The sequence below is a fragment of the Mytilus trossulus genome, chromosome 11 (genome assembly GCF_036588685.1).
Source record: "Mytilus trossulus isolate FHL-02 chromosome 11, PNRI_Mtr1.1.1.hap1, whole genome shotgun sequence".
Lineage (NCBI taxonomy): Eukaryota > Metazoa > Mollusca > Bivalvia > Mytilida > Mytilidae > Mytilus > Mytilus trossulus.
Window position 1 is genome coordinate 6236940 of NC_086383.1, and position 72089 is coordinate 6309028.

Genomic DNA, 72089 nt, shown 5'->3' on the forward strand with positions numbered 1-72089 from the left:
TATGCCAATTCGATATTAAAAGAAATAAACACATATTCAAAATTCTTCTTGGGTTTCTATAACTTTCACTGAGAAGAAACATGAACAGATAATAATTATAAAAGCAATAGCTGTATGAACAACACACCTAGACAGTAGATAGATATAAAACTCATCAATGATACCAAGCTTATCATTTTGTACGCCAGTAACGCACGAATCAAACACAGTTGGAAGATTAAATCAAAAGCGAATTGCAAAAGAGAAGCTTTTATGCACTTACATTGCATAAACAACTTGAGTGGCAAGCTTCCTTTTTTCGTAATTGTTATGTATTATTTACTTTGGTTACAAAACATTACATTTTTTTGTAACAATTAATATCCATTAATGTCAATCGATCATCTTTGTTTTCTTGATATTGAAACATAAAAATGAAATTACTTATCGGCAATTAAAATTTGGTTTCAGCAATTCGATATAATCGTTTTTCTCCATTTAGTTTTTGCAACTCGCATTTCATGACGGAATGGTAGAGATCAAACTTGTTGAATTAGGAAGTATACTTTAAGGGGTACCCTTTTAATTTATTATTGGTTTTTTTAAACTAAATGTAAATACATTTTCCTATTTATAATGTTTTAGAAGGATAAAATTAAGCTAGGTTAAGTAGTATCCTTAAACTTAAACACATAGATATAGGAAGATGTGGTGTGAGTGCCAATTAGACAACTCTCCATCCAAATAACAATTTAAAAAGTAAACCATTATATGTTAAAGTACGGCCTTCAACACGGAGCCTTGGCTCACATCGAACAACAAGCTATAAAGGGCCCCAAAATTACTAGTGTAAAACCATTCAAACGGGAAAAACATCGGTCTAATCTATATAAACAAAACGAGAAACGAGAAACACGTATATATTACATAAACAAACGACAACTACTGTACATCAGATTCCTGACTTAGGACAGGTGCAAACATTTGCAGCGGGATTAAACGTTTAAATGGATCCAAACCTTCTCCCTTTTTCTGAAACAATAGCATAACATCACAACATAGAAAAACATACGATAAAATATCAATTGGCAGATTTAACTACTTAACAGTTCACTTTAAAGATGATGCTCAATGACCATGTTGACCCGATCTTTGTACCAAGACCTTGTTGATAAATATTCCGTATCAACTTCTCAAATAATACACGATGGTCTTGATGTATAGATTCTGCGTACTGATGTTGTGTATCATCTTAACAACATGTTTTATTGTTCTTTTATTTGTTTTTGTTCTATTATTAAGATTACTTTTACTGTTGAATGGTTTTATGTGATATCCGTTTGACGTGGCTCGGTACTTATACATCTCGTCAATGTGTTTGTATTGGCTTTCATTTTTTGGTGATTTGTTTTGTATATGTGACTCTTTGTATTTCTTTTGTGCATATAACGTGACTCTGTACTTTAAAAGATCCCGTCAGTATGATATTTGTCTATAATATGTCATTATGATATATTTCTATTATGAATTACTTTATACGTTGAACCACAAACGTCAAAATCAATCAATGGCGTAGTGGAATTGACAATTTTTGGATTCTCATAAATTCTATGTATAACTTTTGAACTAGTTTGAATCTCGGTCTATTTCTGTAATTTATTCTTACATACTTTTGATTTTTTAACTCTGTATGCGTACATTGCCTATGAAAAATTTTTAAAATTGTTTGTATGCACATTGAACATCAAATTTATGTGACGTATATAATTTTTCTAACGTCAGACACTCAAATCAATCCATGTGTTCTTAGACAGTAGATGTTATTGTGTCCTGTTAAATTGTTCCCTTTAAAAAGTTTTGGATTCTCATATATTCTATGTATAATTTTTAGACTAGTTTGAATCTCGGTCTATTTCTGTAATTTATTCTTACATACTTTTGATTTTTTAACCCTGTATGCGTACATTGCCTATGTAAATTTTAAAATTGTTTGTATGCACATTGAACGACAAATTTATGTGACGTATATAATTTTTCTGACGTCAAACACTCAAGTTGATCCATGTGTTCGTGGATAGGTTTTTGTGTACTGTTAAATTGTTCCTTTCAAAAGTTTTGGATTCTCATAAATTCTATGTATAACTTTTGGACTAGTTTGATTTCTGTAATTTATTCTTACATACTTTTGATTTTTTAACCCTGTCTGCGCTCATTGCCTATGTAAAATTTAAAATTGTTTATAATCCAGGTACTTTGGATAACTATTGTATGCACATTGAACGACAAATTTATGTGACGTATATAATTTTTCTGACGTCAGACACTCAAATCAATCCATGTGTTCGTAGATAGTAGATGTTGTTGTGTCCTGTTAAATTGTTATACGATGATGACTGATGTTCCCATATTTTGACTATTTTATTGATTGTGACTGTTTATTTAACGCATCATGTAAATGTAACGGAATTTGATGAGACTGTTATTAAAGTGAGAGGGTTAGCGCTATAGAACCAGGTTTAATCCACCATTTTCTACATTTGAAAATGCCTGTACCAAGTCAGGAATATGACAGTTCTTGTCCATTCGTTTTTGATGCGTTTTGTTTTTTGATTTTGCCATGTGATTATGGACTTTCCAAATTGATTTTCCTCTGAGTTCAGTATTTTTGTGATTTTACTTTTCTCATTGTATAACAAGAGTGCACACGCTGAAATGTCTCGCCTACTTATCATTGATATTATGTTGATAGTCCTAAATATAAAGGTTTATGACAACTGTCACATAAACGAAGCATTAACCAAGAAAACTAAACATTGGCCAATGAACCATTAAAATGAGGTCTAAGTCCGATCAACCATGCCAAACAGGCATGTACAGCTAACAATTCTTCCATATAACAAATATAGTTGACCTATTGCTTATAGAATAAGAAAAACAGACCAAAACACAAAAACTTAACAATGAACAATGAACCATGAAAATTAAGTCAAGGTCAAATAAAAATACCAAATATAGTTGACCTATTCCATATAGTATAAGGAAATGACTAAAACTCAAAAACTTAATTTTTGGCCACTGAACCATGAAAATAAGGTCAAGGTCAGATGATATCTGCCAGCTGGACTTGTTCACCTCACAATCATTCCATACACTAAATATAGTAAACCTATTGCATACAGTATAAGAAAAACAGGGCAAAAAACAAAAAGTTGACTATAACCATTGAACCATGAAAATGAGGTCAAGGTCAGACAAGACCTGCCAGTTGAACATGTACACCTTACAGTCCTCCCATACACCGAATAAACTAGACCTATTGCTTATAGTATCTGAGATATGGACTTGACCACCAAAACTTAACCTTGTTCACTGATCCATGAAATGAGGTCGAGGTCAAGTGAAAACTGTGTGACAGGCATGAGGAGCTTGCAAGGTACGCATATACCAAATAAAGTTATCAAATTACTTATAATAATAGGGAATTTAGAATTACAAAAAAACTTTAAACTTTTTTTTCAAGTTGTCATTGAACCATGGAAATGAGGTCAAGGACATTGGACATGTGACTGACTGAAAGTTCGTAACCTGAGGCATCTATATACAAAGTATGAAGCATCCAGGTTTTCTACCTTCTAAAACATAAAGCTTTTAATAAGTTAGCCAACGCCACCCCCACTGCCACAGCTGGATAACATCCTTATGTCGAGCTTTCTGCAACAAAAGTTGCAGGCTCAACAAAAACTAAAACATGAGCAACCTGAAGGGTGCCACATTTGGAGCAGGATCTGCTAACACTTCTGATGCACTAGAGATCACCCAAGTTTTTGGTGGAGTTCGTGTTGTTCAGTCTTTATTTTTCTATGCTGTTACTTGTGAACTATTATTTGTCCGTTTGTTTTTTAATATTTTTAGCCATGGCATTGTCAGTTTCTTTTTGATTTATGAGTTTGACTGTTCTTCTGGTATCTTTCGTCCCTCTTTTAAAAGAAATCACCAAATATATTGAGCAGCACAAAAGCGAAACAAACCTTGAAGGTGCTAGGGGTCCTTTTAAACTTGCAGTGAGGTGAGATTTTTGCTCTGTGTTCAAGGCCTCCCTGTGACTTTCAGATGAAGAACAGCAATAAAGTGATATTCCTTTGCTTTTGTGTGTATTGTTGTTGTACTGATTTTGCCTCATGGATAAATACCCAGTATCCTTTTCTTTTTCATTTATACGACTCTTCCAAATAAATTGACCTCTATGTATATTATTTTGCATGCATGTAACATTGTGATTGTTCAACGATTGTCAATAGTGAGGAAAAAAATGTTTGAAATTTCGAGAAATGATGCGTACTTCAAATTTTAAATTTGGATTTTAGTTTATTGTGAAACTTATCTATTGCAATTTTTTCCAATAATTTCAATATTGAAAAAGTCTCAGTCTATGTACTTCTTCTGAGATCAATCTAAAGAAAACTAAGGGAAAATGGTAGCTGTATTCACATTTGAGTAAATGTCTGCATTTATTCATTTTTTGTGTTGATTACAAAACCGCTATTCAAATCCAGCTAGTGTTTACATTCCTCTAACAAAGAAACAAATTTCAAGTACAGACAAATACACATTAAAATTTATTTCATCATATATTATGTACAGTTTCTGTTTGCTGACCATGGGTTCAATACGAATGACTTGTTGGAAAGGTGTCTTGTTTATTTTCATAATGATTAGTTTTCAAACAATCCTGAATGGCTATTTCTAACTGTCATATATTTACATTTCAAATATGCACTGAATATGAAAAATAATAAAATTGATTTATGTACATCTATTAAAACTGCCCAAGACATAGGGTCATTTACATGTTGATAAATTAGCAATAAGTCAGATGGATCTTCAACAGTAAAGTTTAAACTAGCTATGTAAAGTTCATATGTCATTATATTCAACAGTCTTATAAATCTTCCTAGATCACTTTGTCAGTTGAGTTGGTGGCGAGAACAGACCTCCGCCTTGCTTGCTTGCTGCACGAGAGGGTGATAAACCAAGAATTTTCTGTATATTCTAAAACAAATAATAAGAAAACTATAAGTATTATCTGAATTAAAAAGATGCTGTGGAATCATTATTATTCCATGGATACAAATTTTCATTGATTTCATGATTACACTGGTGAACCAAGAAATAAAATGTTCGATGAATGACAAATTTCCTATAGACATGTATGTATACCTAAGCAAAACCATGAAATCAAGTGTCTATGAACATTCAAGTTTTCCTTGATACCCATGAAAATAAATGAATTCACAGTAATTGCTTGTGATTGGATATTAAACATGTTTAATATGATTCCTTGTTTGTTAATAGTCAATCATTAAAAATCAGCTAAAAACTTCACAGAGTCAGATGTGAATTACCAAACGAATACTGTGAAAGTACTTTAATTCGTGGGTATAAATTTTCGTGGATTTAGGAATATTTACATGTTCATGGGTTTTTAAATTCGTGGTTTATAGTTTTCTTAAAAAAAAAAAAAAAAAATTAAAGCCAGTAGAAACAAAGGCTACAAATAGTCTGGATTGAAGGAAATTGCAAAGTAAACATTGACTCTTGTAAATCTTAGTGATAACATTAATTAATCCATGATAAAGTGATCAACAGATTAAAGATCATCAAAGGTGTTAATTAGGGCCATAAACATGTCACTTAAAGAAAACAGTAAAATAAACAAATGCTATAAACGTATCTTGAATTCTCAAATAATTCTTATCAAAATCAAGCCCAGCATGAAATGGAATTGTTATTTCCCATATGTACGAACATTTTTGAGGACATAAAATGAAAACTTTATCATACTAGCTTATCAATACCGGAAATCTGATTTCAATCGATCAAATATATTTTTTATGAGAATTAAGAATTAAAAGATCAAAAGTTGTACAGTTTAGGTTATTATTTAGATTAAATGAGTATAATCCTGTATGCGGTTGTAGTTCTGTGACAGCTATTAAAGTATTCTCAAATTTGGCGTTATTCAATATAATTTCTAGATCATATCAGTAGTCAAACCTACCGATGGGGATCTTTCCATGTCTTGATTTGGACAATGGTTGTTTTATTTCATTGGACACTTAAATTCGTGGATAGAGTCATCCACGAAAATTGGTACCCCACAAATAAAAGTATTTTCACAGTATTAAAGATTAAAAGTATTATTGACTTTTGCATTCCCCGGCGAGAAGAAATTCATGACTTCATGAACTATCATGAATGGTTCATGAATGTTCATGAATGGTACATGAAAATTCATAAATAATTCATAAATGAAGGTTCATGAATTTAATTCATGAACTGTTCATTAAAAGTATTTTATGAATGTTCATGAAGTTTTGATGAATCACTAGCTGCTCATAAAAATTCATGAAATGTTCATTAAAAGTATTTATGAATGTTCATGAAGTTTTGATGAATCACTAGATGTTCATAAAAATTCATGAAATGTTCATTAAAAGTATTTTATGAATGTTCATGAAGTTTTGATGAATCACTAGCTGCTCATAAAAATTCATGAAATGTTCATTAAAAGTATTTTATGAATGTTCATGAAGTTTTGATGAATCAGTAGCTGCTCATAAAAATTCATGAAATGTTCATTAAAAGTATTTTATGAATGTTCATGAAGTTTTGATGAATCACGAGCTGATCATTGAAATTCTTGAAATGTTCATCAATCATATGCATGTGTTATGAATAATAGATGATTTAGTAACTGGTAACACTGCGTGTGGGACTGTCACTGCTGTTACTGGTTTGCTGCAAGAAGGTTTTTTTTACTCTTCCTTTCCCTAAACTGCTAAAGATGTAAATTCTGATTTTCTCCAAGTTCACATATGTGCCTTTCTATTAATTGTCGTCCGGCATATAAATAACTTAGAAAATATCAGATCAATGATAGGCCCAACGACAGACGTTTCTCAACGTATGTACAATGTAAACAAACCTTGACCTCGTGGTTTTAATCGTACTGAACAGTTCGGCCCTAAAAATACCTTCCAAGTGAGTCCACTTGTTTATTCACATGCACCATGTGCCGTTTAAACTAAAGATTTTTTTTTTATTATACTTAATAAAACTGCATATTAATAAATATTTGTTTGCGACACCCTTGATTTATTTTCATACTTCCGTTACAGCACAGATCAACTTCTGGCCGATATTATCTGGGGCGAGATTGTCACAGTCTCAACGTCAGCGTAAGTGCACTCTTGGGTAATACGTCACCAAAATGGAGATTACGCTGATGGAAACACGGAAAGACATTTCCAGTCAGAAAGATTTCAGATAAGTGCATTACAAATTTAATTTAACATGACAGACATGTGTATATTATTATAAAATATAATTTGTTGAGGAAATATAATTTTTTTATGGTTTCTTTGAGCAAAGCAACATCAGAAAGTCTGAAAGCATATTTGAAAATTTATTTTTAATTATATAAACAAAAGGAATAATTGTTTCCACATATGATTATTGGTAGTTACCTAAAATTTATAGTTTTTGAATTGTTTGAATTGTTCTTTTGTGAAAATAATAAGTAGCCAGTTTTTATAATCTTCAGGGGATAAAAAGGGGGAGGGTTTTGAAATGAATTTGATTCATTAACAGCTTCAGATGTAGTGTATAAACAGGCAACAACATTTCAATTGAATTTTATTGCTTTAAAACATCTAGAACAATTGATTCTTTGTGGATTTTTTTTATACTTTTAGGGGATTGAATGATTAAATATCAAAATGGAGCTGCCAGTTTTGATAGTAAAACAGATTCCGTGGAGATTTAAGTTACATTTATTCAGCGATTCTACTTGGAAGAACAGAGACAACAAAATATTACAGAAAGAAGCAGAAACTTTACATGTATCCTTTTATATTATTATATCTGACGCATAGTTACTTTAGTTTTAATATTGGGTGGGTACAGGTGCAGATCCAGCCATTTTAAAAAGGTGTGGGGTTCAAACTATGTACTATAAACCCTTTCATATGCATTGATCTTGCTAAAAAAGGGTGGGTTCCAATCCCCCCCAGAATCCTCTCCTTGACAGTAAAACCCCTGTGAGATGATAATGAATAATTCATGAATATGCATGAACATTTCATGAACTGTTCATGAACAGATTTCATGAACAGTTCATCATATCTTCATGAACATTTGATGAGCAATTCATGAACTGAAAATCGACAGTAATGTTCATGAACTTTAATGTTCATGAACAATTCATGAACAAGAAAGATTCATGAACATTTAAATGTTCATGAACAACAATGATCATGAACCCTTTCTTGTTCATGAATTGTTCATGAACATTAAAGTTCATGAACATTACTGTCGATTTTCAGTTCATGAATTGCTCATCAAATGTTCATGAAGATATGATGAACTGTTCATGAAATCTGTTCATGAACAGTTCATGAAATGTTCATGCATATTCATGAATTATTCATTATCATCTCACAGGGGTTGTTTCAATGAGGTTCAAAGAGTGCAATATTTTTTTTAATTTTTTTTTACAAAAGTGAAAAAACATAATGCTTTACATGTTCCTAGTTTTTTATTTTACTATTCAAATAATATTCATTATATTGTTTGTTTTTGGTCCTTTTTTTAATTAATGTTCATTGACATTTAAAACCACTATTCAAATAACACATAACTTTGATTAATTTAGATATACTGATATCCCATGTTACAGGACATACCTAGTATATTTATTGTTTATTTGATACTAGCATGAATGTCACTTCTCTTAGAAAAGCCCTAAAGAGAGATTCTGTTCTGGGTATTCAAATTAGACCCATATTCTTTCAAAATTTGGTACCCTTATAGACTCTTGAGTGTAGGTTGAATATGTGTTGTGTAATGGCTAGTGCACCAATCTATGAGTCATGTCTTGATTGCTAACTATAAATAGCTTACCTGTCTTATAGACATTGTACAGAGTATATAGAGGAAAATAAATGAGCAATGTGTGTAATCATCTCCACCCAAGTTCCGATGTGATATACCCTGCAGTAATGAAATTGGTGTAAATGGCAGCTTGGCTACAACTCTTCCATCAAATCTGAAACAATGATGATCACAGAATATTATTAATCATCAACTACATTTAAGAATTGAATGCTTCTTTTTGTTATTTCATTGGGGTGTAAAAGCTTTGACCGAAGTACATTTTGCTTCTAAAAATGTGTGCATGGTCAACCCTTTTACAACCCTATGAAATTACAAAAAGAAGCATTCAATACTTTTAATTACATTTTTTTAGCTAGAAACATGAAAACACAATTTCTATCAATATTATCAAGGTTTTCTTTAATTTACCTGTGCACTTTATTGTTGGACCTGGTGTCTTCATAGTGTAACAGTTCATTACGTAATGAATGTCAATTTCAGGGGGACGTGAGATTGCTGTTAGCCAATCAAAATAACTATTATAATGAAACATACATGCAATGCAATTATTGAAAAATTCTTTTTTTCAGTCGAGGATTTTTTTTTTTATTACAAACAGTCCTTTGGTATCTTTTGCCACTCTTTGAGATTGCAAACTTGTTCTTATATAATTTAAATTCATGAACAAATCTTTACATATAAGATATCATAACTTTTGAAATGTTTTCTAAAAATACTTACATAGAGTTAAACATGCTTAGAAGAGCTGTGAATGCAAAACCTATTGCAAACATAGATTTCATTTTAACCTAAAAATATATAAAATAATCATTTGTAGAAAGTTTTCTTATTATGTTACTCCAGTCTGTTCAGAAATTTTGTTTATCTACTATTCTGAAAACTAAATATCAAAACTTGTCCCTATAGAACTATGTAAAATTTTTAATATTTTCACTAGTACAATTCAATCTTTATTAGACTGGGGCATAAAAGTAGTGGCTAACCCTGCTGACTGTTACTTTATTTTGTAAAGCAAGTCACTTCATTTCAATTCTTATGAAATCATGAATATAAAAGTGTATGATCTCTTGAACACAATGCAGTGTTGTGCAATATTAAGAAAACTTGTCAATCCATGTTCAGTTTGTCTGAGCTCTTGAACACAGTGCAGTGTTGTGCAATATTAAGAAAACTTGTCAATCTATGTTCAGTTTGTCTGAGCTCTTGAACACAGTGCAGTGTTGTGCAATATTAAGAAAACTTCTCAATCCATGTTCAGTTTGTCTGAGCTCTTGATCACAGTGCAGTGTTGTGCAATATTAAAAAAAACTTGTCAATCCATGTTCAGTTTGTCTGAGCTCTTGAACACAGTGCAGTGTTGTGCAATATTAAGAAAACTTCTCAATCCATGTTCAGTTTGTCTGAGCTCTTGAACACAGTGCAGTGCTGTGCAATATTAAGAACATTTGTCAATCTATGTTCAGTTTGTCTGAGCTCTTGAACACAGTGCAGTGTTGTGCAATATTAAGAAAACTTGTCAATCTATGTTCAGTTTGTCTGAGCTCTTGAACACAGAGCAGTGTTGTGCAATATTTAGAAAACTTGTCAATCTATGTTCAGTTTGTCTCACTATGGACATATATCAAATTACTAATAACTCACATCACAGAACTATGGGTGGAGATTTTACATGAGATTTCTAAGTATATCTGACATATTAAAGTAGAATTCCATAATTGTTTTCTAATCTATTTTTGATCATTTATAAATATTTAATTTCTGATTTAGCTAATAAAAAAGGGTGTCTAGTCACTCATCATAGAAGCACCAAAGCATTCACCGGGAATAGGCTGCTAAATTTTCAGTTAATTAGTCTCCATTAGCAATCATACCACATCTCTTTACTTTTATAAATATTTCAAGTTCCAGTATTTTTTTTCAACAGGATTCTCTATTCTAGAAGCATAAATAACCCTCTGCAACCTGACATCTATTGCACTTTGAATTAATTACAATTTATAAAAGACTTTGGTTTAAAACAAAACATAAACTTTTAATTTGATAGCAAAAAATAAATGCTCTGTAAATATAATTGCATTATCAGTATAATTAAAAACTTACAAAAGATAGATCCCTGTTGTTATTCTTCAATTTCTCTTCTTGTCTCTCTGAAAAAAATGTTTAGTTTGATTATAAATTCTGATTATTTGATCTCATACAATAGCTGATTATCTCCCTTGTCCAAATACAAATTTATCAAATTTGATTGTTTAATGATCTCCCTTGTTAACATGCAAATGATAAATTTTGATTGTTTGATCTAATCCAATGACATCTGTGACAAAAATTATAACTTTTTTTTATGAGAGATGGAAGACACAAAACAGGTATCCAAAAGTCCATTAATACAATTGTATTTGAAAAACAAGGGGAACTGCTCCCCTCTGCACTATCTATGTAACCCTCCTCCCTTGTAAAACTTTCCTACATAACATTTTTTACATAACTCAGGAAGAAAATAATTTACTTTCATCATGTTTCTAATCATAGCCCTCTCTCTCTCTCATTTAATTTCTTGTCTAGCCAATACCATGTTAAACATTGTTAAAAAAAAGAAACATTTTGCTATACATAAAAAAATTGTACTCACATAAAACTTGGTAAATATACTGTTAACTCGGAAAATTTTCAGATGTTTTTATTAATGTGAAAAATGAGACAGGGTTAAAATTGCAATAATTTAATCTCGCATTACAAATTTTGTATATCAATTCAACAGTAGCCTGTTATATAAAATATATTGCACTTGCAATAAAAAAGATGAAATTGGAAAATGTTCATTAATCATTGTTAATACTATATCATTGCAGTTTATCTGACCTACACGACCTACCAATCTTTTTCTTCTGATTTCTGTCTGATGATTCTCCACTTTCTTTCTTCTTTTCCACTAAAATACATAAAATACTTTTCTACTTAAATACATAATAAACTCATTATGCCACTTCCACTTGTATTTTTGTCCATCTGATGAGACTCAGAGTTAAGCCTTTTTCAACTGATTTTTATAGTTTTAAAATTGTTATATTGTACAGCTGTTATACCACTGTCCCAGATTAGGGGAAAGGGTTGGGATTCCGCTTACATGTTTAACCCCGCCACATTATTTTTGTATGCGCCTGTCCCAAGTCAGGAGCCTGTAATTCAGTGGTTGTCGTTTGTGATTGTGTTACATATTTGTTTTTCGTATAATTTTTTTATATAAATGAGGCCGTTAGTTTTCTCGTTTAAATTGTTTTACATTGTCTTATCTGGGCCTTTTATAGCTGACTATGCGGTATAGGCTTTGCTCATTGTTTTTATTGTTTTGCACATTTTCAGCCTGCAATCTACCATTTCAATAAACATTTTTTAGAAGAATTCTAATTTAAATAAAATTATTTTGCCAAGCAGTGTAAAAACTACACATGCTACATGTGTATTAAAAGTAAGGGGAACTGTGCTCCTCTGCCCTTTCTTTGCACCCCTCCTCCCTTATATAACTTTCCTACACCAATTTTTTTCAAAACTCAGGAAGAAAATAATTAACTTTTATCATGTTTATCCTCTTTATGATAATAGCTCTCTCGCTCTCATTTAAATTCTTGTCAATAAAAGCAAAATATTACAACAAAATCTACTTTATTCAGGTTTATTTGTGTGAATAAAATATTAAAGTCCCCCAATGTCCAAGGATACAGAACTTAAAAATAGTAGACAATGATTGCATGTATCAGTGCAGCAATTCTATGTGTTTATGTCCATCTTTTTCAATTAAAAATGAAATAAAATTGAGAATGGAAATGGGGAATGTGTCAAAGAGACAACAACTTATTATGCTCATTATGCATGCTTATTTATCATGTTTATTCATACATCCAAACAACTATCACAATGTTTTGGACTTGTCAATATTTTCTTACACTTTTTACTCTGTTTTTCTACTTCTGCTTTTAGTTTTTTGTACTTCTCTGTTCTGTATACCAATACCCATGTTAGTCCTAAAAAATATAATAATAATAATTAAGCTGGATAACCATGGTAACCTGAATTGGAGTTTTTAAAACTTATGTTTTCACCAATGTTGATATTGACAATCTCCATTTGACTTCAAAAAATAAAAAAAATAAAAATTCATTGATAAATAATAATCATCCAATGTGTTACATATTTCAGTAAAGTGGGATTCTGTCAACGTTTTATTTTGTGTTGAATAGCTCTTAATCATGTGGTTAGTTTATAGTGCTATTACTTTGTTTTAATGACTTGTTTCAAAATGAAGTGAGATTCTGCCTACATTTTTTTGTGTGTTGAATAAAGGAGTAGGTCCAGTAAGACCCCTTTTCGGCCCCAAAATATAGCAGTTTTACAAAATTGTTAAAATGTAAACTTATAGTTATTTATCAGATAGTAGAATGGTTCTGCTACATAAATATGGGCTGTTTTTGACAATTCAATGCACATATATTGGGTATTAGCACCAATAAGTCATGCTAAATTACTGAAATCTTCACAATTCCAGCATTTTAGTTAAATTTTAGACGGTTTCCGTGTAAAACGAATCTGGCCGCATTGGTGATCATCCAAAATATTGAAGTGGAAGTTGTATTTGATGATATTACATAACATATATAAAGATTTAAGATGAACACGGATGCGGCCACTTTCATTTTTAACAGAAATCATCTGAAAAGTGAAATTTTTTCGCATATGGACCATAATTTGCTATTGGGCTCCTTTTCCTATAACTATAGAAAAGTGATAAAATGTGAATTACTGTAAGAAAAGTTGCAACTACATCTAAAGATGCCATTATTTTTATCAACATACAAGTGTATGCTACTCTTCCCTAGAAAAAAAATTAAAATATACGAATTTCAAAGATTCTGCAACCATATTTTTGTGTCGTTTCTCGCATTACTTTTTGCTTCCGAAGAGCATAACGCTGACTGATTTATAGATAATCGTCACCGGCAAATTCGTAACTTTTGCTTTCAAATAACAAAGAACATCGACCAATAAGAATAGTGAGAAGAAAATGCCGAGAACTATAAGTATTTATGTAGCAGATGTAAGAACAGTGGCGTGATTTTTGTGTCCGATTTCGTAACGCAATTTTGAGATGATGTAATCTGCTTTGTTGTAATAGAATTCTTAAAAACAATATGCAAATATGAACTCTCGCGAGATGTTCAAACAGGTAAATCTGAGATGATTTACATTCTTGTTTTGATCTTCGTAATAATTAAGTAAGAAAATTAAGTTGTCGTTATGCGTTACATTTCACACGAAACAGAAGTCTCTTATCATTGTACCAATGCTCGTTGGATTGATTTAACTTCAGCAGTAAATATTACTGGATATTTTAGGTGAATAAATATAATTTAATAACAAATACATGTTAATATACTGTTACACTTAGAATGTACAAAGTTGGAATCTTTGTCACAGTTTTTAATTAATATTTTTTATTCATGTTCTGCAAACACTTATCAGAAACGCAATAATCTTGTCAAAGGGAAGTAAACTTTTACCATGGATGACTTGAAAGGAAGTACTTTATTGATTTTAGCCCACTAAAGTAGGTTAAAATGTGGAAACCATGTAGATGGTGTACAGGTCACAAGTATCACATTGTGCCTATTTTAAAGATTTTGATTCCAAGTTAAAAGTTTTTTTCTTTACTGTATTTTAATAAAGAATGGTATATTGCCAATGCTTTGGAATAAATTGTATATAACTGGAATATCAAAACCAGATATAAATACATTTTTTTTGCTTAAACATCAAGATACAACGATTATGGTATCCTGTAACAATGAACATGATGAAGAAAATATGAAAAATTCTGAATAAATTGCACTAATTGTTTTCAAAACAAGCACATATTTAGGAGTTTTATAATACTGTTACATTTAAAATGGATTTTAAGAAAAAGTATACTGTTCAGATTATTTTAAGCAGATTTTGCAATAAAATAAAACTAAAAAAATGCTTTCGGTTTCTTATGGTTTCCTGTCAGGTTTAAAAAAAACTTTAATATAACATTGAAAATAGATTTTAAATATTAACATGAAGCAAGTAACACTAGTAATGGTGTTTATTTATGCCTTTTGAATTATATTGTGCAAAATAAAGAAATTAAAGATTGGTTTCCTGTTTGGTTTCATGTCACGTAAACGGTGAATGAAAATGTATTATTTTTTTCTTGAAAAACTCAATTGTTCCATTCATACTATTCTAACACCAACACAACCCACAAAATAAAAGTTAAAATTTTAGAACTTATAAAAAAGGATACAAAAAGAAACCAAAGGCCGAATACCAAATTATGGTCCATATTTGGTAGATATTTCATATTTGAGCTTGGATCGGATCGATTTTTATGACTAAATAAGTTAAAATCTTTCACATAAATTATTTGAATCATATGAAATAGACACTTAAGTGTTTAAAAAGTGGTCAAAATCTTTTGTCAGATGAAACTGAAATTTGAGGCCAAAATCGGTGCTTACCGGACCTACTCCTTTTCTCATGTTGTGGTAATATTGGTGTATTGCTATATTTTATTGTTCCATTGTTTTAGATCAAAGGGACCAAGCTGTTAAAAACAATTATTTTTTGTGTTTTCATTTAAAATCTTCAATGTTTAACCTGGGAACAGTATATCTAATATATATGTTCCTGGTTTAACTCATACCACGCTATAAATACATTTAAACCAAAGCAATTTAAAACAACAATCATGATTTTCCAATTATTCCACTGGAATTTGAATTAAAATTGGGAGCAAACATGAAGAGTGCTAACTGACCTTTGGTGTGAACATGCGAGGTACGAATGTGTAGGGTGTGAAAGTGTATTGGGCGCGACACAACGAGGTGTCACAGCAAATTAAAAATATCCTTGCAAGAAATCATAGTTCTTCTTCTTCTTCCGAATACAGGAGTAGACTCATAGGTAGGAGTGTAAAACTTCCCGGAACTTGTGTGCTATGTACATATGGACTTAATTTAAAAATAATATGACAAAGAAAAATCGTTATCAATAACATATATACATTATGTACAGTGGCTTTAAAGTTTAATAAGTTGCTGTGGATCCTTCAAGTGTTAGAGTGGATATGCCACTTTTGAAGGATTCCAGGGTGTCAGACATACCTATTGCTTCAGGTAGTGAGTTCCAGTCCGAAATAGTGCGAGGATAAAATGAAAATTTATAGAAATCTTTATTTGTGGATATTTGCCTAAATTTATGTTTCCCCCTAGTGCATCTATCAGAAATTGTTAAGTTGTCCTCAGGAACTTCTACTAACCCCCAATTTATTTTATACAGCATAGTTAATCTAGCCTTTTTCCTTCTTAATTCTAAATTTTCCCATTCCAATGATTTTATTAATTTTGAAACTGCTCCAGGTGATCTGTCTTTATAATCATTGAAGACAAACCTGGCTGCCTTACGCTGTACCTGCTCAACCTGAGTGATGTGTTGTTTTTTGTACGGATCCCAGACAGGGGAAGAGTATTCGACGACCGGACGGACAAGTGATGTGTACGTAAGGTTTTTAACCTTACATGTGCAGTTTTTTAAGTTCCTACGAAGAAAACCTAAGGTTTTATTTGCCTTACAAGTAATATTGTTAATATGCGTTCCCCAATCAAGATCATGGCTTATAGTTACGCCTAAATATTTACGGTCTTTTACTGCTTCTAAAATATGATTATGTAATATATAATCAAAAGTGGAAGGTTTACTTTTTTTAGAAATATGAATTAAATAACACTTCTCAGGATTAAAATTCATTTGCCAATCCTCTTCCCATTTTACTAAACTAGACAAATCTTTTTGAAGTTATACCTGTATGGCTGTAACTAAACTGTAAGTTCTGTCTCTAACAGGCACACCAGCATTCAGAGTTATTTAGGATTTTTATCTTTAAACGTTTTACTCACATCGAATATACATGTTACATGCATGTATATGACATGTATGAACAAACTTGATAAAAATTTCATCTTCCAAAACAGCTGATGGGAAAACAATTTTACACATTGTGAGAAACTTTGATAATAAAGCTGGAGGGATATAGGTCATAACAGATTAAATAAAACATTTAGGAAGTTACCTTCGCCGAGTAAAGCAGTACAAATTGATATAAACACAATGAGAAGACAATCTGACAACATTTTCGTTGGCCACGGGTGTACGATTTATCAACTTCCGGTATTGATGAGACTAAAAGCATTGTCACGTCCCCGAACTCGGTTCTTAATAACGATTACAAAATCTGAACGAATTATTGTCATAAGATAATGCAATATGATTTTCAATTCTTTTGGATTTATTTCAAAATATATTAAGGTTTATTTCTTATTTTTTCTATTCCTCTTCAAAACAATTTGCACTAACCCAAACTCATATATATTGTACTGTAATTATATCAATTTTGTTTCACGGTATATACTGCGTTTGATACGAGAATATGGGTATAGTTTTTTGCAATAAAGAATAGAGGTAAAAGTTGGGCAGAAGATTCACGAATAGTTTGATGCCTCCTGTCGATGTTGATGGAAAGTTAGACTATTAAGTCAGTTCATAGTTATATCCATCCTATCAGTCAAACTTGAGATTAAGGACACAACACTTTTACAGATACAGTTAAGTCTAGAGTGTGGTGCTCATTTTCGCCATATCTTTCCATGTTTTCTTCAGTTTATGTTCAGGTCTTTATGTTTTTGAAGTATACTGATATCTCAATATGAAGATAACTTCAAATGCAAAATATTCTTAGCTTGAAAACCGCCGGTGTTTGTTTTGAGTAAAATCATCTGAAAAGTTGGATTAAAGGGCGTTTGAAATTTCCTAATTTTTTGTCAATGGGGGACACATATTCCCCGTTTTTACATATCTATTTAAAACCAAATAACTGTAGCTTTAAACAATAGTTATCAAATAAATTTCATTATAAACGAATAGCAGACATTTGAAAGTTGTAAAAAACTGAAATTTAGGGCAATCAGTCAAAGAATTACTAAGAAACGCTTCTTTGAAATCGTTTTTGTCATTCAGGAAATTGGCTGAAAATCATTGTCCATTTTTCGGTCCTTTGACGTAAGTACCGAAATATAGTCTCATTTTCAAAAATAATCATATTTCTTATAAAAACATAATTTAACGGCATATTTCTTCCATTTCAACCATCCTTTGAAGTTTTTACACCTCAAAATCATAAAACGGCCGGCGAAATTGTGTCCACGGCGAATATGCCGGTGTTATATAGCCATTCTTCCCCCATGCCAGTTCTTCCCCCGGGGGAAAAACTGGCATGAGCCAATCTTTCCCCCACGGAAATTTTGGATCATTGCCATTCTTCCCCCGCGGAAATTTGACAATACGTATACATATAGTCACTTTTCCCCCATGCCAATCTTCCCCCCATAGTATAAAATTCACTATATTTATACAAGTCTGAAAATTAAACCCAACAGAGTTGGAATTAGATTTTTACGCTGACACATATAGTTTTTGCCAATTTACATTAGCACAATTTTGTCTATAAATGTTCATCATTCTGTCTATGTGTTAACTAGTTTGTCTTTGTTTTCACCAGTCTTTTATAATAGTCTGGCTAAATTCTATATAGTTTCCACAAGTCTGTCTTTGTCCACTAGTCCGTCAACATTTTCATCGGTCTGTCTATTTTTCTATACTAGTCTGTATGTATTTTCAATAGTGTGACTTCATATTCATCAGTCCGTCTTTGTGTCTACTAGTCTGTCTATGTGTCCACCAGTCTGTCTCCATAATCAGTAGTCTATCTACAAGTTTACCAGTTAGTTACTAGTATCGTATCCATCAATATGCTTACTATACCAGTCTGTGTGTGTGCCCACCAGTATGTCTATACATGTCACCCAGTCGGTTTATATGTCTACCCTATTATAGTGTGTCTACGTGTTCATCTATCCGTCTACATATTCCGAAGCCAGGAACATGTTTAAAGGCGCCACCTTCTTATGTGCCAGTCCGAAGCCAGGAACATGTTTAAAGGTGCCGCCTTTTTTATGTGCCATTCCGAAGCCAGGAGCATGTAGTTACGATCATGTTGTTGATTAATATCGGTTATTTATCAACAGACAAACAGACAACAATAAAATATAAACATGTATATATAACACATGTATTAATACAATGAAGGTTTGGTACCGTAAAAAAATAAAAAAAAATGTTGCTATTCTCTTTTTGGATACAAATTTCGAACTGACGTCGGCGACGTTATATTACAAGGGGGAAACATTAGCTTCTCGTGCTATAAGGGGGAACATTTGGCCTGATCCTGGTTTTCCCCCAATAACGCTGAGGGGGAAAAGTTGGATCATGCCAATTTTTCCAAGGGGGTGAATTGGATCGATCCAGTTTTTCCTCCCTGAAAATTTGGCATAGGGGAAGAATGGCTATAGGACACCGGAGCACCCCAATCTACCTCTTATCTGGATTTGCATCTAAAAGAAATAAAAATGATGAGGGTCGGTTGAAAACAAAACTTTGCGACAGAAGAGTATGATGATTTCAGCTTCCAAATTGTTATTTTTTTCGTTTTCAACGTAGCAACATTCCAACATCGCTTGCATACGGAATATATATACATGTGTAGATTAAGAACATTACCACTTTCATAGATCTGTGAATTGGATATATATTCCATAGCGGTTAGCCAATTTATGATGGCGTCTTTAAACTTACATGGGGTTGATTTCATCTTCACCACTAAGTCTTGGAACTTCATATAAAAAAAAAAGATGTGGTATGATTGCCAATGAGACAACTATCCACAAAAGACCAAAATGACACAGACATTAACAATTATAGGTCACCGTACGGCCTTCAACAATGAGCAAAGCCCATACCGCATAGTCAGATATAAAAGGCCCCGATAAGACAATGTAAAACAGTTCAAATGAGAAAACTATAACCGGGCCTTATTTATAAAAAAAAAATGAACGAAAAACAAATATGTAACACAAAAACAAACGACAACCACTGAATTACAGGCTCATGACTGGGGACAGGCACATAACGGGATTAAACATGTTAGCGGGATCCCAACCCTCTTCCTAACCTGGGACAGTGGTATTACAGTACAACATAAGAACGAACTATATATACCAGTCAGTTGAAAAAGGCGTAACTCATCAGATGTACAAACATACAAGTGGACGTGGCCGGGTACTTTTACATCCCGACACAAAAAACACAATGAACAGATCTGAAAGTACTCGCAGTTATCTGACAGCTAGTTCAACGCTAACAACTAATAAAAAAAGCATGCATCTAAGACTAAACTATCAATCCGTACACATAGATATGTTCATTGTGTTTGTGAACCCTCTACCAATTTAAATAAACAACAACATGTAATTGTCCCAAATAATTTATACCTGTATAAAACTATTATACTGCTATCAAATATTGCAATTGAGTTTATCATAGTTGTAGGAAATCAATTTCAAGTCATGTTATCAGATGTTATATGTATATTTCATGTGCAGCTACAGAACACCCCTTTTATATATATAAGCTTTGATCAAAATCAAATAATCAAAAAGATTTACTATAGATAATAGCATAAAGTATTGAATAGTTTTGTTAAAAAAAGAAGAAAAAAAACCCGGAATTTATATTTAAATTTTGTTTGTGAACTAATTTTCCCATTTTATGAATCGAAAATGATTTCCTTCAATTTAATTTGTTTTACAATGTACTCTTATTTTCTTTGTGTATATATGTTTAATACCTGTATGACTTTGGATGATGATGTGTGCGATCTATTTTTTTTTGTGTAACCTGAAAGGCAACCTGTCATATAACATGTTATTGTGTGTTGTACTCTTACCTAATGGGTAACTGTATCGAACAATACAGGTTGGCCATAGGGTTATTTAACTCAGGTAAATTTCATTTTTTCCGGATCAGATAATTTTTGTAACGGAGAAACATTTTCGGAAATTCTACTTACCAATTGTCGTTGTTCATTTCTCGTGATAAATAAAAAAGGCAAATATGAAAAATTCCATAATCTGGTTGCAGAAAAAATTAAATTAATTTCATAAATAAGAATTTATTATACATCTTGTTATCATATTTCTATTCAGTTACATACATGTCATTATTACTATATATACATATTGTGCACTAACAAGTACTAACTTATCAATAAAATGCTATATACTAACGTTAACGAGGCCGGGATAAGGTACCGGTACTTCATGTATCTCTAACAAATGTAAAATTCAAATAAAATATTTTAACATTTAAAAAAAAAAAAAAAAAAAAAAAAAAAAAATATACCTATTACAAATATGCATAAACATTTAGGGGTTACATTTAGCAATGATGCTAAATGGAATGCCCACGTTGATAATATTATATCAAGCACGTCTAAACATATAAATATGCTAAGGAAGTTGAAATATAAACTGAGCAGGAAAAATTTAGAAAAACTCTATTTAGTTTTTATAAGACCTTTATTTGAGTATGCAAGTGAGGTTTGGGATAATATTGGGGTAGGTTATGTCAATAAACTGGAGCAATTACAGCTCCAAGCTGCTAGGATAGTTACGGGCTTACCTATATTCACAAGCTCAAGGGCTATTTATGAAGAACTTGGATGGGAAACATTAGCTGAAAGAAGAGAGAGAAGAAAAATCCAAATGTTTTATAATATTCAAAATAATAATGTTCCAGAATATTTGTCAAATTTAATTCCCCAAAAAATACAAAGTATGACGGTTTATCCTCTACGCAATGGAAATGACATCATTATTCCATTCTGCAGACTAGCATTAACTAATGATTCTTTTATTCCATCAACCATACGTCTTTGGAATAATCTTGATGATTCAACTCGTGATGTGGAATCAATTAATAAATTTAAAACTGAACTAAAAAACCGTTACCCTCAGAGTAATATTTTTGTTCCGAAGCAATATGAATTTGGAAATCGAAAATTGAATATAATTCTCACCCAACTTCGATGTTTTGCATCATCCTTAAACTATGATCTATATAGGGTCAACATTATTTCTGACCCTTCCTGCCGCTGTGGTGTTAATCGTGAAGATTCCTATCATTTCTTTTTTAAATGTATATTATATTCAAACATACGAAATAAAATGTTTGAAAGTCTTCGCTGGCTTCCAAATGATTGTAAAATTAACATAGAACTACTTACCTCGGGTAGTTGTCTTCTTACTTTAGAGCAAAACCGAAACATTTTCAAAAATGTCTTTGAGTTTATTAAAAGTTCGGAAAGATTTCAAATTGTCTAGGTAGCAAACCATGATCGTACACACATCATCATCTAAGATTTCTTCTCCCTTTTTTTTTGTCCTTTTTTTTTTTTTTTTAATTGGGGTTTTGTTTTTTTTATAATTATTTTTTTTTTTTTTTTTTTTTTTTTTTTTCTGTTTTCCAAATAATTTATTCATTTATATATTTTTATTTTTATTTATTTTTTCTGTATTATTATTGTTTTCTTTTTCTTCAATCTTCAATTTTCCGTCTTTTGATCCATATTTATATATATATTTACTAAATTAGATATACCATTCTTTACATGCATGCTCATACATATATTTTTGTATTATATTGCTATAAATGTTAAATGGAGAAGACTTCATAAGTCTGTTTGACTTGTGTCTTATCCAATTTGTACTTTAACAAATAAAATATGTTTAAACTAACCCTCTACCAAGGAAATCATACTAGGAAATACAAGCTTTTGATATCGCATCAACTCGGATATCGTGACTAAAATGCCGTCTCTTTTCCGTAATGTGAACTACCGACCACTATACACGTACTTCATTTCCCGTTTTTACGGCACAATATTATTTGACTTTCACGTGTCACGCTTACAAAAAATCGACAATCCCGCGTCACGCTTAGACCCCAATGATACCCACATTAGACTTACAATAGGGTTTGTCCTAACATGTTGAACGCGACTAGTGTCACATGTGCAGCGGGATCCGTTTACCCTTCCAGAGCACCTGAAATCACACCAGTTTAAACTGGTGTGTGTTCGTATTTCTTAGGCTTTAGTTAGCTGTGTTGTGTTTTGTGTAGTACTATAATAGTTGTTTGTCTTTTTGCCTTTTTCTTTTTAGCCAGGCAGTTGTCAGTTTATCTATCTTTCGTCCCTCGTTTAAGTACTGCGGTATGTCTTTCATTAACTGGGAGTATTTTAAACGGTTGTGATGGATTTTGCTGTTTTAGAATGTGGTGATTTTGTAATCTTCATAGAATCAAAACGGAAACAGTGGACGTATAAAGAGATAAGAAGACGACTAAAGAGCATGCAATAGTCGAAGGCCACATTGGGTCTTCCTTACATCAAAAACATCCCTCAACCGCGGGTTTCATATCAGTTTTACAAAATCACGGTCGAACTTTTTCAATACTAAGTTTAGTGTACCTTATGTTTCATTTAACCTAAGGAGGGGAGAGGAGGGGATGTCATGATTTTTTTCTCTAGACTGAATCAGAATTTCAAGTTTCGCACAAAACTCAATATTGGACGTCGAGTAGAGGGTTAAAATATTTGATACCGATTTGAGAACGTGACGTCAATGATCAAAATTAGACGTCGATCAAAGTCTAACATATTCATTTGAGATATTTTCTTCAACATATGCCAAGGACTAAACTTGGGAATTTCAAGCTAGGAGCCCAGACCAGATATTTCATAATTAGTTTCTATATGTTCAACTGAAATGTAACTGAAAGTTTAGGGGCCCAGCTCAAAATCTAGGAGCCATGGGCAACTGGGCTCCCTTTAAGTTTTGTCCCTGATATGCTAATTTGTTGTTGTCGTTTGATGCTGTATATTATCGTATTTGCTATACGTTTTTTGCTTTGTACATGTATAAACCAACCCGTTGGTTTTCTTTTTAGAATTCTTTAAAATTATCATATCGATACGTTTATAGTTTACTATGTGATGTGATGTAGGCTTTGTTGTGATCTTTTAAAGAATAACTTTTTAATTTCATTTAAGATTAAGTCAGCTACAAATGTATCTGTTTATCAACATTTTGTGAAAAACTTTAAAAATTAATTTGAATTTATTTACAATACACCTTTCATCATGTTCATTTCTTACATTAATCTACACGATTGGTTTTTTTTTATATCATATAGAGATAATCTTTTTAATTGTCTTTGTATCAGTTCGTTTCTTGTACTTGCATGTATAGTGACACTTCACCGTTTACAATTATTAGCTATTGTGAAAGTGTTAAATATATTGTTACATAACCGATAATTGTTTTATTCAAAAATAATGTTGACTGAAGCTTTAAGTTATCCTGTTGAGTGGATATCATCAAATACTTAAGATTGAAAATAAAATTCTCAATTAAAAGTCGTGTTTTGAAAAGTTTTGCTCCCTGACTAGCAGTCTTTAAGTTATTACCACAAGTGGGTCAGTATTCTTTATGCAGGTGACCGATCGTCTTATTCTGTAAACGCTTGGAGACATGTTTACTCCTGCCGTATTCTGTAAATAATTCTGTTACATTCTATAGGTGTCTTCCCTAATTCTGTATTTGTCTTTTTTTCTTCTTTTTTTGTTGCTGAATTACATATGTACCTGCCGTTTATTGTATATGCATAAGGCCATTTGTCTCTTTTGTAATTTCGTTGCCTTTTGGAGCATGCTGTGCGGTAAAGGGTCTCGTTCATTGATGAAGCTCCTACGTTAATCTATATAATTGGCCTCATTCGGTAGGAATGTTGGAGAGTTTGCCCATTTACAATCACATCCCAACTTCTTGTATTTATAAAGACTTTATTGTGATCATGAGGTTAACACATGCTACTTTTTGTCCATAAACATCCCAATAACCCCTTAGAATTCCTATAACATGCCAATACATCCATTTAACCCCTTTTCGTCCATATGTATTCACATATAAAAACAAGGATTCTCCGACGCAATTTAATTTCAATTATTTGTAAAAAGATCGACTGCATGATTCTCCTTGTATGCTTTATCTCTAGTTTATTACATAAATACCGATCAATAATATTGTATACCTGTTATAAAGATCGATAGTCAATATTGAAGGATCACGTTCATTTTTTGTTACTTTTAAATGACTGAATAATCTTCAATAGTATAATACGTCTCGATACACAACCATGCAGTTGCTCAGTCAGTGGAACGGTAGTGAATACAAACTTATAGCGACCTTTTCATATTTTTGTTTATTTGTTTATTGAATGTATATGTTAGAATATACTAGTACATTATTGGCATTTTAACAAGTTAGAGATTTAGTGCACCCCTGTGTTAAAGTATTGACGACGCCTACAAAAATTTTGTAAAAAAAATGGAGTTAAATTACAGATATTGTCGGTCGGTGAAATCATAATTGAACGTGTATTGGAGATTTATTGATTAATTGTGTGATTTATTTATTTGATGTACATTTATTTATCACATACTAGGCGAAGATCTTCAATACCCGGTGACGAAATTTCTTTCACGAATCTGGACTTTAATTTTTGGATTTAAGTAGATTAATCGGACTTTGTTTGGATTAATTTCCATATGGGTGTGTATATTTAATATATTACATCTCAGACATTGAAAAGTATACTTTACGTAAGATTTTATTATTTGAAATTATAAGAATTTTATGAAATTGTTTTAACGTGATGGGGTCAGGTTCTAGCAAAGAGAAGTCAAACGATGTTCGGATAACTTCACAAAACACAGACAAGAAATCGGACGTTTTGTCTCTGAAATCACAAGTGAATTCAAATAGCGTAGTGAAAAGTGAAAATATCAAAAACTCGAAAAACAAGTCTTCAGACAAACAATTGAATGGAAATACAAATAAGTTAGCTCGAATTGAAAATAATAATAAAACAAATTCAAGGATTCCACAACCGTTTGATGAAAGTAGCGACGACGATGCCGACGATTTATTGAAAGATGAATGGAGAAGTAAGAATAAATCTAATGGAAATAAAAATACGGACATTAATTCAAATGGCAAAGTGAAAACATGGCAACCACCCGAGCCTCCAAAAGGGGATTACCCCGAAACGTATGCTCAAAAGTTACAAAGAGAACAATATACACAACAACAGCTTTTAAGACAAAAGACAATTTACAGAAATCCAGACGAATGGGAAATAGATCAGGTACGAATGCTAATAGATTAATTTCTTCTATCATATTAATTTATTTGCCAAAAAACATACTTTTAACTTCCATGTCATTGGGTCTCTGAGTTGTCCCGTTGGCAATCATACCACATCTTCTTGCTTACATATTATAAACTCTGGATTATTTCTTATATTCTACATGTACTTCAATCTTTCCTCTGGCTATGCCTGTTTGTCTTTACTCTTTCTACACAAGAAACAACACTTTTCTAATACCAAAATATATAATTTCAAATAAAGTTAATTTGTGCTTTAAACGATGTAGACAGCCATGTGACATATACTATCCCATTAACCTTAAACCAACATTTTCCAATTTCTAATAAACACCTAAAGAGAAAGTCGGATATACGACAATGAGAGGGCAAACAAAAATAACCCTTGACACCATTTGTGAGTATGGTCTTGAGGAAACGATGATAGTCCGTCGGAAGCGAACTATAAATGGCTGACCCGTGTTAAGAGAGAGAGAGAGTCATATCTCTTGCACATTTAGGACAACCTTGTAAATTTCGAAAAAGAGAAGGCTAATGCTGCTACAAGGCAGCACTCGCATCCGCAAAGTGGAAAGAGATTAATATAAGTTGCAAAAATTGTTTCCCAATCTACTATAAATAGATATGTTTAAACTAACAAAACAAATCTACAGTCTACAAGAACAGACTATATATACACTATGTCAATCTCTGAGTTTTCTAGAATCGATTTTTAGTTGTCAATTAATTAAATCCAACATTCTAATATATGTCATCAACACCAAATCTTCACTGAACAAAATGAGACAACTTCTACCAATGTTTCGTACTTGGGACAGTCACATGTCAAATTTAACAACAACAAAACGCACAAAGGTATGACATACTGACTGTAGACAAACACAGCTGTTGGTTGCTCTTTGATTGGGTTGCTGACTTGGGACATGCATGCAGGCGCATATCCAACCAAAAAAAACAACAACATAAAGTTATGACATGAACCGAGCACTGATGAAAATACTGATTTGGACATTGGTAAAATACGTGTACCTGTATTTATTACAAAGCAGTTCTTTTGCTTCGTTTTTTTGTCAAACAGCGTGTACAGGGATTCTGTTTCTTGAATTCCAATCCATTTTCCTTCTTTTTCCTCTATGATCTTACTGTTACTTTGAGAGTGCCAACAAAACAGTGATTTTCTTTTATTTTTTGGTTTTGTCTTTGTTTTATTTAATTCCAATGCAAAGAGGAAGATCAGGTAGTTGGAATATCGATCGGATACCGGTATAAGGGTAAATAAAAAGGGAATGACGGATATAGGGATTAATAAAGGGCGCGATATGAGGAAAAGAAGGGGAAACAATTACCCCGAAAAAGCGCGATTAGGGAAATGGGCATCTTGTGCCTCTCTCTCTGAATATATATAAATGTTCTTCCTTTATCATTATATGTATACTAGTATTTCATTTCATCTCAAGTTGTAATCACATTTACTATTCAGCATAAAACATCTCCGAACGGATCACTATGGAACGTAAGTTTTACAACTTCATACCAAAATATTATTCACTATTTCAGGGGTTGCGCAGGGTTAAACAAGTCAAGAAAATACACGTATATTGAAGTTTCAATGCCCTTTCTTAATTCATTGGCAGTTTTTATTCATTTTTTAAAATTATTTTCTCCTTCGAACACGCTTTCTATTTTTTGAGAGTCTAAAGTTGAAACTTAAATATCAGTGTGTATTTTTGTTATCTATTTCGTCAGCACTTATATGGTATATGCATGTGATAACCGTATACAGCTACAGAGTATATATAATTTATATGTGTGATATTAAAAAGCCGTAGCCAAGTCTGTTGTATCCTGTCTCGCAGACAGACATCTTATAACGGTTTCCCAAAACATTATCCCAGGGTTCATTTTATACTGCAATAATTTAGTTTTGGATGTAACGCATCTTCTGATTGGCTGACGTTATTTTTATCAGCCAATAGACATAATTTAGTCATGTGACTGTGACGTCATCAACGTTTTTCGTGTTTTTTTACGGTTTATAATGGAATTTAGAATTAAATTATAAGAAATGACTGTAATATTGTTTCTGCCTATTCGAAATAACATTAAAAAAATGTGGTGCACAGTATTAAATAATATTATGCATGTTATTCAGTGTGCACCAACATTTTGTTATGTTATTTCTTCATAGACAGAAAACATATTACAGTCATTCCTTAAATGACACTCGGAATTGTTTAGAAATACCCCAAATGAACTTATTTCGAAATTCAAAAGAAGGTGATTTTACCCAACTTATAATTGGCTGCACGCCTTTAAAATTAGCTCAGTCAGTACAAATTAACCAATTGTAGTCTAGAATGAACTATTAGCCTTGAACTTGGTGGTGTTGGGCACTATTTACGGGAAATAGGTTGGTAATAACACACTGTATAGAAAGAAATAACTCCAACTACTAGTATTATATATTATGTCCAAAGTCTGACTAATATATTGGTCGCGTAACTATAACAACAATTATGTTATTCATTACTAATCTTTGGATGAATATATATGTATTTGCATTTGTTATTTTTCTTTATTCCTGATATCGTGAATTCGGAAAACAAATCAGACTCTACAGATTCCATGTTTAAATCAAGCTATATTTTTTTCCGGATTAAAACGAAGAACATAATAAAGCTTGCTTTTAAAATGCCATCGAGTTCTGTTGAGTGTTCTTTTTTCAATCAAAATTTGCAACTACAGGAATCGGATTTCAAAAGAAAGACTTATACCTTTTCTACGAACTAACTATGCCATAGGCTCCCTGGACTTTACCAGTATGGTATATTAAGTTAAAAAAGCACCATATATGATGTGAAACGTTTCATTTTTTTCCCGGAAGCTGGATTTAATTCTGATTTTAATGAATACACATTTTGTACAAAATAGTGCCAATTTTACTGTTTTTGTTTCACACATCGTCAACATATAAACAATGCCATTTCCTGGCAAAAAAAGAATATTAGAGAGTAGATATTGTTTTTTTCGTAAAACAATGTTATCAGAATTTTTCAAAACTATATTCATAAAATCTCAGTTTCTGTTGAAGACCTGTTTATATAAAATTAAAGATTTAACATGCTTTTGTAAAACATTATACATCGGAGGAGGTCGCTTGCCAAAATTGATTTGTATTTATCCCAAAGACAATACAGACTTTTATTAGAATGTGGTTTTGGTTACCCATTTCCTTCTTATATATTTTTGGAACATAAACTCCAAATTTGGCAAATCAAATATCTCAAAGGTGCGACTTTTGCCATTTATAGATTGATAACCTTTTACAAATATACGCCAAACATTAAGTGTTAGTAACTTAAGGTATATACATTCATTGAAGTATGATTGTATGCATGTAAATACATGTATAAATAAATGGTATTGCTGATGTAAATTCAGGGCAAATTGGCACAGTCAGGAATTTCAAGTGCCACAGAAAACAAGTCTTGTATACGTTATATTTAGGTCTTATATCGGAAACACAATTTCTGAGTATTAAAAGTGCCTGTGCAAATTGGCCGCAAATTTGCACTCAATGTATACGGCCGCGGGAAGTGCTTTAACAAATGATTACAACAACGTTTGCAATTAGATTTAGGATTTTCAAATATTGGCATCGATCTTCACTGAAGAGAAATGCAGTTAAATTGGTTCCGTTAATGTTATACTTCTTAACACGTTATGTATGCTGCTGTTCGGAAAGATATACTTTTAAATCGAGTACTGACGCCGAGAGAAGTACTAAAAGGTTATCGTATACTTCAAAGATGAAAAATCAAGGATGGACAGGAAGCATTAATAAATAATAAAAACTCCACCAAGGGACACATTTGAACTAAATCTCAATACACCGTAAATTAAACAAACCGATACGGTCGTCGCGACATTAAAAAAATGCATTAATTATTAAAATAAACATGTTTAAATTAGACATTTACAAATTCACTGTATCTACAAGAGTCTGAACCGTTATTATATTAAGCAATGTAATGATGTTTTTTTTTTTGTAACTCATAATCTGGGTTATCTCAGCCAGGAATTGTTATTTTAGTATTTGAAAATAAATCTAATTGAAAAAAAGAAATATGTATATTGGGAAAGTTCGGAGAGCCACGACGATCTTTATTATTACGGATGCGGATGTTGGTACAAAGTCATCATACTAAAACGTCGAGAGTACTATTAGGTTATCGCAGACTACAACAAATAATGATAAAGAATTAACGAGAAGAATGAATAAATATTTAATCATGGGATACATTGGTACTTTAACCCTAAGCATAGTACATTATATTTTTACAAGTATATACACGAGTCTGAACCATTAATATGTTTAGAAATGTAATAATTATTTCTGTAATTTAACAGCGTTATCTCAGTCAGGAAAATTGCTTTTTTAGTATAATAAGATGAATTTGTTTAATATTTTTTTATTAATTTATAATCGGGAAAGTTTCGGGAGCCAAGACGACCTTTATTGTTTTTGGCGTTGGTATTAAAGTTTCTTTCGGAAGCCATCATACTAAAACTTAAGACCTCTTTTTATTCCTAACGTTATTTTTTGTTCATTCTGGTAGGTAATTCTTAAGTTGATGACTACGTTTGATGAAATTTACATTGCCTTCGTAGTTATCTGCTTGTGTTTTTCATTAAGGGTTTCCTTCTCGTACATTTTTTCTCAAATGCATACTCAAAGTGTGCCAGAATGTGTCAATTTAAAGTTTTAAGCCAAAATTGTTCTCGTGTTTTAAAAAATATACCAAACTGCTGTTTAAAACCTAAGAGCTTATTTTCTAATGCTTGTAGAGTAAAACCGTGGTTGTCTAACTTGCTTCGTTTGTATAAATGTTTACTCGGCCTTTGTAAATAAGATTGACATATTCAAAGAATATATATTTGGGATAGTCAAACCTGTATATATTATTTTTAGATTTGATTAGACTTTATCACAACTACAATTGTACAACCTTTAAAGCAAGTAAGCTCACCAAAGTGTTGCTCGACATGTATTAAGTAATCAGCTCTAAAGCTGGTTTAATCTTTGGTATGTTAATTCGAGAAAAAGGACTTTTAGAAAACAACATTGATGCACAAAACTAATACGTAACTTGTCGTATATGTACCTCATTACCATAAACAGAGATCAATTTAGACAAGCCTAAAAACTGATAGCCACCTTATGTCAATGTTATGCATGCAGTCAAGGTGAGCAATACACAAAAAAAATGAACCTCTTATTGTAGATATAAACGATACTTCCCCTATCATCCATTATTTATGATCAATTCAAAAAATAAAATATTATGACGTACATATTAAGTTTCTGTGGGGTAAACTGTCCAATGTGTATAGTCTTTAGTTAAACACGACTTTAAGAATTTGTTTATTTGTTCTGCGGTCTAGATTTAAAATGAATGTTTAAAATCTTGTTGAAATTTTAATAGTTTAAGCTAATGACCCCTTACATGTGGTTTTACAAAATAAGACATTTAAATAACCGTGAAACAAACGTGATCTTATTTTTACACCTTTATCAGAACAGTCTTCAAGTACATACTAAGGTTTTGTTTTAAGATATTTAAATTGCTTTCAATTTTATCAATTTCATAAGAATTCGATACAAGTAGACAGCTACTAGATGTAAGATAACGCTTAGTTTGTCATTGAGATCTTAACGCTTGACATTAGAAACTGCGTAGGTACGACATTTGTATATATGTTACAGTGAATTTGTATAATCAGGGATTATGTAGAATCCCTGATTTTTCAGGGAATATGTAGAATCACTAAAATCATTAGTAATTATATATAATCCTTGAAAATGATTTTAAAATGTTGATAATGCGGTAAAAACAGATGTGAAGCATATTATTTTAATATATTGTGTTTAACATTTTAATATAGTGTGCCTTACTTTTAAAAAAAATGTGTTTATCATTTTGACATATTGTTACAATTTTTGTAAATTTATTATGATGTTTTTATGTGATTTTATGGATTTTTTTTTTTCTTTATAAATACAACTATTTCTTCATATCAGTAGCCAGTGATTCTACATAATCCCTGAAAATTTCAGGGATTCTACATAATCACTGATTATACAAATTCACTGTAACATATATACTCCTAATAACTTTACAAAACTACCAAAACTTAAAAAGGAAATATAAACTATATATATTTAGAAGTATTCCAGATTGCAGATATTCCTTATCAGTATGATGTAAAATCTATGTTGATTTTTATAAAAAATTTGAACGTTATACAAATTAAAAACCCAACAGCTAATATATATATCTTCTCTTTTCTCTTCTCTCTCTTTCTCTCTCTCTCTATACATATATAGACTTATAAAGAAGGAATATAATTACGATACAGTTGACAAGTTATTAAAGATTGCATATTTTGGCGTTAATATTGAGTCACTGATAAGGTCTTTGCGTCGGAACTAAACACATTTATTCTAAAAACAGTTGTTGGCATGACACTGGTTATATTCTTCTCATATATGTTATGATGGTATGATACTAAACCCCTAACGGGAAGGATTGTGCCTGATGTTCATATGATGAAATCATAATCTTTCAGTCAGTTTAATTGAAGTCTGGAGCTGGCATGTCAGTTAACTGCTAGTAGTCTGTTGTTATTTATGTATTATTGTCATTTTGTTTATTTTCTTTGGTTACATCTTCTGACATCAGACTCGGACTTCTCTTGAACTGAATTTTAATGTGCGTATTGTTATGCGTTTACTTTTCTACATTGGCTAGAGGTATAGGGGGAGGGTTGAGGTTTAACCCCGCCGCATTTTTGCGCCTGTCCCAAGTCAGAAGCCTCTGGCCTTTGTTAGTCTTGTATTATTTTAATTTTAGTTTCTTGTGTACAATTTGGAAATTAGTATGGCGTTCATTATCACTGAACTAGTATATATTTGTTTAGGGGCCAGCTGAAGGACGCCTCCGGGTGCGGGAATTTCTCGCTACACTGAAGACCTGTTGGTGACCTTCTGCTGTTGTTTGTTTTTTATTTGGTCGGGTTGTTGTCTCTTTGACACATTCCCCATTTCCATTCTCAATTTTATATATGTATAACTAGTAACTGTAATAGATACACATTCAAAAACTGTAACGAATATGGTAGGCCTTAATAATATCTAGTTATTGTAATGAATACTAAAGTATTTCGGGTCTATGACGTTATTTAGAGGTCAAATATAATTCATGTAACAAAATTTAATATCACTTCTACAAGAATTAAAATCTTCTATTTGTAATCGTAGAGGGTTGTAAACTATTTACCCGTCCCATATATAGATATAGGAAGATGTGGTGTGAGTGCCAATGAGACAACTCTCCATCCAAATAACAATTTAAAAATTAAACCATTATAGGTTAAAGTACGGCCTTCAACACGGAGCCTTGGCTCACACCGAACAACAAGCTATAAAGGGCCCCAAAATTACTAGACGTGTAAAACCATTCAAACGGGAAAACCAACGGTCTAATCTATATAAACAAAACGAGAAACGAGAAACACGTATATATTACATAAACAAACGACAACTACTGTACATCAGATTCCTGACTTAGGACAGGTGCAAACATTTGCAGCGGGATTAAACGTTTTAATGGGCCCAAACCTTCTCCCTTTTTCTGAAACAATAGCATAACATCACAACATAGAAAAACATACGATAAAATATCAATTGGCAGATTTAACTCAATCAAAAAACGTATGATTACACAACGAACGAATAAATTTGATCTGCGATATCTGAATACAAATGCACAGTTAATTAAATATTAGAGACAAACATTCATGACCAAAAGGCTAACAAACAAATTCAAACACACTGAGAAATATTTAACCAATCACTGTTCACTTTAGAAAAAAACGTTTTTTTATAATCTTGAAGTATATACAAATGTTGTAAGAATAAGTGAAAAATTGAAGATATTACAAATAATGTCGTATTAAGGTAATGGATCATACTTAATTTTTCCTCGCATTCGACCCTCAAATCAATCCATGTGTTCGTAGATAGTAGATGAGTTTGTGTCCTGTTAAATTGTTCCTTTTAAAATTGTTATACGATGATGACTGATGTACCCATATTTTGACTATTTTTTGTATTGTGACTGTTTATTTAACGCATCATGTAAATGTAGCGGAATTTGATGAGACTGTTATTAAAGTGAGAGGGTTAGCGCTATAGAACCAGGTTTAATCCACCATTTACTACATTTGAAAATGCCTGTACTAAGTCAGGAATTTGACAGTTCTTGTCCATTCGTTTTTGATGCGTTTTGTTATTTGATTTTGCCATGTGATTATAGACTTTCCAAATCGGTTTTCCTCCGAGTTCAGTATTTTTGTGATTTTACTTTTTATTCAACGTTTATACAACCCTGTGGATAGGGGGTTTACAGAATAGAAATTATTGGGCAAAATGTTTAGAATCATAGAGAATAATGGAACTTAGAAAAATAATAAGAAAATAGCCGGAATAATAAGTTGCTATAATATAAGAATAGAGAATAAAGAGAACAAAAGGAAAAAGAATGGAGAATAAAGGGCAACAGGCATAAAGAATAGAGAAATTGTATCACAAAATTATTACAGAAGTAAAGGACTCCCCATCTAAAACCTCATATCAGAATTAATCAAAGACACTTTCAATTGATTGTAAGAACTTTGAAATTACGAGTTCGATCAAGCGTTTCATGTGTTCTCTTTTGAACTGTCGTATCGTTATCATGAATACCACTTTCATTTTTAGTATTGAAAACAAATGCTTAAATTTCAAATGCCTCATACTTGAACATGTTAGCAAGCGCCTGGGATAGTTGTACCATTGTAAAAACCTTTAAGACACATAGTGAATATCTGAGATTACTTCCAGTTACTGAAAGCTATAGTTCAAATACAAACATGCAATGTCCAATAACAACTAATAAAGAAGAATCAAGTACACTTGTGCATCTAAAGATCCTTTTCACATTGACATAAGGGCTATTGACTGAATAATAATATGTTTTCTATTTTCGAGATAAGCCGTATTGATATATAATTTTTTGCTCTTCAGGTATTTCCAATATAATTCATGGTTTTCCGATATTTGATCAAAAGCTTTCATATGTAATTAACCTTAAGTTTTATATGTGGTTTAGAATGCAGTTTGAGTGCTCAGTTGCAACTCTTTACGTAATAAAAACTCTATCTGTAATAAAAGATGGTCTGGTTGTGGAATCCTTTATTTCTTTATTCTTCTTTTTTTTAGACTTGTTTTTTATATGTTAATCAAACTCCCCATTATTGTCTTTTCTTTTTTTTGAAAAAGACTCCATACGAGTATCCTCTATTATTTAATTTATCTGTTCTCTCTATTCATTTATGTCTTTTATTCTCTATTCTTTTTACTGTCATCGCTACCCTCGTAAAATTGCTTTACATATATTACACTTAGCTTCTGTTCTATATTAAACAAAGCTTGTAATTGGTTATTGGATATTTTCTCCTTAAAGCTGATCTGAAAATACATGAACTTGGAAATTGAAACCAGATTTCATATTTAGCTATAGGATATGCTACTTTGAGATAGTCCATTGACCTTCTATTTGACAGAACTATTGTGTAAAGAAGTTAAATATTATCTCTTATCTCCGTTTATACTTCCATTCATTCTTTCTAATTTGACCAGTTTGGTTTAGAATCTTTTTTGGGGGAATTCACTACAAAAAATTAAGAATATCAAAGTCAGCTTTTAAAGTTACAACCAAACGGTGAAAATCGCTCCACAGAGAGTGAAGCTTGTTGTATGGACAGGATAAGTATCTCTTGCTATACCCATAAGACTGAGTATAAGACTTTAAAGTGCATGAGCAAAACGACTAATATTTTATGAGCAGATTTTAATCCATTGGATATTTAATGCCAGACAAGGCAAGACATCTTTTTTTATATTTAAGTCTCATTATTTTATTTAAGAAATGACTGTAATATTTTTTCTGTGTATGAAGAAATATCATCAACAATGTGGTGCACAATGACTAACTTGCGTAGAGGGTTATCTTAAAGTGTGAACCACATTTGTTATGTTATTTCGAAAAGACAGAAAAAGTATTACTGTCATTCCTTATAATTTCATTCTAAAAAGGAGTAAATAATGTTAAAAACGTTGATAACGTCGCGGTAACATGACCAAATTGTGTATATAAGCTGATAGACAAAACAGAGCCAATATAAAATAAGGTTATTAGAGACTATCTAAAGAGTATACAGTTATTTACACTAAAATTCGTAATATTTTTGCATTTTCCTCTTTATGACTTATGGCCAAGGAATGTTTTGGTAATCGAATATCTACTGAAATAAGAAGACGTGTAAAGAAAACAATAGAGACAACTCTTGATCAAATAACACAGAAACTAGCAACTAATGTTTGATATTTAAATAAGAATGTCAGAATTCATCTCTAACTAATCGTGATATAAAAATATTTATATTATAATAATAAATGATGAACAACATTTTGTGGATAGTTGTCTCATTGGCAATCATACCACATCTTCTTTTTTATATGTCAACTATCCCCGAGGACATCATCCGCCCAGTATCAAAACTACAATTGCATGGAGTTTGACTGTCCCTTTGGTATCTTTCGTCCCTCTTTTATTACCACTGGGTCGATGTCTCTGCTGGTGGACATTTCGACCCCGAGGACATCATCCGCCCAGTAGCAAAACTACAATTGCATGGAGTTTGACCGTCCCTTTGTTATTTTTCGTCCCTCTTTTATTACGTAGTCTGTATCTTTCTCATTGGGAAATGCACCTAAAGAAAATTAGTTTATGTCAAAGAGCAAAATACGGAACGATTGCATCCAAGCAACGCACTGACATTTTTCTATTATATAATACATATTTTATTAAGATCCATAATTGCTTTGACAATATAGATTCATTTGTATGCACAAAGTTAATACACCGAGTCAATAATTAAACTATGGAAATTCCATAACTTAAGGTTATTATAAGCTATATAGAAGTTATGATGCTGTTATTTTCCTTACCGTTTTTGATAATTTGGTGCTAAAATATAAAAAATTCTGAGCATGCTTCAAATGCATAAAGACCAGCAAATAGACATGAATGTTACCGTTTACAAACGTAAAGAGCTATAAAACCAGTTTTAATCTACTATTTTCTAGATGGTGAAATGCCTGTACCTAGTCAGGAATATGCCAGTTGTTTTTCATTCGTTTAATGTGCTCGAGTTATTACTTTGCCATTTGATAAGGGACATGATCACGATTTGAAGTCTCCTTCGAGTTCGGTATTTTTGTTATTTTACTTTTGAAGATATTTCATAATATTATAGAATAAGTTACAGCAAAATATTATGGAACCCAAGAGTACAAGCTTGTCAAAGACGTTCTTGTAGAAATTAGACTAGGATATATTATCATAATTAAGTAACCAAAAAGTATTATTTTCATTAACTTCTATGTACGTAATAAATAAAGGCAACAGTAGTATAACGCTGTACAAAACTCATAAATCCATGGACAAAAAACAAAATCGGGGTAAAAAACTAAAACCGAGGGAAACGCATTAAATATAAGAGGAGAACAACGACATAACACTACGAGTGTATTTCTATTTTTACGCGCTGGATAAGGGAGCTACCATTTGATTTTTATGGGGGGGCTAGGATGAAAAATTTTGTCCTGCCTTTTTTTTTTAGCTGTAATCTCAGTCCTGCCTTTTTATTTTTCACTCTGTTCGGTCCTGCCTTTTTTTTTTTGGTTTATCCTGACTTTTTTTACCTAAATTGTCGTCCTGACTTTTTATTTTTGGAAGTGTCTCATCCTGCCTTTTTTTTTTACCCAGAACTCCTGTCCTGCCTATTTTTTTCAAATTTCATCCTAGCCCCCCCATAAAAATCAAATGGTAGCTCCCACACAATATCGATGTCCAATTATGAGCATGAATAGAAAAATCTATATGCAAACATTCGATGTGGTCGATTTTCCATTCCTGAATATTTAGTGTCTTTAAAAAAATACAACCAAAGTTCTCTTTCAAGAGTAATATTTATAACATTGAAGAAAGCAATATATTAAACTTTAGTCCCATTAGCAATTGAGCACTTACAAACACACATCATTCAAAGTTTTATGTTAGCTTCAAAAGGCAATATGTATTTAATTTGTGAACACTCAAAATTTATACAAAAGGATGCACTTTGTCCTTCTGAAGAATTTATACGTCTAATATGTGACATCTTTACGACAGTACGACAGGCATTCTCCATGGGTTAGTCTGTGATCACCATAACTTATATAAACTCTGTTTAAAATACAGCACAAAAATCAATCTGTTATGCATAGTGTTGTCAACGGTTAACCGGTTAATCGGTTAACCGGTCGAACGACCGAATACTGAATACCAAAAACGTTAACCGGTTAACCGGACTTTTTTTTCAATTTGTATAGATTTGATATAAATTTGTATGGAAATCATAAAATAGTTATGTTTTATTTAAAAATTGTCCAGTATATTGATTGCTATTGTTGATCCTACATACATAAAATTAATTAGAGCTCGGGGCAGCACCTTAAAGAAACATGATTGGTAAACATGTTTTTTTAACAATAACTTTAAATCAGAGATGCGATTAAATTTTACTAATTAGTTCATTATTTGGTTTTTGATCTAATAATGTGTAAACCAACATTTAAATGTGCAACCCCCATAGTGCAAGATTTAGTCTTACTTTAAACGAAATGCTACCTCAAAATTGTGAAATGCAAACCAATGTGAATGTACTCAAGGTATACGTGATAGTACAAGTTAAACATGCTTAAAGAAACAGGCAAACAAAGTAAAGAAACAGGTCGTATGGTGACCTATAGTTACTAATTTCTGTGTTATTTTGGTCTCTTGTGGAGAATTGTTTCAATCATACGATATCTTCTTTTTTTATAATTAATCATTTCAAATTGAAACACTCCCCATTATTTTTGTAAGACAACAAGAGAAAATTAAAAAATGATCGGTTTCAGACAAATTCAATTATACGAGATCAAGACTTTTTTTTAATTTTATTTTTCAATCTGAAGTTGGTACAAATGCTATAGTTGATACGGTGTATTTGTTTATTAAAAGCCAGGAATCCTCACAGACAAGCCTTATAATGCCAAAGGACAAACTTCAATTCTTTAATCGTAATATTATGACTTTGATGAAAGTTTGTCAAATTGACACATCTTATAACTATTTGTACATGTAGGGTACTATTGATAAGGCTTTAAAAGGACAACTTAAACTACCGGTTAACCGGTTAATCGGTCGAACGATTATCCGAGTAACCGGTTAGTCAAAAGTGTACGATTTGACAACACTAGTTATGCATGGTTATGTGGTTCGGTATAGAGGGTGTAAAGAAGAGGGGGTATCTGCATGGAAGAACGCGAAATAAAATTGCCATTTCACGATAAACAAACAATTAAAAAAAATGCACGTTGATCTTTTACTGATTTCACGAAACACGGTGAATAACGAACCTTTTTCATAAAAATGTCAAAAGACGTTGCACGAAAATAACCCTTTACCACCCTCGTGTATGCGACCAAGATGCTTTGTTACCTTTATACAAATATTTAAGTTATACAATTGAGAATGGAAATGGGGAATGTGTCAAAGAGACAACAACCCGACCAAATAAAAAAACAACAGCAGAAGGTCACCAACAGGTCTTACATACTTTTTAAAAGCTTTTAATTGTAATCAAAATTATATATTTATTGTTAAATAACATAATATTATGTTAAAGAAAGCCTCAATAATATAATGTACCAGGACCTGCATTTAGAGGTTGACTCGTATTGAATTTACATTTTACGATGAATTATTAAATACCGTGTGTTGACCTCCAAATGCTCTTAAATATCTATCGCTGTATAATTGTCTGATTGATGAAAATAAAGGCGACCGTAGTTTACCGATGCTGAAATAAATTTTCGTAAATAGACAAAGAAGAGACACGTCATGTGTACAAACAAGTACGTAGTGAATTGCAAGTAATGAAAGCTGTTCAGGACCGGATGCCTCGTCTCCTGCTATGTGCATGGCAAATTACACTCCGCCGAATGTCCCATTTTGTTAAATAACAGATCTAACAGCTATATAAGTTAAGCTCATATGTTTCATTTATTCATATCAGATGCAGACAATCAAACAGTGGAATATAAATTATGCAATGGAAAGTGACGGTTTGATTAATCAGGAACAATCAAACACTTGATTTGTCACCATTTGTATTTTTCCTCAGGTTAACATCAAGCCTAATAGTTTCTTTGTAGGTAGAAATAATCGGTAGCTGATCGATAGGGACATGCAAGCAAATGTATAAATTATACCATTCCCCGGAATTAATGACGATGCAAATAAATCTCATTATACTGACAGACTCATTTGATTACATCTGTATCATTTATATTGTTTTAATAGTCGGAAGTTTAGCTCAAAACATCTGACGATTTCCTTATTGTTACTAGCAATCCATAAGAATTGTGTTGTGCATTTTTAGAAACTCACGTATTTTGGTATTTACGCACCCTTGGATTTTGTTTAGTTTGTTTATGCTTTACTGGTGTAGGTATATGTACATTTGGAAAAAGGCTAACGGCACAATAAACCTATGATTTATTTTTGAATGTGTAACTTCGAATGTGTCCAAGTCTCTTCGCTTTCTTGCTGTTTGAAGTACTTAAGTTTAAAGCCATCCCACTGTTTTAATCAATAATCAGTGTCAATGCTCAGGTCCGAATCCTGCCGGTGACAGGTGCGTTTGACTCCGATCATAACCTGGTCCACTAGATTTTTTTCCTGACGAAGGTCTCTGGTTTTCTCCGGTCACTCCGACACTTTCTTCATGAATAAAAGTTGGCAGCCACGATAAAGTCAGTAGAGATGAACGTAGTGTTAAATATCCACACCCAATCTATCATCCAGGCTGTTATTTCTAAATACATTAAGGTGGTACCTAACACTACAGGGAGATAACTCTTTAGAGTCAGCTAAACGTTTTAATTGCGTTGTAATGTAACAGGAATATTAAGCTTCTCAATGATCAAAATTGATGTTTGTCAAACTGCTATATAACCAGTGTAATTTTTCTGACAAAACGGTTGGTTCAAAATTTTTGAAATTTTTATATTTTTGTTAAACGGTCAAAGTAAGTACTTTGACAAAATTTTATGAAAATAAAACGAGCCAAATTAATTTTAGTGCAAGTGTTGGGTACCACCTTAAATGCGAATTCCAATCACATGGTGCATGTACATTACATTGTTTTACCACATTTGTTTGTGTTTGCTGAGTTTTATTTTGCTGTTAGAAATTCAAACTAAAAAACATAGGAGACTTATTTTCCTTTGAATTTAAAATGCAGGGGTAATTCTTCTCTTTTTAATCCACCAAAGCAGCAGTTCATATTTTGATATCATGTATTATAAACATGCCGTTTTTGTCTTATTAATCATAGTGTCGTCTACATGCAAAGATCAGTGATTTTATCTCTAAATGCTATTTTTTATTTTTAGGTTTCTCAGCAAAGTTTTGATGTATCTAAATTCAAAGAAGTTAACAAAACTCTGGTATGTTTATATTTATTTATACTTATGGCTGGTGATGAGATCAAACTTACAATCGTGAAGATTAAATAATTTTGATAGTTTACAGCTTGTAAATTTTTTTCCAGCATTATTATTTAAAAAAAAATCTTATTTTTTGTTCACTGTAGATGTGAGATGTTATATTTTCTATGAATAATCAAATTGGCTAATATATGTATAAGACTCCTTATTTGGCCTCTATTATTAGATCATGCATAGAATCAACTTAAGTGCATGTGAAATAATTGAACACTTTACTGTTTATTATTCATTACAATTGTCACGGTGGGGACTAACATACATTATTAACAAAGAATAACACAACTTTTGTTTGTTCTTATAAAAGAGTCATTTTAAAATGGCGTTTTGTAGTTCTTTTATATTGATTATTGTTTTTGTTTGTTTCAGCCTAAAACTGATATTTTTGGACCTGTATCAAATAATGGTAAGTAAAGTAATAGACAGAGGTACATTATGAACAGATCAATATGTAGAATACGATCAGTTGGCAGCTTTTCGGTACTCGCATGATATAACATGAGGGTTGGATGTAACTACCCGATGGTACTACTTGTATCATCACCTCAGTAGTCAATGCATAGGTACTCCTATGATATATAACATGATGGTAAGATGTTAGTCTCTGATGTTTTCATCACCTCAGTAGTCAGTCCTTCGGTACTCGCATGATTTATAACATGATGGTTGGGTGTGAATCTCCGAGGAAATTGTCAGTTCAGTACTTCATTACTGGCATGATTTATAACATGATGGTTGGATGTAAGTCATAAGGGTATCATCAGCTCAGAAGTCAGTTCTTAGTTACTCGCATGATATATAACATGATGGTTGGATGTTAGTCTCCTCCGAGGTATCATTAGCTCATTAGTCAGTACTGTGGTACAGACATGCATGATTTTTTGCACATACTTTTATTACATTGTACTTTAAAAAAATGTTTTGAAACTAAGGTTCAAACTCCCACGGGTTACGTTTACCTTAAAGTGATTAAATAGGTTATTTTCTTTCGGTTTCTTTTTTTACAATGTTGATAAGGTTCTATAATCATTGGTTTCCTCTCTCATTATTTCTTACACATGTTTTAAACAGTGGAATTTAATTATAAAATCACCAATCAACCGTCTTACTACTGCTATGCATGATCGGTTTCCATTCAGTTGCACTTTATTAATTTCCCTGTTGTGAACTTATAATTGAGTGATTGTTCTCCTGTTACGAATGATATACCATCATTAAGGACATGTACTTAATAATTGTAAAAGTCATACTAGAAATAAAGGTACTCATTAGGTATAAAATGAGGATTGTAAAGCATAACAAAGAAATACATAAACTCGCTGTCATTGTAAACAAAATTTGGATGCATGTATTATTCTCATAAACAGTAGTATGGAAGCATAAATACCCAAATTATGATACATAGTGTAGAATAAATATATATTCAAGTCACAGACTTTTAATAGTTACCCCTAAGATTCGAGGCTCTTCGTTAACCGGTGACATAACGTAATTAAGGTTCTCATTAAGTTCACACCGATACTTGTTATACATGACCAATGTATTTGTATGAACGAGATTGGCTAATTAAACAAAATTTTTTTTTATTTCAAACTGCTAATGTACTGTCAATAGCATCACCCAATTGCAAGGAAGACTAAATATTCTTAAAAATCCATTTTTTTTTTACATTTACGTATTTCGGTCATAATACATCTGCTTGGAATGTTAGTGTTTCTGATGAACGATACATTCAAAGAGTCAAGTCAGACACATGCATTATCTGTGTTTTTTTTTATTTATAACAGCAAACATGAATTTTTATGTTTTTTGTTTAAATGAATGCGATTTTAAAGCAACCCGTTAAGCATTTCATTTGCAGTTTTAATGGCAAAAATCTCTAGTAATCTCAGAAATATACCCTGTATTGATTTTGGAGAATACAGTCAGATATTTTCAAGAGTTTAAGATTATTTGCAGTCTTTTATTTAGGTGTCTAAATTTTCCACAATAGTATCCTGGACTAACATATGCTGATTATTAATTGGTAATATTGAAAAGAAGTTGTTAAAAACAACAGAGCAGTGACTATGTTTGTTATATCAAAGTTATTGATTTATCATTTTATTCTAATTAAGTTGCCTGTTTGTATATGTTTGTGCCATTGTTGACCACTGGAATATCTCTGCCGATGATAACAACTGGACTGTCTTTTGTAAAAGATGTAACTAGAATACTTGTGTTAAGCGGGAACACTGATATGTTCCATTTTTCAAAACGTCATTCACAGTTGGCTGTATATATAATGGTATATATCCGTAGTTTAAAGTTTTATGTACTTAACGATCTATATAAATGTAGATGATGCAGGTATTCATTTGTTTGATGTGTTTGCGCTTTTGAATTTTGCAATTTGATTAGGGACACCGTTTTGAATTTTCCTCAGCGTTCGGTATTTTTGTGATTTCCCTTTTTTCGTAAAACATGTTGATTCATCAGAATTCTAAATGTTCATCTCCTATTTGGCTGAATGTTTGTGTTGCCAATCTGTAGTACTCCAGTGTTTTCATTTGGGTAGATACATTGTACGTGTGTCACTCTCAATGTTATGTTGACTTGTATTAACATTGATATGGCTAAATTGGCAAATTAACTGAGTGTTTACTTAACTCTGAATTGTTTGAAAAGCTAAAAAATGTAGTTGGCAATATCTTTAAAAAATATGGGTTCTTTAAATGCTTTTCAACTTTGTAAAAAAAACATTTCTTATGCATTTCAACGTTTTTTATCTATGATTATTTTGTAGATGAAAAATTCGTTTCTATGTATGTTCACTTGGCCTTTGTTATTGATGCACTTTAGTGGTCCTGTTGATCCTTTGTTTTCCTCTAACAGTTGATGTGTTTCCCTCAGTTTTAGTTTGTAACCCGGTTTTTATTTTTCTCGACCGATGTTTTACTTTTGAACACCGGTTTACTACTGTTTGCATACATAATTATGACTCTTGTATACTTGACGACGTTTCATATTCCATATGACCTTATGTTTACTGTATAAATATTAGTTTATACATGTTCATCAATAATATAATGTCAATAAAATTTAGTCAGATTATAAAATAATGTAAATCTACAGTTAAATTTTCGTTGGGGTTTTTTGGGGAAATAAACGAAATTAAATCCCCCACGAAAATTTCTGCTTTTACAGAATATAGTTGTAGGAAATGTTAAGACTTCCGCAACATTCACCTTTCCTTTTGATTTAATTAACTTTGTAGCTTTGTATTCTTTGGAACAGTATTTGTTTGGTTATTGCAATTTTCTCTAGTGTCTGTAGGATATAGTTTTTTTTTAAATTTTAGCAAGATTTTAAAATTCCTATTGTAAATCTTCATAAACTGAACTAATTCTCCTTACCACTAAAATGTATAGTTTGAATGTGAAAATGCCGAAATACCTCTCTGTACAGGGCCGTGTTGGGACAACATCCTTAAATTAAGCACACACTGCGATATTTATAACACTTTAATTTGTTTGAAAGGAGATCTTTTCATAATTCTTTAGTGTTTAAACTGCTAAAATAAAATGATTTACAGCATTTTATCTCGCTATTGATATCAATCGGACTACTTTTTGTTTACTGTACGTTTAAATGGTATTTTAAACGGCAAATGGTCCACAAGTTATCACACAAACTTATTATAAATGGCAATTAATTGGTTTTGAGTAAATATTGAGACAGTGTTAAGGTTACGTGAAAATTAATGTGATGAAAAAACTCCTGTTACATGCATAAATATACATAAATATATAGTTACCAATCAAATCTACTCTAACATCGTTAGGTTGATTTTCTAGACACTTTATGTATATATAATAAATATATATAATAAATATATATAATAAATATATATAATAAATATATATAATAAATATATATAATAAATATATATAATAAATATATAATATAATAAATATATATATAATCAATATATATTATAATACATTTTTCAAAGATTGCAAGTTATCGCTTCCATCTCCATTTTGTGATTCTCTTTGTTTTTGATTTGGCTAATTGATATATATGTATTATAATTTATATTTGTTTTGTTTTCTAGCATTTAAGTTCATTTTTAAAAAAGAACAGGTCAATGCCGCTACAAGGCAGCACCCGTAAAGTGGAAAGGAAATGATAAATAACATAAACTTGTGTCTCAATCAACTAAAAATAAATATATTTTTAAAAGGTTTATTTCGTTTAAACAATGATTTTGCACTCAGTTTTCTTTTTTTAACAATCCACTTTATCAGTAACTGCCAGAATTCTTCAATTCTTTTGTTTTATTAGCTTTTTTTGTTTTCAACTATACCGTTATAAAAGAACTAATGTTTTTTTTATATAGTGTTGTTTTTTGCTCACTATTAAAAGTATCTTTTACTGTTTTATAACCAAAATTAAAAAGCGAAATATTTAAGATCTAATAGGAATAATTTAATCCCGCAAAATTTGGCAGTGCAAGTGTATATCCAGAAGTTAAGTCGATTAACGTCTGTTTTTATATCTTTATTTGAATTTTTGAATGTTTGAATTGGATGGTTAACATGTATTAAATCTATTATGATATCTACAATGAGTTAATTTAAAACTTCTGGGTCGATGCCACTGCTGTTGGAGTTTTTATTCCCGTAGGGTGCACACAATGTATCACCAGCCAAGTAATCAGCTCTTCTGTGTTGACATGAATTATTACTGTTAAATTCATACTTATAAATAAACCGATTACAAAACTTGGAATATTTGAAAAACTAAGGGTTTTCTACCTCAATAATAGATTACCTTAGATGTATTTTGCCCCCAATGCTGTTCAACATCATACATTATTTGCCTTTTTAATCCGGTTTTCATTCAAACGTCAATAATGAGGTTTTTTAGGACGAAAAGCGCGTCAGGCATTAATACAATATTTCAATCCTGGTTACTATGATGAGTCAATTCATAACACATTCTGACTTGGGAAGATTGAGAGACTTAAGCTTCATTTCTATAAGGCATTGGACATTGAAACTTATATAAAATAGAAACAGTGATGACGGGCTTAATAGCCACCTAGAATTGTTTTCTTTCGACTTCCAATACTTATATGTTATTGTGTTATCGTCGTTTTATTAACAGTAGGTGGTCAAACCCTAACAAATAACAAATGACTTTTACGTTATGATAAAATTAATAAAGTCTTCGATTTCATATAAAAAAAAGACCAGTAATTGCCGCACTGTTTTTTTATTATTAGTTTGGTGTTATAAACATTAAGCATTAAGTTTCTAATAAAGGTAAACGCACTTTAAGTTGATTATAAAGAAAAGGTAAAAGTATGACAATTTGAGATGTTTACTGATAATCAAGTTACATTGCATATTGATTTGTTGAAGAGATCTCGAAATTATATAATTACATAACTTCTTTTCCATATAATTTATCCTTGACAAATAAATATAAAAGGTTCTTGGTGGGTTCAATGAATAGAAAATTATTGATCCAAAAATTGAAAATAGGTAAAACGGAGAATAATGACTAGAAGAATAACCAAAGTCATCAAGAATACAGACACAAAGCTTCCACGACTCAAACTCTGAATTACGCAAATAATTTTAGATGCTTTTAAATCGTATGACGAATGTATTGCATCTTTAATCTAACCTGCAAGTATAGATATTTGTGTTTTCCAATTAATACTTTTCCCAGAATCCCGAATTCATGCTATGTGTATTGCTATGTGTATTGTGTTCAAAAATGTACATGTAAGGATTTTGAAAACATAAAAATATACATTTGCAAAATTAAGAAATCTGCAGATATTTTAGGTGGAAAATTGCTGTTTCATATGGTTTTAGATTAAAAAAATCGTCAATACATAAACTGTGTATTTGCTCAACACATCAATAAACATCAGTAGCAAAGTATTTGAGCACATCTTAATTTCGCACTTGCGTTACGAAGAAACAACTGTAATAAATAGAGAGGAGAAAAACTAAAGTGTTTATTGCAAACAACTTGTTTTGTCATTTGAATGCATTTAATTTTTATTTTCTTCCTCAGATTACTCGTTTGGTAATATGGACGACGATAACTACTACAGAACAACGAATAACAACAGAAAAAAGTAAGGAATCATATCTCTTAAAATAATATCAATTATTCACTTTAACAAGGATAACATAGGCAAATAATGCCGCTGCATCTAGTCTATAGTAGAATTTAAAAAAGAAGAAAAGCAAACAGTTTTGCAACTTACGTTAAAAAGGGTAGCGGAAGATTCCAACTGGATAAGTCGAAGATAAATGACACCAACTGACTATAACAAAAAACGTTCGAGCGAGCGAGACAATTATACTATACCATAAAAAAAAAACTATAAATAAGCTGTGACGTATTAGTTTGATTATGCCACATAATCCTACAAAACTCTTCCAAGGAACTAAACCATATTCCTACACAAACAAATTCCTTACACATGATACACAAAATCCATACACCTTCTAGACAAGATCTCTTAACGTATTAGACAACATTCACAAATGTACAAGATAAATTCCGTATAAAACATCCTAAGATTTTCATTCATACAAATTTTAATCCATACAAGTACTAGACAAAATCACTTGGCGTATTATACAACATCCATGACATACTAAACATCATCCATACGGAATTCAAATGGGGACTTACAGTGCGTCACTAATTGCAGACATGTTTCTTTATTGTAACGAGTAACAATTTATGACTTAAATCATCAAAGACCCATCGAAACTACATCTGATACAAACATTTAATAATACTTTTTGTGCGTATTGCTGTGTGTTTGTTTTTTGACATTGGCTAGAGGTATAGGGGAGGGTTGAGATATGAAAAAGAAAACTTATATAACCCCGCTGCATTTTTGCGTTTGTTCTAAGTCAGGAGCCTCTGATGGTTTACTTTTTATGCCCCCGCTTTAAAAAAAAGGGGGGATACTGTTTTACCTCTGTATGTCCTTCCGTCAGTTAATACAAGGATTTCTGAAATTTGGTTTCAGGGTTTATCTAAGTCAGATATACCGTGTGATGCGTTTTCAGATTGATCACTTGACAACTTCCTGTTTACCGAACACTTGTATGATTTTACACTATTAATAGTATCCACTTGCGGCGTGGTATCATCAGTGAGCAGTAGCTCGCAGTTTCACTTGTTTAAATTGTTATTTGGATGGAGAGTTGTCTCATTGACACTCACACCACATCTTCCTATATCTATTGTATGTTCTTTTGTTTCTAATTTCTTTTATACATTTCGAAGTTTAGCATGGCGTCCAGTATCACTGAACTAGTACATATTTTTGTTTCGAGGCCACCTGAAGCACTCCTCTCATTGGATTGAAGACCCAGGGTTGTACTTCGGATGTTTTCTGCTCTTTGATCGGATTGTTGTCTTTGTGATACATTCCCCATTTTTAATCTCAATTTTACGTACAGAACAAAATTCTTAAAACACATAAGAAAAAATATATACATATACTACACGAAATCTATGTACTAGACAATATTCCAACACGTAGAAATGCGCTTAACATAATATTATGTACTAAAACGTTTCAAGCCGCTCCATTTGAGTGTACCTGTTCTAAGTCAGGAATATGATTTTTAATAGTTGTCATTTGTTGATTATTCAAAAGTGTTTCTCGTTTCTCGGTTTTTAAAGAGATTAGACCGTTGGATTTTCCCCTTTGAAAAGTTTCACACTGGTAATTTGTGGAGACTCTTTATAGTTAGCTGTTCGGTGTGAAACATGAATCTATGTTGGAAACCGTATTTAAACCTATAATTGTTAACTTTTACAAATTAAGACTTAAATGGAGAGTTGTCTCATTGGAACTCATACCACATTTTCTTCTGATCTATAGAAAACATTCTTACAAGTTCTGGACAAAATCCCTACATGTACTAGATAAATTCCTTACGCTTACTAGACAAAATTCCTATAATACTACTACTATAAAATCTCTAATTAGTCCAACTTAAATTTGTTCACAATTATTTCCTGCATTTGTGTTGCAGATAACAATGTATACTAGTATATATGTATAGTGTATAGCAATGTCATTTTGTTTTCCAGATCCATACCAAGATACGATGTAAGCGAGGAAGACCTAATGAACGATATTGAAAGTCACTATTACTAAACCAACCGGAAATGACTCCATTTTATAGAACACAAAATGACTCCATGTCTACATAACAGGAAATGACTCCATGTTTACGAATTTATGATATATTCCCTATCAGTATAATAGATCACAATATTTATATACAAAATAGTATAGTTATGAACGACTGCAATATTAGCACGATGTTAAGTTATTACAATTGTTAGGTGTAGTTATAAGGAATATATCATAAACAACGGAGGCCTTTCAAACAAGAAGTTCAAGACACGGTATTAGCTATGATATGACTGTACAAAAACAAGAGAAACAATCTGCTAGTAAATGTTATGTGTATGTAAGACATTTCACAATGCTTCCCTTATGCAATTATAAAATCTTATTTAAAATATTGCCCTTGTGACTGCGACACTTTATACCGAATTTGGAATGAGTGCATTTGCCCATGTAAGCTGTGTAAACGTGTCTGTTTTCAGTATTAACTGTCTCCTCCTACTCTTTTTAATTTGTATTGCATTTTCATTAAAGAAATATCTATCATGAAAAATATCTATCGACATATATGTTGGTAAAATGGGAAAAGAAGAGAAAGATAGCAGGACATAGATGAGAAAAAATAGATGAAAAAACGACTTGAGAACTTTTTAAGTAGCTACTGTAATGATTATTTCATGATGGTGGGTTTTTCTTAAAACATATTCCTGATATTATAGATATAGTTAGGTAAGCAATTGACATAGTGACGACATTCGTCTAAACTCGGCCGATTCCGTTCCTCCCATCAACGGAGAGTAGCGGATTCTACCGAGGATTGCCGATTGGTAGAGACGATGGAATAAATCTGTGATAATTTATACTTGCCAAAGGAGGTTGATATTAGAGGAAAACATATTATGTTATTTATTATGCATCGGATATATTTGTTAATAAAATATTATATTTTATTTTATTTTTTCTTTATATCTATATATTCACATATATTTGCTTGACTGTTAGGAATCCAAACACTTTTGATTAATACACGACGATGTTCACTAGAAATGTTTAACGAATCTTTATCCAAAACTTTCCTTTTTAGCATTCAATAGCTGTGAAATTGCACACACCTTCAATTTTGTTCAAATTGCTGTTACCACAATCCCGTTAAATTTTTCCCGAATTTTACTACTAAATAAAATATCAAATATCAATACAATCACCGGATTTGTATTTACATGAGCAACACGACGAGTACAATGTGTGGAGCAGGTCTACTTTACCTTTCGGCCGCATGAGATCACCGGTTGTTTTAGCGGGGTTAGATTTGCTAATTCTCAGTTTTCTATGTTGTGTTTCGTATACTGCGGATCTCTGGAGTTTCAATTTTCTAAAACATATGTCGCACCGTAACTTTGGAACCACTTATCCAAATTTCATGAAATTTTACATACAAAATGTAGTTGTTTCTTATGATGGTCAAACGATCTGTATACTTGTTGGTGAAAATAAGATTTCAACTTTTTGAGTTACGGGATTTTATATCTATAACAGGGGTGTGTATTTTTCACATGTTGCGCTGTATCTCAAAAACAATTTCTGATTACTGCTTAAAACTTTACACACTTCTTAATTATATTAATCCAAAGATCTGTATACTTTTTGGTGATGATTCTTAATTTTATTTAAGAATTATTGAGTTTTTTGCAAAACAAGGTGGGTGGGTTTTCACATGTCGCGTCATATCTCATAAACGATTCATGATTATTGTTTAAAACTTTACACACTTCATAGTTATATTAATCTACAGATCTATATACTTTTGGTGATGATTCAAAATTTTATTATAGAGTTATTGAATTTATGTAAAAAAAAGTTTTTTTTCTTCACGTGTCACGCCATATCTCAGAAATTATTTTTGATTCTTTGCATATAAGACCAAGGGCGTATTGTGCGTTAATGGCGCAGCTGTTTATGTACATGTAGTAAAAAAAGGTGTTATCATGTGATAGTTTCTTGTCGAATTCTAACAAAATTGATAAAATCTTTATAGTTGTATCAGACTGGCAAAATAAGCATATGCTTATGGTTTGACCACACTGGCAAAATAAGCATCTTTCCAATTTTACTACACTGAGAAAATACGCATCTTTCCAGTTATACTAAACTGACAAAAAAAAACATCTATTTATAGTTTGATCACACTAACAACATTAGCATGGATTCAATTTTGTCTAGTTTTACGAAATTGCCAAAATAAGCATCAGTCTACTTTTAACACACTGACAAAATAAGCATTAGTCTACTTTTAGCACACAGACAAAATATGCATCGGTCTGTAGTTTTACCACGCTGACAAAATAAGTGACTTTTTTTTTAAATTTTAACCCCAACATCCATGTGGAAACTAATAAAATGTGACATTTCTTACAAGTTGATATTTTCTTGCAGATTATAATGTAGTTTTTAAATCTCATTGTTGAAGGCCGTACGGTTTCATATATCGCTTGCTTATACTTTATTTGAAATAAAGTGGATACTCGTCACATTGACAGTCATACCACATCTCCTTTTTATTAATAATTGGAAATAAGTTAATTTTGGATGTAACGCGTCTTCCGATTGGCTGACTTTACTTTGTTATCAGCCCATAGACAGAATGTAGTCAAGTGACCGTGACGTCAACAACTTTTTTTCATTGTTTTCTACGGTTTAAAATGAAATTTATAATTAAATTATAAGAAAGGACTGTAATATATTGTTTCTGTCTATTCGAAATAACATAAAAAATGTGGTGCACCATGTTAATTAAATAACCCGCTACGCGCGTTATTCAGTATGCACTAAATTTTTTATGTTATTTCTTCATAGACAGAACAAATATTAGTCATTCCTTAAGTAAATAACCTGTTAACACAGAAACTGTTCGAATTGGACGAGATAGGGCTAAACACGAAATAAAGTATCCGCGAAAATTAGTTGGTTTACAGTCATCAGAAAGTTTACAATAAAAATTGCTATTTTTTACAAAATCACTGGACCATGACCTAGGGTAAATAGCCTATAGAAGTAGTTGTAAGACTGTACTGTTAATAGTAATGCAATATTTTAGAAGAATCATTGATATGTTATATTACAAATAGATCTTATCAAACTGACTTGAACAGATATCTTAATAATTGTTGCCGCCACCGGAAAGCACACGGTCCTAAACAGATATCTTAATAATTGTTGCCGCCACCAGAAATCACAAAGTCCTATATATCGTCTCTCACGACTTTCCGTGGAAGCAAAAAAGAGATGGAGATGAAGATAACCTTATAAAAGAGGGACGAAAGATACCAAAGGGACAGTCAAACTCATAAATCTAAACCAAACTGACAACGCCATGGCTTAAAATGAAAAAGACAAACAGAAAAACAAAAGTACACATGACACAACATAGAAAACTAAAGAATAAACAACACGAACCCCACACACAGTTATAAATCTATATGACTGTTGTTTGGAATAAACATTTTTCGTCATTCATAATTCAATTCAATTCAATATTTTATTTAAGTCTCATCTCTCAATAATATATAATACAACTTTACGTTAAATGTAAAAATATATAGATATAAAAAGAGGGACATTCTGTACATAATTATAAGAGACTATTACAGTAAAAACATTATATAAAGAATTCATCTATTATAAAACATAATAATAAGAACCTTATTTACCGTATAAAACATGTCTATGTCTATTTGAAATAAAGTTACAGGGCTTTGGCACAGCTATTATTACCATATTTATTTATTTTCAAATAAACACACTAATTTCTATTTATCCTCAAAAGACATAAAATCACCTTTAAAATGTGGTGCTTCATCAAATATTTGTTTCTAAAATAGTCATTTATATATAAAGGACACGATAAAATAACATAGGCTTCATCTTCTTAAATATTCATACAATTTGGACACGACAAAATAACATGGTCTTCATCTTCTTAAATATTCATACAATTATGGCTCGATTTTTTAAAATTAAATTTTTCAAAAATGCACGTTTCGATTCTTATTGGTGATTCACATATGAAAACATACCTAACATTTCAATTCTTAGATATCACTGTGCAACCGGCAGTATATTGAGACAATAGTTTTGAAAGCGTTATGAAATCATGATGGCATTTATATTTACAATTTGCTTGAATTTAAATTCCATTCCACACAAACTAAACCTGTTCCATAAAAATGTGTGGTTTTAAAACCTAATTCAGTCATCACATTGTCCAAATCTTCCCAATTTGTATCTGGTTTTGATATACAGCGGAATAATATGTAATCGCTTTTTAAACAGGGGAGCAGTTTTTCAACATGTAAGATTACGTGAGATTTGATATTTTCGGACACACAGCCATATATATTCATATTTACAATCATTCCAACTGGAGCCTTGAAAAAGTTACTAATTGATAAAATGGCTTCTTTTGGATTGTTAGCATGACTAACTACCACTTTTGTGCGTTCTGTAAATATCAGTGGAGCATTTGATCGCAAAACTTTGTATGGTACGTCGTCAACAACAGCACGGCCTTCTGGGAAAAAATATCGGCTAAGATCACGTGATTCTAGTATTTGACCAAACTCATCTTTGTCGATAAATCGTGTATGATTTACAACTTGGTTTGATTTCCTCTGCTTCTTAAATTCATCTTCCAGATTGAATTTCCGAATGTCATAATAACGAAAGTCCTGCAAAATAGAAATTAATTAATAGATAAAATATGACATGTATGAAATGTAAAAATATTTGTATTTTATGGTTTTGGTTTGCTTTTGTTAACCTGATATAAAAAAGTACATTGCCGTGATCATGTGCTTTCTTAATATCGTGCAATATGCCGTTCTGATAGTTTTGTTGTTAATGATGAGTATCCCATAGAAAAACATGGACTTATTTATCTAAACAATTATAACAAAGCATGCAGCCATCATTGTGTCTAAACTCCTTATATCAAAATGTGGTATTTCAAAGTATCTTACCCCTCAAAACAATTGCATCGAACACGACTGTTTTATTATATACGTGTACCTTGGTCACAATTTATAAAAGTAAATCATTATAGGTCAAGGTACTGTCATCCACGCTTCAAATGGCTAACTCCGAACAGCAAGCTATAAAGGGCTATAAAACTAACGGCGGAGGACAATTGCATGAGCGCATTGATAGGAAATTTCAGCGAAAAAAAAATAGGACGTTTGAGCGCCAAAGTAGAACCCATTTGAGCGAAAATTAAAATTTTCAAAGCCCATTTTAGCGAAATAGTTTTAGCCCTTTTTAGTATATAAATAATATATACATGTAATAAATTTAAAAAAAAATATAGACTCAAGACAGCACAACATAAAACAATATAAATCTTTTCAATTAAAATACAGCACTAAAAGTCGAAAGGGATAAATCAAATGTGAAAAGTCTGCTTGCCTGGAATTTATAACCTAAAGCACGTCTTTCAATACTATATCGGAATCCATCACACATTAAACTTTTTTCCCTTGTTCGTTTTTAAAAATTGTCAAACTAGACAGTTCTAAACAACTGAGACTTGTTTAGATCCAAATGTGTAAAAAAACAGATGAATTTAGAATTGTGTTTAAGATTTATAAACTGCACCATTTGTACAGTAAATGCTTCATTATCTAATCGTGACATATTTACATTTTAATTGTTTTTCGTTCATTTTTTTACATAAATAAGGCCGTTAGTTTTCTCGCTTGAATTGTTTTACATTGTCTTATCGAGTCTTGTAAAGCTGACTATATGCGGTATGGGCTTTGCTCATTGTTGAAGGCCGTACGGTGACTTATAATTGTTAATGTTTGTGTCATTTTGGTCTTTTGTGGATAGTTGTCTCATTGGCAATCATACCACATCTTCTTTTTTATATTAACTTTGATTATTGAACTTTTTAAAATTAGCTGACACTTTATGCCACCGTGAAAAACGACCTCGTGATGGAACCAGAATAACATATCGTATAGCGAGTTATTTTCGTGATTTTATTTGAATAAGGCATGATACGAAATATTTTGACGGTTATTATTTTGGCGGATTTATCTAAACTATATCGATACCTTTTCATATGCAATTTTTAATTGGCGTAATTTATTTTGCTGATTATGTTCTATCCGCGAAAATAAGCGAAAATTTACACCCCGCAAAAAGAACCAACTATATACATGATATACGGGTAACACATAACCGGTGGACTTTATGGAAACGTCGGTTTTTATATTTCAAATAGAAAATTAGTGTATAAACCTGTTGAAGAATTTCTTTGCAGAGTCCTTTTCGAGCGTGCTCAAGTAATGGAGTATTTTCTTTGTTTCCTATAGCAGCTCTGTTCAATAATCCATGCCTGTAAAGTGGCCCTCCTTCGTCCAACCATTTTGACATGGTCCCAACAAGTCCTTTACCAGAATATTCTTTTGAAATTCTCCCGCCTCTTGCAACTATAGTCTTACCATCGTCCACTATGCTCATAAAACTGAATCCAACCTGGAAAATTAAATTTATTAAATAAATCTTATGATAATTATTAATATGAATATCTTGTTCGTGACGTTTCGTACGGTGAATATCACCCCAATCCTATTGGAAACAATCCTATACCGCATATTAAGCTATACATGGGCCCTAAATGACAAATGTAAAACATTAATTTATTGACTGGTTTGAAAGGCCATTTACAAATCTATTGTGCTAGTTCGTGGTGGTCAGTTTCTGTGGATGAAGCCGGAAGGGCCGGAGAGAACTATGCACCAATCTTTGGTAGGAAAACTGAAAAAATAAGATAGTCGAGTGCACCTACCTCGTGTGGGATTTAATCCTACAGCCTCAGTGCAGCAATTCGAACGAGAAAAGTATCGGCTTGATTTATGTACAAAAAAAGAACGACAAAAAATATATGATATACAGCATCAAAGGACAACCAGTATGAAAAACAAACTCCTGACTTGGGAAGTACAGAATGTGCGGGGTTCAAAATGTTTGCTGGAACAATTACCAGTCAGGGGAGTTACTTGTACAAGTGATTTTTTAAATCACTTATTTGAGTGATTTTTTTATTTTTGCTTAGAAACATAGCTATAGGTAGAAAAACTTGAAAATTTGAATTTCCCCCAATTTGTAGCTCGTTGTAATCTTGTGAGATTTTTCCTAAACCACATGGTTTTCCAAAGATATGGTGGGAAACACTGCAAACATTGACAAAATAAAGGAATTTGCAAAAATTATTTGAAAATGACTAAACATAGCCTTGAATTATTTATAGTCTGAGGATTTTATAAGATTTATATAAAAGTACAATTTACATTAGACATGCTTTGTGTGTTCTAATATTACAAATCTCGTGTATCGGTAATCAGCGTAATGGTGATCACAAATAGTTATTTGTGTTTGTCAGAAATGCTGAGGTGTTTTAGGGAACTTGCTTTTCCCCTGATTGTTTCCATTTTAACGTATCATATTTCGTTCATTGATATTTTTAACTTTTTTTTTTTTATTAATTTAACATTGGCCAGAGATATAAGGGAAGGGTTGAGATCTAAAAAAAACATCTCGTTTAATTCTATTTTGTTAAATATGTTTCTGAGTTTAGTATGACGTCCATTATCATTGAACTAGTACATACATTTGGTTTAGGGGCAAGCTGACGCAAGCCTCCGGGTTCGAGATTTTCGGTGTTTTGCGGGTATTTTTTTCCTAATTGTTTTCAATGATGTCTTCAATGTACGTATTACCGTATAGCGGGTTATTTGCGCGGGTGTAAAATATCGCGATTTTCATTGAATAAGGTATACGAACTATTTTGGCAGTTATTATTTTTGCGGATTAGTTTTTTTTTCAATACCTTTGCATTTGCACTTTTAAATTGGCAGAATTTATTTTGGCGATTTTGTTCTATTTTGCGAAAATAAGCGAAAACTTACACCCCTCGAAAATACCCCTCTGTATGGTATATGTCTTTCCTAAATATTTTTCCTAAACAACTACCAATAATTTCTCTGGGAAATCTTACAAATTTTTCTCCGTCGACAGCAGCATACATCTCAGTGTTTGGCATTTCAAGCAACATGTGGAAATAGTCAGGTAGGTAATCACCGCCATGATATATCTCCGCGGGGGGTAATATCGCCATTACTCGGTCATAATCTTCTGTTGTTACCCTCTTGATACCATATTCTTGGCGGTCCATTTTCTGGCTAATTAAAATATAAACTACAGTTAGATGTTTTAATGGAATTATTTAACTTTACATAGCGTGCCTTTGCTCGCTTTTTTATTTAAAAAATAAATACAACAATTGTTTGGTATCACCTCCATGATATATTTCCGCGGGTGGGGGGGGGGGGGTAATATCGCCATTACTCGATTATAATCATCTGATGTTACCCACTTGATTCCTATTTCTTGGTGGTCCATTTTGTGTTTAATTAAAATGTAAATTACGGTTATATGTTTTAATGGAATTCTTTAACTTTGAGATTATAATGGTTAAAATATATATATCAGCAACGGTTTCAGGTAGAGACGTAGCGTAACATTTGTAATGCAATTTTGATATCCTTTGTCAGTTAATAATGAATTTTGAAATAGATTTGCATATTGATATGGAGTAGATCAACTTTTTTTTTTATTTAACAAATATAAGGGCCCCCTTCACAATTTCCATAACAAACATGGAAGTACGATTTTCTCATATTTCTCACTTATCGTACTTATTTTTCTTACCTGACCAGCTGGCAGTATTTGATTTTAGTAGTTTTAAATATCTTCTTCCTTAAAAAAAGTTGCCTCGTTAGGCTCGCCAATATTTTCACCATCCAGGACAAAATCAACTTCGTTCTCTTCGGATCCTGTGTCAACCCCTGTATAGGTTTAATTAGCCTTGTTTCTTTTACTTAAAAAAACAGAAAATGATAAGCTTTTGTAAACTTTAACTAACAAATAAATGTTACAATAAAATGCGAACCTTTAACATCTATAATTTATAAATTAAGATGCGTCCGACGCGCTTTCTGGATTTGACATAATTATCCTCACCAAAAAAGCTCAAACCTAAAATTGTGGAAAAACCTCCCTTTTTAAAAAAATTGAACATTTATCCCGTGTTATATGAATACAATTCGCTCTATCTTGTAAAAATATCGCACCATAGAGCATGTGCGATATTTTATTTAAATACGACCATTGCTAAACTTCTGGAGACAGCTAACGGATGGAGACTGAAGCGGATGGAGCCAATTTATTGTAGTGTACGTGAATAAAAGAGTGTAACTTGCCGGACTCGTCATTATCTCATGCATGTTCACTTTGATAATTGAATATTAAGTATCATACATATACATGTAGTTATCAAAGGTACATATATTATAATTTAGTACGCCAGACGTGCGTTTCGTCTACATAAGACTCAACAGTGACGTTCATATCAACATATTTATAAAGCCAAACAAGTACAAAATTTTGTTATACAAAGAAATATAGGAACAAGTTATAGGATAATCTAAATATTATGTACTTTTGATTAATGATATACATGAGTTTCAAAATTAATGATACAATTTACATATACCATGTATACCAACCTAACTGATGATGTTGCTTACTATAGCCGGGTGAAATGGCTATTCGACTATATGTAAATCAAGAAGGAAGATTCGCTCCTTAAACTTTTATTTTAGCAGTCCGGCAAGACCGAACAACAAACTCCAAACTAAATATAATGTAACATACACACAATAACAATATAAATAAGCACAAGCAATTAAAGGATTAAGCAGATTAACAGATGACAAATTGGAAATAACAATAGATTCAAAGAGTAATTAGTGTCCGACTTTTATTTACGCATTATTTAGACACTCTTGTGTTCGTATTAACAACGCGAAGGTGACATAACTGAATAAATGTACACACCATAGCGAACACCCCCCTTTTTCGTAGGACGCATTACCAGGCGAGCGTGTTTATGTGTTTATCCCTTAAATCAACTGATTATAATTAAATTTACTTTAATTTTTTTGTACAGTAAAATAAGTCCTACAGTAAGTGATAATAGACACCAAAAAGAAATATAACCAGTTTTACATGTCTTACCTTTATCTGACCGTTGGTCACTCTAGGTTATAGGTCATGTGAGTGTAATACACAAATAAACATACATGTGTAATACATTTAAATATCCGGTCAGTTGAAGGCAATATTAATATAATTAGATTATCAATACAGGACTATATTTTTCACTTTTATGAATTAAAAAGCAGTAAGGCAACACATGATAAGAACGTTTAAACCACAAAGCAAACGCATCAGCCCAATTTAATAATTTCTTTAGTGCTAAAATGTCTTTCAGAAATGACTATTTAAAATGTGATTGAAATGAATCAAAACAATAGATCTGGAGTCTTAGCCATCAAAAACAATTTTCAGTTCTGTTACAGATATTATGCAGGAACTTGGTCCCGTCGTTGTAATTCGGGTTGTAGTCTTTCTTTTAATGGTTTTATCAATTCTTTTGTGGGGAACTGCTCACATTGATGTTACATTATTTGGGAACTAACTTGGACTCGTCATGACAACGAGACCTTAAAAGACAATCCAGTCTGCTAACTACATTTTCATCTGTTATCTCCCCTCAATTCGTTTACTTTTAATATTTAATCAAGTATCAAATTAAGAATAGTATTTTCAAAAGTTATCTTTACGAATAAGTTAATTCCCTTTTTTATAAGTTAACACTCTTTTATACAAATAATTTACCTAAATATCATTTAAAACTTTGCTTATTATTTATTTAATCTATATTACGATTTTACTTGTGAATATGAATAAAATTACTTTACAGGAAAACATCTTTTAAATTTTTTAACTTGTTTCTTCTAAATTTATAAAGCAAACTAAAATGTATTTATCAATGTTATAAAGAACACATGTATTTTTGTGACATTTTCCCCATGACTAGATATATACCGGTTTAAGGTTAGGTTGGTCCCCTCCGTAAAACATTCAGTATGTCAAATATATATTGTCAAGCATTTCAATAACGGCCGGGGAACAGACTAGTTTAAGGTATACTCTAGAGTAATAAGTATATCACGAGCTAATATAAGCGGGAAGAATTGTAACGGTAAATCTGTGTGTAATTATGTGTCATTCGACGCTTGCATTTTGGGCAGTTCACTCTGGTCATTTGACACCACCCACCCACCCACTTTTATTTTGTCAATATTGTAAATTGATGCATTCATGATAATGATTGGTGTGGATGTTTTTTCAAATTATACATGCTTGAAAAGATTGTTAACAAAGATATTTCTTTTGTAGATTGTGTATAATTGGAAAATGATATGTTGAAGCAGCGGCTACGGGCGTGCAGACAAATATTCATATATTGTAAATAAAAGGAATAAACATGCTTAACTTTACTGTCCAGGCGAGCTGATATCCCAAATAGTGTTTGTTTTTTTATTTATAAATATTTTATGTTCGTTTGAGTTGACGAAGAGGAACATAATGATAAATATTCTTTTGAACTTCTGTGCATTTTTCCAACAAAACAATATCAAACAAAACTTTTTATGTAATTTTTTAATAAAAAAATAATGTTGTCTTCAAATATCACGCATTTTTGCATCATTATACAGACACTATAGATATATTTAACATAAAACATATTTTAACCGAGACCACAGAAAATATGGCCTTATTCGTAAAAAATGAAGTCGCATGTATTTTTCGAACCTGAAAACAAGAAATATGACTGTCTTTATCAGTTTTCTTTCCTTTTTTTGTCCAATAAGAAATTAGTTCGGACTTTTGACTTTTTGAATAACAACGTTAGATATTGCTACCACTGCAAAAAATAGCGTTAAGTTAATATTTGACGAGAAATTTTTGATAGAAATGCTGAAATAAATATTTCAAATTATACATGAAAATAAAGATTGATTCTTAAATTTTCACATTATGATAGAAATAGAATAAAAATATAATATTCATAGGCTTAGGGAGACACAGATTATCCGAAAAAACGTTGACTTAGCGTTGTCCCATGTAACAAACTCGAAACATAAAACTCGAACAATTCGCGAAATGTGCACGCAACTCTTCGAAATTTTGCATGAACATTCTATGACGTGATATATTTCAGTATTGGTTAACATGGCTGTCTCAATTTAAAATTTGCATACATATTTTTTTTTTAAATATGATGTACGGAAATGTCCCATCGGAAATTTAATTTGGAAACTTAAAACATTTCAGATCAAAAATAAAATTTTGACAAGATAATTCATTGAATTGTATGCACGATCGTTTTGTACTAAGTGTTTGCTCACGAAATTCGAATTGAAAAATAAATTGAGCTACATAATAAATTCAAAACAATAGATTTGCAATGTCTTGCGGAAATGTCCGAGTTCAACTTTCATGCCTTCACAAAACTTTTACGGAAAAAAAACGGAGATTTGATTTCGTGAAGGTTATTTTTCGGCCTTGATAACTATACCAACAAAAAGTACTTTTAAAGTTGAAGTTAGTACACCAAATAACATTAATATTACAGGGTTATCTATAAAAAATACGGATTAATGAAAACGTCTTGCAAGTTTGTCCGTTATCATAATTTGACGTCGCTACAAGCGTAAAATGCTAGGGACGGCATGCACTGCGTGTTTCTTCCTACACCAAACATAAATGCCCTGCTTTCAACAAAACGAAATGATGCACACATTACAAAAGTAAAAATCTATAAGACTGTCAAAAAGTAAGAAAACTTCAGTATCATAAGTATATAAGCTATTGTATGTCACTGCTTGTTTAAAATCATACTCGGGTTGAATATATAATGCAGCAATATACCTGCAAAAACACATAATTATTAACAGTAAAATTGAATATCCTATGTAATTATAAAATCATATTGAATTGGATTCTCACGGCATTTATACCTGTGTGTTATAATTTGCATTTACCCAACAAGGAAAGCAGGAAGAATTTTAGATAAAGCGCGTTTCCAATTTAACGTCATTTTTATGTTACACTAAATGGTAGCAATATCTGACGTTGCGTCTATAACTGGTGGTGTTGATGGCCGGGGTCCTTCAATTCGTTCTATCTTAAAAATTTTAAGACAATATTCTTTTTTTATACCCTTGCCTTATTATCTTTTTTTTATATTTAATTCCCCATTATTCTCCATTCTCTCTGTTTTTTTCCTATTTTATTTCTCTCTCTCTCTCTCTCTCTCTCTCTCTCTCTCTCTCTCTCTCTCTCTCTATATATATATATATATATATATCTATATATACGAGTCTAAATTGAAAACTACGTTCAAACCTATGACTGCGTTGGATAAAAACCACAATTTTTATACGTGTGCATGTCAAACAAATTTCGTTGTAGAAGGGTCTAAAAACAGCACAAACAACATTTTCCAAAAGACCAAAAGAGTGAAAAAAAGTATATTTAAACAAAACGCATTTGACTAACAGGTCGAATAACTGATATTCTTTAACCCTGCTGACTGCCATTGGCGATTGCCAAATAAAATTGATCACAAGATGTAACAAAATGGATCTTAATATAAATTTAATACGTCACAGAAAAAAAAAATGTTAACTTGTGGACAGGATGTTGTGCCACAAACATATATATATATATATTGCCCTTATTAGATCACTGGGGACCGAGGGGCCCATGTGAGCTATGACAAGACTTGGTGTCCGATGTCGTCCGTCGTCGAAATCAGTCGTCTTCTGTCGTCGTAAACTACTTCAAAAATCTTCTCCCCTGTAACTACTGGTCCTAATACCTACAAACTTGAACTAAATGTTTCTTATGATATCTAGTTTAAAAATTGTATTCGTAGATTAGATCCATCGACAAACATGGCCGTCATGGCTAAAAATAGAACGTAGGGGTCAAATGCAGTATTTCGCATATATCTCAAAAACTTAAGCTTTTAGAGAAAATCTGACAGCGGGAGAATTGGTTAATTGGTCAACATCTATCAGTCCTATAATTTGCAGACAAATCGAACAACCCATTGACAACAGACAAACAATAGTACACATGACACAACATAGAAAACTAATGAATAACACGAACCCCACCAAAAACTAGGGGTGATCTCAGGTGCTCCGAAAGGGTAAGCAGATCCTGATCCACATGTGGCACCCGTCGTGTTGCTTATGTGATAATAAATATAATGCTCCATCTATTTTGAACATATGTGTAAATGACCGAGCACATCCGATTATTTACACTTCAACATCAGCCTTTACTTTCTAAAATCAATAAAACAAACACCAGTTTGGATACTGAATGGCGCAGTGACCACCTCGTACTGAATGGCGCAGACCACCTCGATACTGAATGGCGCAGTGACCACTTCGATACTGAATGGCGCAGTGACCACCTTACATTTTATTTCTTATTCAAAATGTATCTGATCTGGTTTAGTCTATCAAACTAAAACAATAAAGTCCATCAAAAACACAAGATGTCAGAATCTTGGACAATATGTTCTGCAATAAGATAGTCTACAAAATAAATACAACACATTTAAATACTGTTCTATATAAAACTTGAATACAAATATTTTTGTATACAAAAAAAATAAAATAAACTTCTACCTATATATATATATATAAACAACTCGTCTAAACATCAACCCAACAATGTTAGATCTGTAAATTTGCTTTCGCAAATTTTTGGTTCTTCCCTCGCCGGGATTCGAACCCATGCTACTGTGATATCGTGACACCAAATCGCCCGCACTGCAGCCGTCTCGCTAGACCACACGACCACCTGGGCTCTAAAAAAAAGAGCTTTCGCTGGCCATGTGTTACCTTTCTACGTCAGTTTTAATCTAGCGGCGTACTACAGTACATGATATATATAAGGCATGAAGATGTTATTGTTACAGATCAGCTAAATTATCTATAGTAAAGGATCCTACAAATTAATGTAAGATACAGTCACAGAAAATAATTATATTCATAAGTACGTCTGAGTCAGTGACAACCCTACAACAGATGTATCCATCGGATCGCCATCAATGATGGTGATACATGGCTGTGTACATAATGTATATACAACCCGTCTAAACATCAACCCAACAATGTTAGAGCTGTAAATTTGCTTTCGCAAATATTTGGTTCTTCCCTCGCCGGGATTCGAACCCATGCTACTGTGATATCGTGACACCAAATCGCCTGCATTGCATCCGTCCCGCTAGACCACACGACCACCTGGGCTCTCAAAAAAAGAGCTTTCGCTGGCCATGTGTTACCTTTCTACGTCAGTTTTAATCTAGCGGCGTACTACAGTACATGATATATATAAGGCATGAAGATGTTATTGTTACAGATCAGCTAAATTATCTATAGTAAAGGATCCTACAAATTAATGTAAGATACAGTCACAGAAAATAATTATATTCATAAGTACGTCTGAGTCAGTGACAATCCTACAACAGATGTATCCATCGGATCGTCATCAATGATGGTGATACATGGCTGTGTACATAATGTATATACAACCCGTCTAAACATCAACCCAACAATGTTAGATCTGTAAATTTGCTTTCGCAAATTTTTGGTTCTTCCCTCGCCGGGATTCGAACCCATGCTACTGTGATATCGTGACACCAAATCGCCTGCACTGCAGCCGTCCCGCTAGACCACACGACCACCTGGGCTCTAAAAAAAGAGCTTTCGCTGGCCATGTGTTACCTTTCCACGTCGGTTTTAATCTAGCGGCGTACTACAGTACATGACATTTAAGGCATGAAGATGTTATTGTTACAGATCAGCTAAATTATCTATAGTAAAGGATCCTACAAATTAATGTAAGATACAGTCACAGAAAATAATTATATTCATAAGTACGTCTGAGTCAGTGACAACCCTACAACAGATGTATCCATCGGGTCGCCATCAATAATGGTGATACATGGCTGTGTACATAATGTATATACAACTCGTCTAAACATCAACCCAACAATGTTAGATCTGTAAATTTGCTTTCGCAAATTTTTGGTTCTTCCCTCGCCGGGATTCGAACCCATGCTACTGTGATATCGTGACACCAAATCGCCTGCACTGCAGCCGGTCCCGCTAGACCACACGACCACCTTGGCTCTAAAAAAAAGAGCTTTCGCTGGCCATGTGTTACCTTTCCACGTCAGATTTAATCTAGCGGCGTACTACAGTACATGATATATAAGGCATGAAGATATATAAAACATATGTATAGTAGTCAACGATTTTCCCCACGAGGGCGCTGGATCGTTACAAGTAACGATACATGCACACAATAAATAAATTATATAAACGCCTAAAAAAGTGTACACAACAACTCCAAATACAAAAAAAGGTAACTATAAATGTAATTATTTATAAATATTTCGGATAACAGATATCCTTCGTCAGTCAGATTCTGATGTGAAATGAATCATCTTTAAGTCTCGTTAGATTAAACTTTTGCTAAATCTTGAAATTTATACAATAAAAAAGTCAAACTGAACATCAGTGAAGACGCTTGCACCATTCTAAAAAAAATTTAAACATGACATAGGTTATATCGCTTATTTCAACAGAGAGCTCACATATATGCTTTAAATACAAATAATAATGTGCGATTTGAACTAGCACAATTCTAAAAATTAATCGGGAACGACAATTATGATGGTATAGCATGTATAAGCATGATAACGTCTGTAAAATTACCAAATAGACAGCACTGAACGATCTAAATATTTGAAATTGAGAGTAAAGTAGCTACAACAGAGTCTAAATATCTAAATACCGCAAACAAACGGCCGTTAAAATGTAATAATAATTTTTGACTAAGTATAACAAGAAGAACGTGGCTAGGTACTGATACATCCCTCAAAAAATTAAGCAATTTAAATTGGTATCTTCAACAAATGTATTTAATAAATGAAAAAGGTTAAGAAAAAGAAACAAAGACTGTAAAAATAAGTAATATAACCTGAATGTTAAGCACTACACGGAGTCGAACTACATCTGTTCATTTATCCTATTTGGTGCAAACGTTGTTAATTTTCTTATCCAAAATCTTTCCCGAGCGAGTCTATCCTCCTAAGACCGAGCAGAGTTGTGGTCAATGATTTAAATGGTCAGTCGATTGAGATCTGCCTTAGTGTGGCCAGGGGATCTCAAATGTCGACTGAGAGGGAGGTCTGGCTTGCATTGGTAGTCGCTACGATGACCGTTCATTCGTTTGTGAAACGGCTGTTCTGACTCGCCAACATACTGTTTACCACACTTACACTGTAAGAGATACACAACATTTGAAGTCTTGCAATTAACATTGCAAAATATGGTGTATTCTGTGCCAGTTGAGTGACTGTTAAAAGTCTGGGTATCCAGTATTTGTTTGCAAGTCAGACATCATTTGTTTCCGCATCCCTTGCAAGATCCCATAGATGAAGAGCCTGCTTGAGAGGATATATGACATGCACGTATGTGGAACTTAGTCCTCGATAACTTAAAAAACAATTTACTTTCATAATACTGACCGCCAAACCGGTTAACGGCAATACAACTTATACAAAATCTCATTTATAAAATCAATGCACAATCTGTTCAAATACCTTCCTCATACCGCACATACATTCATCTCTCTTGATATGGATTTAAAACGACATGCATGCATGGCGCAATACTTTATATAATTGCATTATGTGATTTCGAATGATTAAAAGACGCAATATTTAGATTTCCAGACATCCCGACAAAAAATAATTTAAAAGAGGGACGAAAGACACCAAAGGGACAGTCAAACTCGTAAATCTAAAACAAACTGACAACGCCATGGCTAAAAATGAAAAAGACAAACAGAAAAACTATAGTACACATGACACAACATAGAAAACTAAAGAATAAACAACACGAACCCCACCAAAAACTAGGGGTGATCTCAGGTGCTCCGGAAGGGTAAGCAGATCCTGCTCCACATGCGGCACCCGTCGTGTTGCTTATGTGATTACAAATCCGGTAAATAGTCTAATTCGGTAGGTCAAATTCATGAAAGGGAAGGGGATTGTAGTTACGACGTAAGGAACATATCCGATATCATTTGTGAAACGGTTATTCCATAACGGTCAACCAACTCGTGATGGCGTCCGTAAAATTTACGAAGGGATGATTTCAACTTCACCATTTGGAACTCTTGGTTTAATAGCTTTATACTACAATCATTCATGCATTCATGTCTTTATTTTCTCGTAATGGAGATACAATTAATACATACAACTAACTAAGTGTCAGACAACAAAAAGAATAAACGAAATAGGAACAGAACATAAACAGTTTTTTTCACATATACAGACAAATATATATACACTTTAGTCTGCCCAACCTAACACAACGTCTATATGTTGCTATGAACTGAACCACGTGAACGTGACATAGCCTCTCAAACTCCGAACATTCGGCACTATTTCAATGGAGTTCTTCCTAGTAAAATATGATATATATCCTCATCGTCATACTCACTAAGTTAACAATACAGTTGTAGCGACAAATTCTCGATAATCATATCTCACCACAATATATATATATATATATATATATATAAAATTGGGAATAGAAATGGGCGAAATTGTCAAAGAGACAACAACCCGACCAAATAAAAAAACAACAGCAGAAGGTCTTCAATGTAGCGAGAAATTCCCGCACCCGGAGGCATATATATATGCATATATATGTTATATTAAAATTTTGTCTTTGGCAATTCATAATTTAAACAGAGGAAATATTTTACAAGGCCATAGGTAAAAACAAATAATTGTTCAAATTTCACTGGAATAACGCAGATAAAGCTTTAAAGGCGGATAACTCACTTACATTCAAATAATCTGGATTGAACTGCAGTTTCGAATCTGCGCAGTGGACCATTTTCTTTTTAATTATTTGACCCTTTGATTAACATGTTTTTTTCTAATTTCAGAAATCCTGATTGGACAATACCTTATTTACAAACCGTTAATACAGACATTTTCCGCTATTACTAGTCGAAACGCGGGAAAATTCATGTATACTGCTAAAGATAATATGCCAGCTTTAGCTGGCACTTATGGTAGAAGCATCGTTTTGGGACAAAGAACGATAACTCTTGCTAGACGACCCATCTGAAAAGTTTCGTCACTCTCGTTAAATCTCGTACGATTATTTTTTATTAATGGCTGCCAAAATTCTCGTTTAATCATGATCTTGTAAAAACAGCAGAACGGAACAAATTCGATGTTAAATACGACATGAATTTTTATTTGTTTGCAAAAACAAGAATTCAGAAATGTTGGCTACTTGTGTAGCTTATTTAAATTTTATAGTACCACGGAAATTACCGAAGTAATGACCACAACATCCGACGCCATGTTTCGTCTGCTTCAACATTCCATTATCAGTGAGGTCAAAGCAAATTAACTGTCCTAAATAATCACAGGTACTTCATTCAAAAGTCACAAAATCATAGTTAACAAAAACATATTTAGCGTAAAAGTTCCGTCCAGCCATGGGAACACAGAAAAAAAACTCTGCAAGCAATATATTTCGCATTTCTTTTTACAAATTGACCATGTCGGGCATGCGGGGTAAACTCCGGTGCACTGGTTGACCATGACTCCTTATGTTCATCTGCCACATATCATTATTCCCCACACCAAGGAACAGTGATAATTATACAGTTGAATGTGATCACGGTTATTCATGTAGTCAATGGCGAATCCAGCATTTTTCATAAAAAGGGGGGGGGGGGGGGGTCTGACGGTGCGCTCCAGTCAATGCTTCAGTTATTCCCTATATAATCATCATTTTTTCCCTAAAGAAAAGGGTCTCCCTCTGGATCCTTTGGTAGTCCACAGACTAATTCAAAACTTAACAAAAGTTAAAACATTCAAATAATTCACAATCTTCTTATTCTGTACTTTCTAAATGGCAAACTCTCAAGACATCTTTTCATTGATTATGTCAAACCTTATACAGTCCCAGGAAATGGAAACTGTTTTGTTTTCTCTCTCTAAGTTTAATCATAAAAGGAGACTTGAGTCTGAGTAGTACAGTTAGAACTGACTACTACGGGGCGCCGAATGGGACTCTTGTGGTTTTGTACTCAAAATTCAATTTTGTACGAACAAAAGTGACTTTTGTTCAACAAAGATGAGTTCAGTTTAACAAAATTTGTATCATACTACAAATTTGAAATTTTGTCATACAAAATTATCTATCAGCGGACAAAAGTCACTTTTGTCATGACAAAATTCATTGTTGTTACACAGACTTGACTTTTGTTACCTAATTTGAAAATTGAGCGACAAAAGTCAATTTTGTATTCAAATTAGTTTAATTTGGTTTCTGTAAACTAATTTGCATACAAAATCGACTTTTGTTACACAAAATTGAGTTTTGTTACACAAAATTGAGTTTTGTTACACAAAATTGAGTTTTGTTACACAAAATTGAGTTTTGTTACACAAAATTGAGTTTTGTTACACAAAAATTACTTTTGTTACACAAAATTGACTTTTGTCTCAACAAAATTGACAAAATTGACTTTTGTCTCAACAAAATTGACAAAATTGACTTTTGTCTCAACAAAATTGACAAAATTGAATTTTGTCTCAACAAAATTGACAAAATTGAATTTTGTCTCAACAAAATTAACAAAATTGAATTTTGTCTCAACAAAATTGACAAAATTGAATTTTGTCTCAACAAAATTGACAAAATTTAATTTTGTCTCAACAAAATTAACAAAATTGAATTTTGTTTCAACAAAATTCACAAAATTGAATTTTGTCTCAACAAAATTAACAAAATTGAATTTTGTCTCAACAAAATTGATTTTTGTCTCACGAAAGTCAATTTTGTCTCACGAGAGTCAATTTTGTCTCATAAAAGTCAATTTTGTTGTTACAAAATTGAATTTTGTTGTTACAAAATTGAAATTTGTCATCACAAAAATGAATTTTGTCGTCACAAAATTGACTTTTGTCTCAACAAAATTGACAAAATTGACTTTTGTCTCAACAAAAATACAAAAATTGACTTTTGTCTCAACAAAATTGACTTTTGTCTCAACAAAATTTACAAAATTGACTTTTGTCTCAACAAAATTAACAAAATTGACTTTTGTCTCAACAAAAATGACAAAATTGAATTTTGTCTCAACAAAAATGACAAAATTGAATTTTGTCACAACAAAAATGACAAAATTGAATTTTGTCTAACAAAAGTCAATTTTGTCTTACAAAAGTCAATTTTGTCTCACAAAAGTCAATTTTGTCTCACAAAAGTCAATTTTGTCTCACAAAAGTTAATTTTGTTTCACAAAAGTCAATTTTGTCTCACAAAATTGAATCTTACGGTACACAATTGACTTTTGTGATTTTATTTCCATATCAGGTAACAAAAGTCAATTTTGTATGCAAATATGTTTATATTTGCATACCTTTAAGACAAAATTGACTTTTGTCATGACAAATATGAATTTTGTCTACAAAAATGAATTTTGTCATGACAAAAATGAATTTTGTCTACACAAATGAATTTTGTCATCACAAAATTGAAGTTCTCACAAAACAAGTCTGTAGCACATAGTTTTGTAAGACAAAAATGATTTTGTTATGACAGAATTGAATTTTGTACAAAACCACAAGAGTCCCATTCGGCGCCCCGTAACTACTGTATATATTGTATGCTTCAATATTGTCCAAAATTGGATTTTATGGGAAGATGGAGTTATTATGATAACCCATGAGAATAAACCATGATGTGTATACAGGGCATGTTACTTGGAAGAATGTGGGCTACATCATTAAAAATCAAGCTGCAGCAGTTGCCTGCATATTTTATGCATCAGTTTATCCCTGATCAAAACATTTTCACTCTACCAAGTACTTTATGAC

At 32.0% G+C, this 72089-nt stretch overlaps 3 protein-coding genes across 6 annotated transcripts; 1 reads left to right on the top strand and 2 right to left on the bottom strand.

Annotated features, from left to right (window-relative positions):
- Positions 1-4572: 4572 nt before the first annotated feature.
- Positions 4573-17194, bottom strand: LOC134690676 (calcium load-activated calcium channel-like). Its single transcript, XM_063550671.1, has 7 exons — positions 17078-17194; positions 12876-12953; positions 11807-11863; positions 11035-11081; positions 9655-9722; positions 8941-9085; positions 4573-5028 (listed from the first exon to the last, which is right to left on the bottom strand). Exons 1-7 carry the CDS (start codon positions 17136-17138, stop codon positions 4936-4938), a joined length of 549 nt encoding a protein of 182 aa, XP_063406741.1. The 5' UTR covers positions 17139-17194; the 3' UTR covers positions 4573-4935.
- An 8013-nt stretch (positions 17195-25207) lies between these two features.
- On the top strand, positions 25208-51032 carry LOC134690677 (TBC1 domain family member 5 homolog A-like). 2 transcript variants are annotated; one of them, XM_063550672.1, is made up of 6 exons: positions 25208-26166; positions 27667-27699; positions 41836-41889; positions 42316-42352; positions 48022-48085; positions 50074-51032. In XM_063550672.1, exons 1-6 carry the CDS (start codon positions 25675-25677, stop codon positions 50138-50140), a joined length of 747 nt encoding a protein of 248 aa, XP_063406742.1. In that variant the 5' UTR covers positions 25208-25674; the 3' UTR covers positions 50141-51032. The 2 variants fall into 2 exon arrangements, with proteins under 2 accessions (XP_063406742.1, XP_063406743.1); XM_063550673.1 differs by lacking the exon at positions 27667-27699.
- Positions 51033-53632: 2600 nt separating this feature from the next.
- On the bottom strand, positions 53633-60374 carry LOC134691685 (histidine N-acetyltransferase-like). Of its 3 annotated transcripts, none has more exons than XM_063552249.1 (5): positions 60251-60374; positions 58883-59051; positions 58170-58349; positions 56411-56647; positions 53633-54840 (listed from the first exon to the last, which is right to left on the bottom strand). In XM_063552249.1, the coding sequence occupies exons 3-5, from the start codon at positions 58344-58346 to the stop codon at positions 54283-54285; spliced, it is 972 nt and encodes a 323-aa protein (XP_063408319.1). In that variant the 5' UTR covers positions 58347-58349; positions 58883-59051; positions 60251-60374; the 3' UTR covers positions 53633-54282. The 3 variants fall into 3 exon arrangements, with proteins under 3 accessions (XP_063408319.1, XP_063408316.1, XP_063408318.1); XM_063552246.1 differs by having other exon boundaries at positions 58170-58353; XM_063552248.1 differs by lacking the exon at positions 60251-60374 and adding an exon at positions 60165-60207 and having other exon boundaries at positions 58170-58353.
- Positions 60375-72089: the final 11715 nt, after the last annotated feature.

What these genes read in the sequence shown, in the direction of transcription:
- LOC134690676 (XM_063550671.1), bottom strand. Translation starts at nt 17,138, where the DNA reads ATGTTGTCAGATTGTCTTCTCATTGTGTTTATATCAATTTGTACTGCT. An exon ending in ACAACAGGGATCTATCTTTT is followed by an intron (nt 9,723 to 11,034) that starts GTAAGTTTTTAA and finishes ATATATTTTTAG; the next exon opens with GTTAAAATGAAATCTATGTT. An exon ending in GTACAATGTCTATAAGACAG is followed by an intron (nt 5,029 to 8,940) that starts GTAAGCTATTTA and finishes TATTTGTTTTAG; the next exon opens with AATATACAGAAAATTCTTGG.
- LOC134690677 (XM_063550672.1), top strand. Translation starts at nt 25,675, where the DNA reads ATGGGGTCAGGTTCTAGCAAAGAGAAGTCAAACGATGTTCGGATAACT. An exon ending in AAGAAGTTAACAAAACTCTG is followed by an intron (nt 41,890 to 42,315) that starts GTATGTTTATAT and finishes TGTTTGTTTCAG; the next exon opens with CCTAAAACTGATATTTTTGG. An exon ending in ACGAATAACAACAGAAAAAA is followed by an intron (nt 48,086 to 50,073) that starts GTAAGGAATCAT and finishes TTTGTTTTCCAG; the next exon opens with ATCCATACCAAGATACGATG.
- LOC134691685 (XM_063552246.1), bottom strand. Translation starts at nt 58,974, where the DNA reads ATGGTGAAAATATTGGCGAGCCTAACGAGGCAACTTTTTTTAAGGAAG. An exon ending in AAATACTGCCAGCTGGTCAG is followed by an intron (nt 58,354 to 58,882) that starts GTAAGAAAAATA and finishes TATTTTAATTAG; the next exon opens with CCAGAAAATGGACCGCCAAG. An exon ending in CTGTCGACGGAGAAAAATTT is followed by an intron (nt 56,648 to 58,169) that starts GTAAGATTTCCC and finishes TTAATTTTCCAG; the next exon opens with GTTGGATTCAGTTTTATGAG.